At 49.8% G+C, this 70350-nt stretch overlaps 1 protein-coding gene and 2 pseudogenes across 3 annotated transcripts; 2 read left to right on the top strand and 1 right to left on the bottom strand.

The window, feature by feature from the left end:
- Positions 1–36049: 36049 nt before the first annotated feature.
- On the top strand, positions 36050–37299 carry LOC139681755 (homeodomain-interacting protein kinase 4 pseudogene; annotated as a pseudogene).
- A 12300-nt stretch (positions 37300–49599) lies between these two features.
- LOC139681609 (peptidyl-prolyl cis-trans isomerase H) lies at positions 49600–58988 on the top strand. 3 transcript variants are annotated; one of them, XM_071575105.1, is made up of 10 exons: positions 49600–49808; positions 50120–50184; positions 50789–50812; positions 51307–51351; positions 51768–51810; positions 53780–53872; positions 55349–55436; positions 56388–56428; positions 57178–57266; positions 58809–58988. In XM_071575105.1, exons 2-9 carry the CDS (start codon positions 50132–50134, stop codon positions 57244–57246), a joined length of 456 nt encoding a protein of 151 aa, XP_071431206.1. In that variant the 5' UTR covers positions 49600–49808; positions 50120–50131; the 3' UTR covers positions 57247–57266; positions 58809–58988. The 3 variants fall into 3 exon arrangements, with proteins under 3 accessions (XP_071431206.1, XP_071431205.1, XP_071431207.1); XM_071575104.1 differs by having other exon boundaries at positions 49702–49812; XM_071575106.1 differs by lacking the exon at positions 49600–49808 and adding an exon at positions 49821–49926.
- Positions 58989–68029: 9041 nt separating this feature from the next.
- On the bottom strand, positions 68030–68960 carry LOC139681678 (olfactory receptor 6F1-like; annotated as a pseudogene).
- Positions 68961–70350: the final 1390 nt, after the last annotated feature.

Genomic DNA, 70350 nt, shown 5'->3' with positions numbered 1-70350 from the left:
TCTCAGGTGCCAATGATGGGGCCCCATTACCTTTACGAAAAGCACAATGGCTTTCTGTCCTGGCACCTTTTCCCTGGGAGGAGTCTTCATTGGTCTGGAATTCTGGGCTGTAAAATGGCACTTTCTCGGACCAGCACGTGGCACGCACTGTCGTGCTTTGCGCCCAGGGAAAAGGAGGCAACCTCTGGCTCTCAGATGCCAATGACGGGCCCCCATTAACACTAGAAATGGAACAATCGCTTTCTGTCCTGGGAGCCTTTTCCCTGGGAGGAGTCGTCATCCGTCTGGAATCCTGGGCTGAACAAAGCACTTTCTCTGACCTGCACGTGGCAGGCACCATCTAACTTTGCGCCCAGGGAAAAGGTGGCAGCCTTGGGCTCTCAGGTGCCAACGATGGGTCCCCGTTAACACGAGATAAATAACAATCGCTTTCTGTCCTGGCACCTTTTCCCTGGGAGGAATTTTCGTCCGTCTGGAATTCTGGGCTGAAAAACAGCACTTCCCCGGACCTGCAAGTGGAACGCACCGTCGAGCTTTGTTCCCAGGCAAAAGGTGGCAGCCTTGGGCTCTCAGGTGCCAATGATGGGGCCCCATTACCCCTGGAAAAAGAACAATCGCTTCCTGTCATGGCACCTTTTCCCTGGGAGGAATCTTCATTGGTCTGGAATTCTGGGCTGAAAACGGCTCTTTCCCTTACCCGCGTGTGGCACGCACCGTCGAGCTTTGCACCCAGGGAAAAGGTGGCAGCCCTGGGCTCTCAGCTGCCAATTTTGGGGCCCCATTAAGCCTAGAAAAGGCACAATCGCTTTCTGTCCTGGCACCTTTTCCCAGGGAGAAATCTTCGCTGGCCTGGAATTCTGGGATGAGAAACGGCACATTCCCGGACTTGCAAGTGGCACGCGCCATCGACATTTGTGCCCAGGGAAAAGGTGGCAGCCTTGGGCTCTCAGGTGCCAATGATGGAGCCCCATTACCCCTAGAAAAGGAACAATCGCTTTCTGTCCTGACACCTTTTCCCAGGGAGGAATCTTCATCGGTCTGGAATTCTGGAATGAGAAACGGCAATTTCCCGGACCCTCACGTAGCACGCATGGTCGAGCTTTGTGCCCAGGGTATAGGAGGCAACCTTGGGCTCTCAGGTGCCAATGATGGAGCCCGATTAACCCTAGAAATGGAACAATCGCTTTCTGTCCTGGGAGCCTCTTCCCTGTGAGGAGTCTTCATCCGTCTGGAATTCAGAGCTGAAAAACGGTACTTTCCCAGACAAGAAAGTGGGACGCGCCGTTGATGTTTGCGGCCACGGAAAAGGTGGCAGCCTTGAACTCTGAGGTGCCAATGATGGGGCACCATTGACCCTAGAAAAGGACAATTCGATTTCTGACCTGGCACCTTTTCCCTGGGAGGTGTCTTCGTCCGTCTGGAATTCTGAGCTGAAAAATGACACTTCCCCGGACCCGCAAGTGGCACGCGCCGTCGACATTTGCGCCCAGGCAAAAGGTGGCAGCCTTGGGCTCTCAGGTGCCAATGATGGGGCCCCGTTAACACTTGGAAAATAACACTTGCTTTCTGTCCTGGCACCTTTTCCCAGGGAGGAATCTTCGTCCGTCTGGAAATCTGGGTTCAAAAATGGCACTGCCCGAAACCCGCACAAGGTACACACCGTCGAGCTTTGCGCCCAGGGAAAAGGGGGCAGCCTTGGGCTCTCAGGTGCCAATGATGGTGCCCCATTACCCCTACAAAAGGCACAATGGCTTTCTGTCCTGGCACCTTTTCCCTGGGAGGAGTCTTCATTGGTCTGGAATTCTGGGCTGAAAACGGCTCTTTCCCTTACCCGCATGTGGCACGCACCGTCGAGCTTTGCGCCCAGGGAAAAGATGGCAGCCCTGGGCTCTCAGCTGCCAATTTTGGGGCCCCATTAAGCCTAGAAAAGGCACAATCGCTTTCTGTCCTGGCACCTTTTCCCAGGGAGAAATCTTCGCTGGCCTGGAATTCTGGAATGAGAAACGGCACATTCCGGACTTGCAAGTGGCACGCGCTGTCGACATTTATGCCCAGGGAAAAGGTGGCAGCCTTGGGCTCTCAGGTGCCAAAGATGGGGCCCCATTACCCCTAGAAAAGGCACAATGGCTTTCTGTTCTGTCACCTTTTCCCAGAGAGGAATCGACTTCCGTCTGGAATTCTGGGCTGAAAAACGGCCCTTTCCCGGACCCACACAGGGTATGCACCGTCAAGCTTTGCACCCAGGGAAAAGGTGGCAGCCTTGGGCTCTCAGGTACCAATGATGGGGCCCAATTAGCATTACAAAATACACAATGGCTTTGTGTCCTAGTACCTTTTCCCTCTGAGGAATCTTCATAGGTCTGGAATTCTGGGCTGAAAAATGGCACTTTCCCGGACCCGCACATGGAACGCTCCGTCGAGCTTTGCGCCCAGGGAAAAGGTGGCAGCCTTGGGCTCTCAGGTGTCAATTTTGAGGCCCCATTAACCCTAGAAAAGGCACAATTGCTTTCTGCCCTGGCACCTTTTCCCTGGGAGAAATCTTCATCGGCCTCGAATTCTGGGATGAGAAACAGCACATTCCTGGACCCGCAAGTGGCACGCACTGTCGAGCTTTGCGCTCACGGAAAAGGTTGCAGCCTTCGGCTCTCAGGTGCCAATGATGGGTCCTCATTACTCCTGGAAAAGGAGAAATCCATTCCTGTCCTGGCACCTTTTCCCAGGGAGGAATCTTCATCGGTCTGGAATTCTGGAATGAGAAACGGCAATTTCCCGGACCCTCACGTAGCACGCATGGTCGAGCTTTGCGCCCAGGGTATAGGAGGCAACCTTGGGCTCTCAGGTGCCAATGATGGAGCCCGATTAACCCTAGAAATGGAACAATCGCTTTCTGTCCTGGGAGCCTCTTCCCTGTGAGGAGTCTTCATCCGTCTGGAATTGAGGAGTGAAAAACGGTACTTTCCCAGACAAGAAAGTGGGACGCGCCGTTGATGTTTGCGCCCACGGAAAAGGTGGCAGCCTTGAACTCTGAGGTGCCAATGCTGGGCACCATTGACCCTAGAAAAGGACAATTCAATTTCTGACCTGGCACCTTTTCCCTGGGAGGTGTCTTCGTCCGTCTGGAATTCTGAGCTGAAAAATGGCACTTCCCCGGACCCGCAAGTGGCACGCGCCGTCGACATTTGCGCCCAGGGAAAAGGTGGCAGTCTTGGGCTCTCAGTGCCAATGATGGGGCCCCATTACCTTTACAAAAAGCACAATGGCTTTCTGTCCTGGCACCTTTTCCCTGGGAGGAGTCTTCATTGGTCTGGAATTCTGGGCTGTAAAATGGCACTTTCTCGGACCAGCACGTGGCACGCACTGTCGTGCTTTGCGCCCAGGGAAAAGGAGGCAACCTCTGGCTCTCAGATGCCAATGACGGGCCCCCATTAACACTAGAAATGGAACAATCGCTTTCTGTCCTGGGAGCCTTTTCCCTGGGAGGAGTCGTCATCCGTCTGGAATCCTGGGCTGAACAAAGCACTTTCTCTGACCTGTACGTGGCAGGCACCATCTAACTTTGCGCCCAGGGAAAAGGTGGCAGCCTTGGGCTCTCAGGTGCCAACGATGGGTCCCCGTTAACACGAGATAAATAACAATCGCTTTCTGTCCTGGCACCTTTTCCCTGGGAGGAATTTTCGTCCGTCTGGAATTCTGGGCTGAAAAACAGCACTTCCCCGGACCTGCAAGTGGAACGCACCGTCGAGCTTTGTTCCCAGGCAAAAGGTGGCAGCCTTGGGCTCTCAGGTGCCAATGATGGGGCCCCATTACCCCTGGAAAAAGAACAATCGCTTCCTGTCATGGCACCTTTTCCCTGGGAGGAATCTTCATTGGTCTGGAATTCTGGGCTGAAAACGGCTCTTTCCCTTACCCGCATGTGGCACGCACCGTCGAGCTTTGCGCCCAGGGAAAAGGTGGCAGCCCTGGGCTCTCAGCTGCCAATTTTGGGGCCCCATTAAGCCTAGAAAAGGCACAATCGCTTTCTGTCCTGGCACCTTTTCCCAGGGAGAAATCTTCGCTGGCCTGGAATTCTGGGATGAGAAAAGGCACATTCCCGGACATGCAAGTGGCACGCGCCGTCGACACTTGTGCCCAGGGAAAAGGTGGCAGCCTTGGGCTCTCAGGTGCCAAAGATGGGGCCCCATTACCCCTAGAAAAGGCACAATGGCTTTCTGTCCTGACACCTTTTCCCAGAGAGGAATCGACTTCCGTCTGGAATTCTGGGCTGAAAAACGGCCCTTTCCCGGACCCGCACAGGGTATGCACCGTCGAGCTTTGCACCCAGGGAAAAGGTGGCAGCCTTGGGCTCTCAGGTGCCAATGATGGGGCCCAATTAGCATTATAAAATACACAATGGCTTTGTCTCCTGGTACCTTTTCCCTTGGCAGGAATCTTCATAGGTCTGGAATTCAGGGCTGAAAAATGGCACTTTCCCGGAGCCGCACATGGAATGCTCCGTCGAGCTTTGCGCCCAGGGAAAAGGTGGCAGCCTTGGGCTCTCAGGTGTCCATTTTGAGGCCCCATTAACCCTAGAGAAGGCACAATTGCTTTCTGCCCTGGCACCTTTTCCCTGGGAGAAATCTTCATCGGCCTCGAATTCTGGGATGAGAAACAGCACATTCCTGGACCCGCAAGTGGCACGCACCGTCGAGCTTTGCACCCAGGGAAAAGGTTGCAGCCTTCGGCTCTCAGGTGCCAATGATGGGTCCCCATTACTCCTAGAAAAGGAACAATCGCTTTCTGTCCTGGCACCTTTTCCCAGGGAGGAATCTTCATCGGTCTGGAATTCTGGAATGAGAAACGGCAATTTCCCGGACCCTCACGTAGCACGCATGGTTGAGCTTTGCGCCCAGGGTATAGGAGGCAACCTTGGGCTCTCAGGTGCCAATGATGGGGCCTGATTAACCCTAGAAATGGAACAATCGCTTTCTGTCCTGGGAGCCTCTTCCCTGTGAGGAGTCTTCATCCGTCTGGAATTCAGAGCTGAAAAACGGTACTTTCCCAGACAAGAAAGTGGGACGCGCCGTTGATGTTTGCGGCCACGGAAAAGGTGGCAGCCTTGAACTCTGAGGTGCCAATGATGGGGCACCATTGACCCTAGAAAAGGACAATTCGATTTCTGACCTGGCACCTTTTCCCTGGGAGGTGTCTTCGTCCGTCTGGAATTCTGGGCTGAAAAATGGCACTTCCCCGGACCCGCAAGTGGCACGCGCCGTTGACATTTGCGCCCAGGCAAAAGGTGGCAGCCTTGGGCTCTCAGGTGCCAGTGATGGGGCCCCGTTAACACTAGAAAAATAACACTTGCTTTCTGTCCTGGCACCTTTTCCCAGGGAGGAATCTTCGTCCGTCTGGAAATCTGGGTTCAAAAATGGCACTGCCCGAAACCCGCACAAGGTACACACCGTCGAGCTTTTCGCCCAGGGAAAAGGGGGCAGCCTTGCGCTCTCAGGTGCCAATGATGGTGCCCCATTACCCCTACAAAAGGCACAATGGCTGTCTGTCCTGGCACCTTTTCCCAGGGAGGAATCTTCATCGGCTTGGAATTCTGGCTTTCTGTCCTGGCACCTTTTCCCAGGGAGGAATCTTCATCGGCTTGGAATTCTGGTCTGAGAATCGGCACTTTCCTGGACCCGCAAGTGGAACGCACCATCGAGCTTTGCGTCCAGGGAAAAGGTGGCAGTCTTGGCCTCTCAGGTGCCAATGATGGGGCCCCATTACCTTTACAAAAAGCACAATGGCTTTCTGTCCTGGCACCTTTTCCCTGGGAGGAGTCTTCATTGGTCTGGAATTCTGGGCTGTAAAATGGCACTTTCTCGGACCAGCACGTGGCACGCACTGTCGTGCTTTGCGCCCAGGGAAAAGGAGGCAACCTCTGGCTCTCAGATGCCAATGACGGGCCCCCATTAACACTAGAAATGGAACAATCGCTTTCTGTCCTGGGAGCCTTTTCCCTGGGAGGAGTCGTCATCCGTCTGGAATCCTGGGCTGAACAAAGCACTTTCTCTGACCTGCACGTGGCAGGCACCATCTAACTTTGCGCCCAGGGAAAAGGTGGCAGCCTTGGGCTCTCAGGTGCCAACGATGGGTCCCCGTTAACACGAGATAAATAACAATCGCTTTCTGTCCTGGCACCTTTTCCCTGGGAGGAATTTTCGTCCGTCTGGAATTCTGGGCTGAAAAACAGCACTTCCCCGGACCTGCAAGTGGAACGCACCGTCGAGCTTTGTTCCCAGGCAAAAGGTGGCAGCCTTGGGCTCTCAGGTGCCAATGATGGGGCCCCATTACCCCTGGAAAAAGAACAATCGCTTCCTGTCATGGCACCTTTTCCCTGGGAGGAATCTTCATTGGTCTGGAATTCTGGGCTGAAAACGGCTCTTTCCCTTACCCGCGTGTGGCACGCACCGTCGAGCTTTGCACCCAGGGAAAAGGTGGCAGCCCTGGGCTCTCAGCTGCCAATTTTGGGGCCCCATTAACCCTAGAAAAGGCACAATCGCTTTCTGTCCTGGCACCTTTTCCCAGGGAGAAATCTTCGCTGGCCTGGAATTCTGGGATGAGAAACGGCACATTCCCGGACTTGCAAGTGGCACGCGCCATCGACATTTGTGCCCAGGGAAAAGGTGGCAGCCTTGGGCTCTCAGGTGCCAATGATGGAGCCCCATTACCCCTAGAAAAGGAACAATCGCTTTCTGTCCTGACACCTTTTCCCAGGGAGGAATCTTCATCGGTCTGGAATTCTGGAATGAGAAACGGCAATTTCCCGGACCCTCACGTAGCACGCATGGTCGAGCTTTGTGCCCAGGGTATAGGAGGCAACCTTGGGCTCTCAGGTGCCAATGATGGAGCCCGATTAACCCTAGAAATGGAACAATCGCTTTCTGTCCTGGGAGCCTCTTCCCTGTGAGGAGTCTTCATCCGTCTGGAATTCAGAGCTGAAAAACGGTACTTTCCCAGACAAGAAAGTGGGACGCGCCGTTGATGTTTGCGGCCACGGAAAAGGTGGCAGCCTTGAACTCTGAGGTGCCAATGATGGGGCACCATTGACCCTAGAAAAGGACAATTCGATTTCTGACCTGGCACCTTTTCCCTGGGAGGTGTCTTCGTCCGTCTGGAATTCTGAGCTGAAAAATGACACTTCCCCGGACCCGCAAGTGGCACGCGCCGTCGACATTTGCGCCCAGGCAAAAGGTGGCAGCCTTGGGCTCTCAGGTGCCAATGATGGGGCCCCGTTAACACTTGGAAAATAACACTTGCTTTCTGTCCTGGCACCTTTTCCCAGGGAGGAATCTTTGTCCGTCTGGAAATCTGGGTTCAAAAATGGCACTGCCCGAAACCCGCACAAGGTACACACCGTCGAGCTTTGCGCCCAGGGAAAAGGGGGCAGCCTTGGGCTCTCAGGTGCCAATGATGGTGCCCCATTACCCCTACAAAAGGCACAATGGCTTTCTGTCCTGGCACCTTTTCCCTGGGAGGAGTCTTCATTGGTCTGGAATTCTGGGCTGAAAACGGCTCTTTCCCTTACCCGCATGTGGCACGCACCGTCGAGCTTTGCGCCCAGGGAAAAGATGGCAGCCCTGGGCTCTCAGCTGCCAATTTTGGGGCCCCATTAAGCCTAGAAAAGGCACAATCGCTTTCTGTCCTGGCACCTTTTCCCAGGGAGAAATCTTCGCTGGCCTGGAATTCTGGAATGAGAAACGGCACATTCCGGACTTGCAAGTGGCACGCGCCGTCGACATTTGTGCCCAGGGAAAAGGTGGCAGCCTTGGGCTCTCAGGTGCCAAAGATGGGGCCCCATTACCCCTAGAAAAGGCACAATGGCTTTCTGTTCTGTCACCTTTTCCCAGAGAGGAATCGACTTCCGTCTGGAATTCTGGGCTGAAAAACGGCCCTTTCCCGGACCCACACAGGGTATGCACCGTCAAGCTTTGCACCCAGGGAAAAGGTGGCAGCCTTGGGCTCTCAGGTACCAATGATGGGGCCCAATTAGCATTACAAAATACACAATGGCTTTGTGTCCTAGTACCTTTTCCCTCTGAGGAATCTTCATAGGTCTGGAATTCTGGGCTGAAAAATGGCACTTTCCCGGACCCGCACATGGAACGCTCCGTCGAGCTTTGCGCCCAGGGAAAAGGTGGCAGCCTTGGGCTCTCAGGTGTCAATTTTGAGGCCCCATTAACCCTAGAAAAGGCACAATTGCTTTCTGCCCTGGCACCTTTTCCCTGGGAGAAATCTTCATCGGCCTCGAATTCTGGGATGAGAAACAGCACATTCCTGGACCCGCAAGTGGCACGCACTGTCGAGCTTTGCGCTCACGGAAAAGGTTGCAGCCTTCGGCTCTCAGGTGCCAATGATGGGTCCTCATTACTCCTGGAAAAGGAGAAATCCATTCCTGTCCTGGCACCTTTTCCCAGGGAGGAATCTTCATCGGTCTGGAATTCTGGAATGAGAAATGGCAATTTCCCGGACCCTCACGTAGCACGCATGGTCGAGCTTTGCGCCCAGGGTATAGGAGGCAACCTTGGGCTCTCAGGTGCCAATGATGGAGCCCGATTAACCCTAGAAATGGAACAATCGCTTTCTGTCCTGGGAGCCTCTTCCCTGTGAGGAGTCTTCATCCGTCTGGAATTGAGGGCTGAAGAACGGCACTTTCCCGGAGAAGAAAATCGCATGTTCCGTTGATGTTTGCGCCCACGGAAAAGGTGGCAGCCTTGAACTCTGAGGTGCCAATGCTGGGCACCATTGACCCTAGAAAAGGACAATTCGATTTCTGACCTGGCACCTTTTCCCTGGGAGGTGTCTTCGTCCGTCTGGAATTCTGAGCTGAAAAATGGCACTTCCCCGGACCCGCAAGTGGCACGCGCCGTCGACATTTGCGCCCAGGCCAAAGGTGGCAGTCTTGGGCTCTCAGTGCCAATGATGGGGCCCCATTACCTTTACAAAAAGCACAATGGCTTTCTGTCCTGGCACCTTTTCCCTGGGAGGAGTCTTCATTGGTCTGGAATTCTGGGCTGTAAAATGGCACTTTCTCGGACCAGCACGTGGCACGCCCTGTCGTGCTTTGCGCCCAGGGAAAAGGAGGCAACCTCTGGCTCTCAGATGCCAATGACGGGCCCCCATTAACACTAGAAATGAAACAACCGCTTTCTGTCCTGGGAGCCTTTTCCCTGGGAGGAGTCGTCATCCGTCTGGAATCCTGGGCTGAACAAAGCACTTTCTCTGACCTGCACGTGGCAGGCACCATCTAGCTTTGCGCCCAGGGAAAAGGTGGCAGCCTTGGGCTCTCAGGTGCCAACGATGGGTCCCCGTTAACACTAGATAAATAACAATTGCTTTCTGTCCTGGCACCTTTTCCCTGGGAGGAATTTTCGTCCGTCTGGAATTCTGGGCTGAAAAATGGCACTTCCCCGGACCTGCAAGTTGAACGCACCATCGAGCTTTGTGCCCAGGGAAAAGTTGGCAGCCTTGGGCTCTCAGGTGCAAATGATGGGGCCCCATTACCCTGGAAAAAGAACAATTGCTTCCTGTCATGGCACTTTTTCCCTGGAAGGAATCTTCATTGGTCTGGAATTCTGGGCTGAAAACGGCTCTTTCCCTTACCCGCATGTGGCACGCACCGTCGAGCTTTGCACCCAGGGAAAAGGTGGCAGCCCTGGGCTCTCAGCTGCCAATTTTGGGGCCCCATTAACCCTAGAAAAGGCACAATGGCTTTCTGTCCTGGCACCTTTTCCCAGGGAGAAATCTTCGCTGGCCTGGAATTCTGGGATGAGAAACGGCACATTCCCGGACATGCAAGTGGCACGCGCCGTCGACACTTGTGCCCAGGGAAAAGGTGGCAGCCTTGGGCTCTCAGGTGCCAAAGATGGGGCCCCATTACCCCTAGAAAAGGCACAATGGCTTTCTGTCCTGACACCTTTTCCCAGAGAGGAATCGACTTCCGTCTGGAATTCTGGGCTGAAAAACGGCCCTTTCCCGGACCCGCACAGGGTATGCACCGTCGAGCTTTGCACCCAGGGAAAAGGTGGCAGCCTTGGGCTCTCAGGTGCCAATGATGGGGCCCAATTAGCATTATAAAATACACAATGGCTTTGTCTCCTGGTACCTTTTCCCTTGGCAGGAATCTTCATAGGTCTGGAATTCAGGGCTGAAAAATGGCACTTTCCCGGAGCCGCACATGGAATGCTCCGTCGAGCTTTGCGCCCAGGGAAAAGGTGGCAGCCTTGGGCTCTCAGGTGTCCATTTTGAGGCCCCATTAACCCTAGAGAAGGCACAATTGCTTTCTGCCCTGGCACCTTTTCCCTGGGAGAAATCTTCATCGGCCTCGAATTCTGGGATGAGAAACAGCACATTCCTGGACCCGCAAGTGGCACGCACCGTCGAGCTTTGCACCCAGGGAAAAGGTTGCAGCCTTCGGCTCTCAGGTGCCAATGATGGGTCCCCATTACTCCTAGAAAAGGAACAATCGCTTTCTGTCCTGGCACCTTTTCCCAGGGAGGAATCTTCATCGGTCTGGAATTCTGGAATGAGAAACGGCAATTTCCCGGACCCTCACGTAGCACGCATGGTTGAGCTTTGCGCCCAGGGTATAGGAGGCAACCTTGGGCTCTCAGGTGCCAATGATGGGGCCTGATTAACCCTAGAAATGGAACAATCGCTTTCTGTCCTGGGAGCCTCTTCCCTGTGAGGAGTCTTCATCCGTCTGGAATTCAGAGCTGAAAAACGGTACTTTCCCAGACAAGAAAGTGGGACGCGCCGTTGATGTTTGCGGCCACGGAAAAGGTGGCAGCCTTGAACTCTGAGGTGCCAATGATGGGGCACCATTGACCCTAGAAAAGGACAATTCGATTTCTGACCTGGCACCTTTTCCCTGGGAGGTGTCTTCGTCCGTCTGGAATTCTGGGCTGAAAAATGGCACTTCCCCAGACCCGCAAGTGGCACGCGCCGTTGACATTTGCGCCCAGGCAAAAGGTGGCAGCCTTGGGCTCTCAGGTGCCAGTGATGGGGCCCCGTTAACACTAGAAAAATAACACTTGCTTTCTGGCCTGGCACCTTTTCCCAGGGAGGAATCTTCGTCCGTCTGGAAATCTGGGTTCAAAAATGGCACTGCCCGAAACCCGCACAAGGTACACACCGTCGAGCTTTTCGCCCAGGGAAAAGGGGGCAGCCTTGGGCTCTCAGCTGCCAATGATGGTGCCCCATTACCCCTACAAAAGGCACAATGGCTTTCTGTCCTGGCACCTTTTCCCAGGGAGGAATCTTCATCGGTTTGGAATTCTGGTCTGAGAATCGGCACTTTCCTGGACCCGCAAGTGGAACGCACCATCGAGCTTTGCGTCCAGGGAAAAGGGGGCAGCCTTGGGCTCTCAGGTGCCAATGATGGTGCCCCATTACCTTTACAAAAAGCACAATGGCTTTCTGTCCTGGCACCTTTTCCCTGGGAGGAGTCTTCATTGGTCTGGAATTCTGGGCTGTAAAATGGCACTTTCTCGGACCAGCACGTGGCACGCACTGTCGTGCTTTGCGCCCAGGGAAAAGGAGGCAACCTCTGGCTCTCAGATGCCAATGACGGGCCCCCATTAACACTAGAAATGGAACAATCGCTTTCTGTCCTGGGAGCCTTTTCCCTGGGAGGAGTCGTCATCCGTCTGGAATCCTGGGCTGAACAAAGCACTTTCTCTGACCTGCACGTGGCAGGCACCATCTAGCTTTGCGCCCAGGGAAAAGGTGGCAGCCTTGAGCTGTCAGGTGCCAACGATGGGTCCCCGTTAACACGAGATAAATAACAATCGCTTTCTGTCCTGGCACCTTTTCCCTGGGAGGAATTTTTGTCCGTCTGGAATTCTGGGCTGAAAAACAGCACTTCCCCGGACCTGCAAGCGGAACGCACCGTCGAGCTTTGTTCCCAGGCAAAAGGTGGCAGCCTTGGGCTCTCAGGTGCCAATGATGGGGCCCCATTACCCCTGGAAAAAGAACAATCGCTTCCTGTCATGGCACCTTTTCCCTGGGAGGAATCTTCATTGGTCTGGAATTCTGGGCTGAAAACGGCTCTTTCCCTTACCCGCGTGTGGCACGCACCGTCGAGCTTTGCGCCCAGGGAAAAGGTGGCAGCCCTGGGCTCTCAGCTGCCAATTTTGGGGCCCCATTAACCCTAGAAAAGGCACAATGGCTTTCTGTCCTGGCACCTTTTCCCAGGGAGAAATCTTCGCTGGCCTGGAATTCTGGGATGAGAAACGGCACATTCCCGGACTTGCAAGTGGCACGCGCCATCGACATTTGTGCCCAGGGAAAAGGTGGCAGCCTTGGGCTCTCAGGTGCCAAAGATGGGGCCCCATTACCCCTAGAAAAGGCACAATGGCTTTCTGTCCTGACACCTTTTCCCAGAGAGGAATCGACTTCCGTCTGGAATTCTGGGCTGAAAAACGGCCCTTTCCCGGACCCGCACAGGGTATGCACCGTCGAGCTTTGCACCCAGGGAAAAGGTGGCAGCCTTGGGCTCTCAGGTGCCAATGATGGGGCCCAATTAGCATTATAAAATACACAATGGCTTTGTCTCCTGGTACCTTTTCCCTCTGAGGAATCTTCATAGGTCTGGAATTCTGGGCTGAAAAATGGCACTTTCCCGGACCCGCACGTGGAACGCTTCGTCGAGCTTTGCGCCCAGGGAAAAGGTGGCAGCCTTGGGCTCTCAGCTGTCAATTTTGGGGCCCCATTAACCCTAGAAAAGGCACAATTGCTTTCTGCCCTGGCACCTTTTCCCTGGGAGAAATCTTCATCGGCCTGGAATTCTGGGATGAGAAACAGCACATTCCTGGACCCGCAAGTGGCACGCACCGTCGAGCTTTGTGCTCAGGGAAAAGGTTGCAGCCTTCGGCTCTCAGGTGCCAATGATGGAGCCCCATTAACCCTAGAAAAGGAACAATCGCTTTCTGTCCTGACACCTTTTCCCAGGGAGGAATCTTCATCGGTCTGGAATTCTGGAATGAGAAACGGCAATTTCCCGGACCCTCACGTAGCACGCATGGTCGAGCTTTGTGCCCAGGGTATAGGAGGCAACCTTGGGCTCTCAGGTGCCAATGATGGGGCCTGATTAACCCTAGAAATGGAACAATCGCTTTCTGTCCTGGGAGCCTCTTCCCTGTGAGGAGTCTTCATCCGTCTGGAATTGAGGGCTGAAGAATGGCACTTTCCCGGACAAGAAAGTGGTACGCGCCGTTGATGTTTGTGCCCATGGAAAGGGTGGTAGCCTTGAACTCTGAGGTGCCAATGATGGGGCACCATTGACCCTAGAAAAGGACAATTCGATTTCTGACCTGGCACCTTTTCCCTGGGAGGTGTCTTCGTCCGTCTGGAATTCTGGGCTGAAAAATGGCACTTCCCCGGACCCGCAAGTGGCACGTGCCGTCGACATTTGCGCCCAGGCAAAAGGTGGCAGCCTTGGGCTCTCAGGTGCCAGTGATGGGGCCCCGTTAACACTAGAAAAATAACACTTGCTTTCTGGCCTGGCACCTTTTCCCAGGGAGGAATCTTCGTCCGTCTGGAAATCTGGGTTCAAAAATGGCACTGCCCGAAACCCGCACAAGGTACACACCGTCGAGCTTTTCGCCCAGGGAAAAGGGGGCAGCCTTGGGCTCTCAGCTGCCAATGATGGTGCCCCATTACCCCTACAAAAGGCACAATGGCTTTCTGTCCTGGCACCTTTTCCCAGGGAGGAATCTTCATCGGTTTGGAATTCTGGTCTGAGAATCGGCACTTTCCTGGACCCGCAAGTGGAACGCACCATCGAGCTTTGCGTCCAGGGAAAAGGTGGCAGTCTTGGCCTCTCAGGTGCCAATGATGGGACCCCATTACCTTTACAAAAAGCACAATGGCTTTCTGTCCTGGCAGTCTTCATTGGTCTGGAATTCTGGGCTGTAAAATGGCACTTTCTGGGACCAGCACGTGGCACGCCCTGTCGTGCTTTGCGCCCAGGGAAAAGGAGGCAACCTCTGGCTCTCAGATGCCAATGACGGGCCCCCATTAACACAAGAAATGGAACAATCGCTTTCTGTCCTGGGAGCCCTTTCCCCGGGAGGAGTCGTCATCCGTCTGGAATCCTGGGCTGAACAAAGCACTTTCTCTGACCTGCACGTGGCAGGCACCGTCTAGCTTTGCGCCCAGGGAAAAGGTGGCAGCTTTGGGCTCTCAGGTGCCAACGATGGGTCCCCGTTAACACTAGATAAATAACAATGGCTTTCTGTCCTGGCACCTTTTCCCAGGGAGGAATTTTCGTCCGTCTGGAAATCTGGGCTGAAAAAAGGCACTTCCCCGGACCCGCAAGTGGAACGCACCGTCGAGCTTTCGCCCAGGGAAAAGGTGGCAGCCTTGGGCTCTCAGGTGCCAATGATGGGGCCCCATAACTCCTAGAAAAAGAACAATCGCTTTCTGTCCTGGCACCTTTTCCCAGAGAGGAATCCACGTCTGTGTGGAATTCTGGGCTATAAAACGGCTCGTTCCCGGACCCGCACAGGGTATGCATTGTCGAGCTTTGCACCCCGGGAAAAGGTGGCAGCCTAGGTCTCTCAGGTTCCAGTTTTGGGGCCCCATTACCCCTGAAAAGGCACAATCGCTTTCTGTCCTGGCACCTTATCTCAGGGAGACATCTTCATCGTCCTGGAATTCTGGGCTGAAAAATGGCACTTTCCCGGACCCGCAAGTGGCACGCGCCTTTAAGTTTTGCGCTCAGGGAAAAGGTGGCAGCCTTGGGTTCTCAGGTGCCAGTGATGGGGCCCCATTACCTCTAGAAAAGGAGATATCGTTTCCTGTCCTGACACCTTTTCCCAGGGAGGAATCTTCATCGGTCTGGAATTCTGGAATGAGAAACGGCAATTTCCCAGACCCTCACGTAGCATGCACCTTCGAGCTTTACGCCCAGGGAAAAGGCGGCAAAGTTGGGCTCTCAGGTGCCTGTGACGGGGCCCGATTTCCCCTAGAAAAGGCAAAATGGCTTTCTGTCCTGGCACCTTTTCCCTGGGAGTAATCGTCTTCCATCTGGAATTCTGGTTTTGAAAAACGGCCCTTTCCTGGCCCGCACATGGTACACACCGTCGAGCTTTGCACCCAGGGAAAAGGTGGCAAATTGGGCTCTCAGGTGCCAATGATGGGGCCGCATTACTTCTAGAAAATGCACAGTGTCTTTCTGTCCTGGCACCTTTACCCAGGGAGGCAATTTCGTCCCTCTGGAATAGTGGGCTGTAAAACAGCACTTTTCCGGTCACGCACGTATCACGCACTGTCGAGCTTTTCGCCCAGGGAAAAGGTGGCAGCCTTGGGCTCTCAGGTGCTCTTCTAACACGTGAAACTATTCATTTCTGACAGACAGAAGACATCAGGGCACATATTTCTTATGGTTTTGGAAAGTAAATCATATGCAACTAAAACTCCAGGGCTGGAGCTTGCTTTCACGGTGGAAAGCACTGTTGTTCCATAGGGGAAGCTCAACGAGCAAAGTGCAACTTTGCTTTGCTAACAAGTGAAACTGTCGATTCCTATAAGACAGAAGGAACAACGTTGTTTTTCATCGAGAAAGAAAGATCCAGGCCTGGATTTTTAGATGCATATTATTCACTTATCAAAGCCATAAGAAATGTGTGTCCTTATGCCTTCTGTCTCTCAAGAATCAGCTGTTTCTCTTGTTAGCAACGAAAAGTTGCACTTTGCGAGATGAGCTTCCCCTAAGGAACAACGTTGTTTTTCACCGAGAAAGAAAGATCCAGGCCTGGATTCTCAGATGCATAGGAGAATCTTTCTAAAGCCATAAGAAATATGTGTCCTGATACATTCTTTCTGGCAGGAGTCTACTGTTTCACCTGTTAGGAGAAAAATGCTAGTCTTTGCGAGCTGAACTTCCCCTAAGGAACAGCTGTGCTTTGCATCCAGAAAGAGCGCTCCAGTCCTGGATTCTCTGATGCATGTGATTCACTAGCCAGAGCCATAAGAAAGCTGTGTCCTGATGCCTTCTGTCTTATAGGAATCGACTGTTTCACTTGTTAGCAAAGCAAAGTTGCACTTTGCTCGTTGAGCTTCCCCTATGGAACAACAGTGCTTTTCACCGTGAAAGCAAGCTCCAGCCCTGGAGTTTTAGATGCATATGATTTACTTTGCAAAACCATAAGAAATATGTGCCCTGATGTCTCCTGTCTGTCAGAAATCAAGACTTTCACGTGTTAGTAGAGCAAAGTTGCACTTAGCGATATGAGCTTCCCGTACGTAACAACTGTGTTTTTCACCAGAAAGAAAGCTCCAGTCCTGCATTCTCGAATGCATATGATTCACTTTTCAAAGCCAAGAGAAATGTGTGTCCTGATGCCTTCTGTCTGGCAGGAATCAACTCTTACACTTGTTACCAGAGCATGTGACTATTAGCTGCACTTTGCGAGATGAACTTCCTAAAAGGAGCACCTGTGCTTTTCCCAGAGTAAGAAAGCTCCAGGCCTCGATTCTCCGATGCATAGGATTCACTTTCCAAAACCATAAGAAATGTGTTTCCTTATATGTTCTGTCTGGCAGGAACCACATGTTTCACTTGTTAAAGGACCATGGGAGTTCTATTTGCACTTTGCGAGATGAACTTGCTTCGAGGGGCACTTGTGTTTTCCCAAATGAGAAAGCTCCAGGCATGGATTATCTGATGCATATGATTCACTTTCAAAAGCCGTTAGAAATGAGTGCCCTAATGTATTCTCTCTGGCAGGAATCAACTCTTTCACTTGTTAGCAAAGAATGGGACTGTTAGTTCCACTTTGGAAGATGAGATTCCCATTAAGAACAATTCTGTTTCTCACCGAGAAAGAACGTTCCAGGCTTGGATTCTCTGATGCATATAATTCTCTTTCCAAATCCATAAAAAATATGTATCTTGCAGCCTTCTGTCTGACACTAATCAACCGTGTCACACTTTAGCAGATCATGGGAGAGTTAGCTGCACTTTGCGAGATGAGCTCCTCTAAGGAACCACTGTGCTTTTCACGGAGAAAGAAAGCTCCAGGCCTGGATTCTCAGATGCATATGATTCACTTATCAAAGCCATAAGAAATGTGTGTCCTTATGCCTTCTGTCTTGCAAGAATCAGCTGTTTCTCTTGTTAGCAACGAAGAGTTGCACTTTGCGAGATGAGCTTCCCCTAAGGAACAACGTAGTTTTTCACCGAGAAAGAAAGATCCAGGCCTTGATTCTCAGTGCGTGCCACGTGCTGGTCCCAGAAAGTGCCATTTTACAGCCCAGAATTCCAGACGGATGAAGACTCCTCACAGGGAAGAGGCTCCCAGGACAGAAAGCGATTGTTCCATTTCTAGGGTTAATCGGGCCCCATCATTGGCACCTGAGAGCCCAAGGTTGCCTCCTATACCCTGGGCGCAAAGCTCGACCATGCGTGCTACGTGAGGGTCCGGGAAATTGCCGTTTCTCATTCCAGAATTCCAGACCGATGAAGATTCCTCCCTGGGAAAAGGTGTCAGGACAGAAAGCGATTGTTCCTTTTCTAGGGTTAATGGGGCTCCATCATTGACACCTGAGAGCCCAAGACTGCAACCTTTTCCCTAAGCGTAAAACTCGACAGTGCGTGCCACTTGCGGGTCCAGGAATGTGCAGTTTCTCATCCCAGAATTCCAGGCTGATGAAGATTTCTCCCAGGGAAAAGGTGCCAGGACAGAAAGCAATTGTGCCTTTTCTAGGGTTAATGGGGCCCGTCATTGACATCTGAGAGCCAGAGGTTGCCTCCTTTTCCCTGGGCGCAAAGCACGACAGCGCGTGCCACGTGCTGGTCCCAGAAAGTGCCATTTTACAGCCCAGAATTCCAGACCAATGAAGACTCCTCCCAGGGAAAAGGTGCCAGGACAGAAAACCATTGTGCTTTTTGTAAAGGTAATGGGGCCCCATCATTGGCACCTGAGAGCCCAAGACTGCCACCGTTTCCCTGGACGCAAAGCTCGATGGTGCGTTCCACTTGCGGGTCCAGGAAAGTGCCGATTCTCAGACCAGAATTCCAAACCGATGAAGATTCCTCCCTGGGAAAAGGTGCCAGGACAGGAAGCGATTGTGCCTTTTCTAGGGTTAATGGGGCCCCAAAATTGACACCTGAGAGCCCAAGGCTGCCCCCTTTTCCCTGGGCGCAAAGCTCGACGGTGTATACCTTGTGCGGGTTTGGGGCAGTGCCATTTTTCAACCCAGATTTCCAGACGGACGAAGATTCCTCTCTGGGAAAAGGTGCCAGGACAGAAAGCAAGTGTTATTTTTCTAGTGTTAACGGGGCCCCATCATTGGTGCCTGAGAGCCCAAGACTGCCACCTTTTGCCTGGGCGCAAATGTCGACGGCGCGTGCCACTTGCGGGTCCGGGGAAGTGCCATTTTTCAGCCCAGAATTCCAGACGGACGAAGACACCTCCCAGGGAAAAGGTGCCACGTCAGAAATCGAATTGTCCTTTTCTAGGGTCAATGGTGCCCCATCATTGGCACCTGAGAGCCCAAGGCTGCCACCTTTTCCGTGGGCGCAAACATCAACGGCGCGTACCACTTTCTTGTCCGGGAAAGTGCCGTTTTTCAGCCTTCAATTCCAGACGGATGAAGACTCCTCACAGGGAAGAGGCTCCGTTTCTCATTCCAGAATTCCAGAGCGATGAAGATTCCTCCCTGGGAAAAGGTGCCAGGACAGGAATGGATTTCTCCTTTTCCAGGAGTAATGGGGACCCATCATTGGCACCTGAGAGCCGAAGGCTGCAATGTTTTCCCTGAGCGCAAAGCTCGACGTTGCGTGCCACTTGCGGGTCCAGGATTGTGCTGTTTCTCATCCCAGAATTCCAGGCCGATGAAGATTCCTCCGAGGGAAAAGGTGCCAGGACAGAAAGCGATTGTTATTTATCTAGTGTTAACGGGGACCCATCGTTGGCACCTGAGAGCCCAAGGCTGCCACCTTTTCCCTGGGCGCAAAGCTAGGTGGTACCTGCCACGTGCAGGTCAGAGAAAGTGCTTTGTTCAGCCCAGGATTCCAGACGGATGAAGACTCCTCACAGGGAAGAGGCTCCCAGGACAGAAAGCGATTGTTCCATTTCTAGGGTTAATCGGGCCCCATCATTGGCACCTGAGAGCCCAAGGTTGCCTCCTATACCCTGGGCGCAAAGCTCGACCATGCGTGCTACGTGAGGGTCCGGGAAATTGCCGTTTCTCATTCCAGAATTCCAGACCGATGAAGATTCCTCCCTGGGAAAAGGTGTCAGGACAGAAAGCGATTGTTCCTTTTCTAGGGTTAATGGGGCTCCATCATTGACACCTGAGAGCCGAAGGCTGCAACCTTTTCCCTGAGCACAAAGCTCGAAGTTGCGTGCCACTTGCGGGTCCAGGAATGTGCTGTTTCTCATCCCAGAATTCCAGGCCGATGAAGATTTCTCCCAGGGAAAAGGTGCCAGGGCAGAAAGCAATTGTGCCTTTTCTAGGGTTAATGGGGCCCCAAAATTGACACCTGAGAGCCCAAGGCTGCAACCTTTTCCCTGGGCGCAAAGCTCGACGGAGCGTTCCACGTGCGGGTCCGGGAAAGTGCCATTTTTCAGCCTAGAATTCCAGACCTATGAAGATTCCTCAGAGGGAAAAGGTACTAGGACACAAAGCCATTGTGTATTTTGTAATGCTAATTGGGCCCCATCATTGGCACCTGAGAGCCCAAGGCTGCCACCTTTTCCCTGGGTGCAAAGCTCGACGGTGCATACCCTGTGTGGGCCTGGGAAAGGGCCATTTTTCAGCCCAGAATTCCAGACGGAAGTCGATTCCTCTCTGGGAAAAAGTGTCAGGACAGAAAGCCATTGTGCCTTTTCTTGGGGTAATGGGGCCCCATCTTTGGCACCTGAGAGCCCAAGGCTGCCACCTTTTCCCTGGGTGCAAATGTCGACGGCGCATGGCACTTGCAAGTCCGGGAATGTGCCGTTTCTCATCCCAGAATTCCAGGCCAGCGAAGATTTCTCCCTGAAAAAAGGTGCCAGGACAGAAAGCCATTGTGCCTTTTCTAGGGTTAATGGGGCCCCAAAAATGGCAGCTGAGAGCCCAGGGCTGCCACCTTTTCCCTGGGCGCAAAGCTCGACGGTGCGTGCCACATGTGAGTAAGGGAAAGAGCCGTTTTCAGCCCAGAATTCCAGACCAATGAAGATTCCTCCCTGGGAAAAGGTGCCAGGACAGAAAGCCATTGTTCTTTTTCTAGGGGTAATGGGGCCCCATCATTGGCACCTGAGAGCCCAAGGCTGCAACCTTTTGCCTGGGCGCAAAGCTCGACGGTGTGTTCCACTTGCAGGTTTGGGGAAGTGCCGTTTTTCAGTCCAGGATTCGTGACAGACGAAAATTCCTCCCAGGGAAAAGGTGCCAGGACAGAAAGCGATTGTTATTTATCTCGTGTTAACGGGGACCCATCGTTGGCACCTGACAGCCCAAGGCTGCCACCTTTTCCCTGGGCGCAAAGCTAGATGGTGCCTGCCACGTGCAGGTCAGAGAAAGTGCTTTGTTCAGCCCAGGATTCCAGACGGATGACTATTCCTCCCAGGGAAAAGGCTCCCAGGACAGAAAGCAATTGTTCCATTTCTAGTGTTAATGGGGGCCCGTCACTGGCATCTGAGAGCCAGAGGTTGCCTCCTTTTCCCTGGGCGCAAAGCACGACAGTGCGTTCCACTTGCAGGTCCGGGGAAGTTCTGTTTTTAAGCCCAGAATTCCAGACCAATGAAGACTCCTCCCCGGGAAAAGGTGCCAGGACAGAAAGCCATTGTGCTTTTTGTAAAGGAAATGGGGCCCTATCATTGGTACCTGAGAGCCCAAGACTGCCACCTTTTCCCTGGACGCAAAGCTCGATGGTGCGTTCCACTTGCGGGTCCGGGAATGTGCCGATTCTCAGACCAGAATTCCAAACCGATGAAGATTCCTCCCTGGGAAAAGGTGCCAGGACAGAAAGCCATTGTGCCTTTTGTAGGGGTAATGGGGCACCATCATTGGCACCTGAGAGCCCAAGGCTGCCCCCTTTTCCCTGGGCGCAAAGCTCGACGGTGTGTACCTTGTGCGGGTTTGGGGCAGTGCCATTTTTGAACCCAGATTTCCAGACGGACGAAGATTCCTCCCTGGGAAAAGGTGCCAGGACAGAAAGCAAGTGTTATTTTTCTAGTGTTAACGGGGCCCCATCATTGGCACCTGAGAGCCCAAGGCTGCCACCTTTTGCCTGGTCGCAAATGTCAACGGCGTGAGCCACTTGCGGGTCCGGGGATGTGCAATTTTTCAGCCCAGAATTCCAGACGGACGAAGACACCTCCCAGGGAAAAGGTGCCAGGTCAGAAATCGAATTGTCCTTTTCTAGGGTCAATGGTGCATCATCATTGGCACCTCAGAGTTCAAGGCTGCCACCTTTTCCGTGGGCGCAAACATCAACGGCGCGTACCACTTTCTTGTCCGGGAAAGTGCCGTTTTTCAGTCCTGAATTCCAGACGGATGAAGACTCCTCACAGGGAAGAGGCTCCCAGGACAGAAAGCGATTGTTCCATTTCTAGGGTTAATCGGGCCCCATCATTGGCACCTGAGAGCCCAAGGTTGCCTCCTATACCCTGGGCGCAAAGCTCGACCATGCGTGCTACGTGAGGGTCCGGGAAATTGCCGTTTCTCATTCCAGAATTCCAGACCGATGAAGATTCCTCCCTGGGAAAAGGTGCCAGGACAGGAATGGATTTCTCCTTTTCCAGGAGTAATAGGGACCCATCACTGGCACCTGAGAGCCGAAGGCTGCAACCTTTTCCGTGAGCGCAAAGCTCGACAGTGCGTGCCACTTGCGGGTCCAGGAATGTGCTGTTTCTCATCCCAGAATTCGAGGCCGATGAAGATTTCTCCCAGGGAAAAGGTGCCAGGGCAGAAAGCAATTGTGCCTTTTCTAGGGTTAATGGGGCCCCAAAATTGACACCTGAGAGCCCAAGGCTGCCACCTTTTCCCTGGGTGCAAAGCTCGACGGAGCGTTCCACGTGCGGGTCCGGAAAAGTGCCATTTTTCAGCCAAGAATTCCAGACCTATGAAGATTCCTCAGAGGGAAAAGGTACCAGGAGACAAAGCCATTGTGTATTTTGTAATGCTAATTGGGCCCCATCATTGGCACCTGAGAGCCCAAGGCTGCCACCTTTTCCCTGGGTGCAAAGCTCGACGGTGCATACCCTGTGCGGGTCCGGAAAAGGGCCGTTTTTCAGCCCAGAATTCCAGACGGAAGTCGATTCCTCTCTGGGAAAAGGTGCCAGGACAGAAAGCCATTGTGCCTTTTCCAGGGGTAATGGGGCCCCATCTTTGGCACCTGAGAGCCCAAGGCTGCCACCTTTTCCCTGGGCACAAGTGTCGACGGCGCGTGCCACTTGCAAGTCCGGGAATGTGCCGTTTCTCATCCCAGAATTCCAGGCCAGCGAAGATTTCTCCCTGGGAAAAGGTGCCAGGACAGAAAGCCATTGTGCCTTTTCTAGGGTTAATGGGGCCCCAAAATTGGCAGCTGAGAGCCCAGGGCTGCCACCTTTTCCCTGGGCGCAAAGCTCGACGGTGCGTGCCACATGCGGGTAAGGGAAAGAGCCGTTTTCAGCCCAGAATTCCAGACCAATGAAGATTCCTCCCAGGGAAAAGGTGCCAGGACAGAAAGCCATTGTTCTTTTTCTAGGGGTAATGGGGCCCCATCATTGGCACCTGAGAGCCCAAGGCTGCCACCTTTTGCCTGGGCACAAAGCTCGACGGTGCGTTCCACTTGTGAGTCCGGGGAAGTGCCGTTTTTCAGCCCAGAATTCCAGACGGACGAAAATTCCTCCCAGGGAAAAGGTGCCAGGACAGAAAGCGATTGTTATTTATCTAGTGTTAACGGGGACCCATCGTTGGCACCTGAGAGCCCAAGGCTGCCTCCTATACCCTGGGCGCAAAGCTAGATGGTGCGTGCCACGTGCAGGTCAGAGAAAGTGCTTTGTTCAGCCCAGGATTCCCGACGGATGACGATTCCTCCCGGGGAAAAGGCTCCCAGGACAGAAAGCAATTGTTCCATTTCTAGTGTTAATGGGGGCCCGTCATTGGCATCTGAGAGCCAGAGGTTGCCTCCTTTTCCCTGGGCGCAAAGCACAACAGTGCGTGCCACGTGCTGGTCCGAGAAAGTGCCATTTTACAGCCCAGAATTCCAGACCAATGAAGACTCCTCCCAGGGAAAAGGTGCCAGGACAGAAAGCCATTGTGCTTTTTGTAAAGGTAATGGGGTCCCATCATTGGCACCTGAGAGCCCAAGACTGCCACCTTTTCCCTGGACGCAAATCTCGATGGTGCGTTCCACTTGTGGGTCCAGGAAAGTGCCGATTCTCAGACCAGAATTCCAAACCGATGGGCTTCCCTCTACGCCTCCAATTCATCTTCTCCCACCGGTCTAGCCATCCCCAGAGAGCATTTGTTATCATCCATGAGTCGGTGTACAAGTAGAGCCTTCGCCATCCTTCTCTTTCTGCAATGTCTAGGGCCAGTTGGACAGCTTTGAGTTCTGCGAACTGACTCGATTCGCCTTTCCCCTCAGTGGCTTCTGCCACCCGCTGGGTGGGATTCCACACAGCTGCTCTCCACTTCCGGCTCCTCCCTACGATACGGCAAGAACCATCAGTGAAAACGGCGTAGCGCGTCTCTTCATCTGGCAGCTGATTATATGGTGGAGCTTCTTCAGCTCGACTCACTGACTCTTCCTCTTCTTCATCTGCGAGGCTGAAGTCCCCACCTTCAGGCCAATTGGTTATAATTTCTAGAATTCCAGGGTGATTCGAGCTCCCAATTCGAACACGTTGTGTAATCAAAGCAATCCACTTGCTCCACGTGGCATCGGTGGCATGGTGTGTAGGGGGCACTTTTCCTTTGAACATCCAGCTTAACACTGGTAGTCGAGGTGCCAGGAAAAGCTGGGCTTCAGGACCAATTACCTCTGAGGCTGCTCGTATGCCTTCATATGCTGCTAGGATTTCCTTCTCCATAGGGGTGTAATTGGCCTCAGAGCCTTTGTAGCTTCGGCTCCAGAAACCAAGTGGTCGTCCTCGTGTCTCACCAGGCACCTTTTGCCAGAGGCTCCAGGAGGGACCTTTATCTCCAGCTGTGGAATAAAGTACATTCTTCACATCTGGTCCCGTCCTGACAGGTCGAAGAGCCACGGCATGTGCGATTTCTTGCTTGATCTGCTTGAAAGCCTGTTGTTGTTCGGGCCCCCATTGGAAAATGTTCTTTTTATGGGTCACAAAATAGAGAGGGCTCACGATCTGGCTGTACTCTGGGATGTGCATTCGCCAGAAGCCTATGGCTCCCAGAAACGCTTGGGTCTCTTTCTTGTTAGTCGGTGGAGCCATTGCTACAATCTTACTGATGACATCGGTTGGAATCTGGCGACGTCCATCTTGCCATTTCACCCCAAGGAACTGAATCTCTCTGGCAGGTCCCTTGACCTTGCTCTTTTTGATGGCAAAACCAGCTTTGAGGAGAATCTGAATAATCTTTCGTCCTTTTTCGAAGACTTCTTCTGCTGTGTCTCCCCATACAATGACATCATCAATATACTGGATGTGTTCTGGGGCCTCACCCTTCTCCAATGTGGCCTGGATCAGCCCATGACAAATGGTTGGACTGTGTTTCCACCCCTGGGGCAATCAGTTCCAGGTGTACTGCACGCCCCTCCAGGTGAAAGCAAACTGTGGCCTGCACTCTGGTGCCAGAGGAATGGAGAAGAATGCATTAGCAATGTCAATAGTGGCGTACCACTTTGCTGCTTTGGACTCCAGCTCATACTGGAGCTCCAACATATCTGGCACAGCAGCACTCAGCGGTGGCGTAACTTCATTCAGGCCACGATAGTCCACAGTCAGTCTCCATTCTCCATCTGATTTACGTACAGGCCAGATAGGGCTATTGAAGGGTGAGTGTGTTCTGCTGACCACCCCTTGGCTCTCCAGCTTCCTGATCATTTTATGGATGGGAATCACAGCATCTCGGTTTGTACGATACTGTCGCCTATGTACAGTTGTAGTGGCCATCGGTACTTCTTGATCTTTGACACGGAGTAATCCTACAGCAGAAGGGTCTTCTGAGAGACCAGGGAGAGTAGACAACTGTTTGGACTCTCCTTCAATCACTGTGGCTACACCAAAAGCCCACCGGTACCCCTTCGGGTCCTTAAAGTGTCCTCTTTTTAAATAGTCCATACCAAGAATGCTAGGGGCTTCTGGTCCTGTCACAATGGAATGCTTTTCCCATTGGTCTCCTGTTAGGCTCATGTCAGCCTCTACCACCGACAGGTCCTGAGACCCTCCGGTAACTCCAGAAATAGACACAGTCTCTGTACTCTCATGTTCTGATGGCATTAATGTACATTGGGCACCAGTATCTACCAAAGCTCGATATTTCTGAGGATCCGATGTGCCAGGCCATCGAACCCACACAGCCCAATAAACCCGATTATCATCCTCGTCCCTCTCCTCCTCCTGGCAGGAGGCAGGGCCCCTCTATTGTTGTTCCTGGTCGGAGCATTCTCCATCTGATGTGTGCGATGCTCTGTCAGAGGCTCCTTCATCGGCATGGGGGGAGTTGTTTCTTTTGCGTCTCGGAGATCGATGTTTCTTTTCCGGAGTCTTTGACAGCTTTCTTGCCAGCTACTTTCCGTTTTAATTCTTGCACTCGGGCTTTAAGTTTAGAGGTGGGTTCACCGTGCCATTTTTTCATGTTTTCCCCTAGTTCGCGCAGAAGGGCCCACAGGAAACCACGCTCACTTTGTGTCTTACTCCTGGGGCTTCCAGTTTTCTCTCGTGCTGCATGAGATGACCGAGAACGGGAGCGGGAATGAGATCGAGAACTGGAATGAGAATAAGAACGAGACCTTTCTTTGCGACCTCTAGAACGTCTGTGTCTAGGTTCTTCTTCATACACAGAGCATCTAGTATTCCTCTGGTGGCCTCTAGTTCTCCCTCGTGCTGCATGAGGTGACCGAGAACGGGAACGGGACCGAGAATGGGAACGGGAACTTGAACGAGAATGAGAACGAGACCTTTCTTTGCGACCTCTAGAACCTTTGCCTCTAGGTTCTTCTTCATACACAGAGCGTCTAGGATTCCTCCCTACCCTTTCCCCACTGTAGAGGGAAGAATGCTGGTAGTTAGAGGGGACCTTCATGGTTTCCGATATTCTCCGTATCCAGTGACACATTCTGTCAACGTGTATCTCATTCTCGTCCATACTTAGAGGGTATGCGGATATCAGACACGGCATATAAGACTTAGGGGCCCCATTCATCACCTTATCCCACATCGGCTGTGTGCATGGCATCTTCTCTGGGACCAAGATGTCATAGTAATTTGGATAGGAGTATATAATCTCCAGCATGGCCAGTTCCCGCAGATACTGGATGCCTTCTTCTGCAGTATTCCACTCTCTTGGAGCACTCACCAAATACTCTTTAAATGGGTATCTTGCCCTCATGGCACGGAGGATTCGGGTCCAGAGACTGGATGCCATCTCCCCCTGTCCCATTTCCTGTTCTATTTCACGGTCTCGGGCAAGAGATCCCAATTGCTGTGCTTCATGACCTTCCAGCACATGACTACTGGTCCCCTGGTCCCAACATCGCACCAGCCAGGTGAGGATGCGTTCATCGGGCCACCGACTGTAATCCCTTCGTATATCTCGAAACTCCTTTGGGGTCAATGGTCGTATAATTTCACTTTCCCTCATTATTTCCTGTCCATCTCTCCCACGTACTATTCTCTCTACCTGTGTTTTTACTCTTCCACTCCTTCGTGGAACCTCTCTCACTTCCTTTCTGACCCTCTCACGCAAAGATGGGGATTGTTCACGCCGTGAGGATGAGCTTCTATGGTGTTCACTCCGGGAGGATGGGCTCCTACGTCGCCCACGCTGTGGAGAGAGACTTCTACTTCGTTCGAGCCGTGGGGAAAGACTCCTGGCTCGTGCACCCCGTGAAAGGGAGCTCCTGCGTTGTTCATCAGGTCTGATGAATGGAGGTAGCACATAGTCCTTGGAAGGTCGGGGTAAGGGCCTTCCCCGGTCATCTATTCCCTCAAATGTAGGTCTAGTATGGGGAGGTGGAATCATGCCTCCAAAGGAGGGTTGCCTTTGGAGAGGCTGAAACAGTCCTTCCTCAGGCTGACGGAAGCGCGTTGACCTCCTCTCTTCCTCCACTGGGTACTTGCGTATGTAGTCAGAGCACCAATCGTCGAATGTTATTCTATCCCAGGATGCTTGCACCGCCCCTTTCCTTTCTCCAGGCATGCCTCTGGTCTCTTTTGGACGTGCCCCCAGTCCCATTAGGTGTGCCCCATCCCTTGTGACCACTCCTCCCTCTCTGGCGGCTGCTCCCTCTTCTACTGTGACTATTCTTTCCTCTCGTGCCGTCGCTCCTTCCATCGTCACAGCAGTTTCTTCCTCTCTCGCAGCTGCTTCTTCGTCTGCTTCTTCTTCCTCTTCTTTTTCTTCTTCTTCTTGTTCCTCTTCTTCTTCTTCTTGTTCCAATTGCGGAGGTGGCTCTATGGGTTTTGTAGTCTCCTTTGTCCTTGTTGTTTTCTTCTTTATGGGGGCAATGATAATCTTCCGGTCCGTAACTTCAGTTTGAGTTCCCACAGAGTGAATAGGAACTGTATCTGCGTCGGCTTGAGTTTGAGCTTCGACTGTGGTCTTGGTGGGGTTAGTAGGAATGGCCGCTTCCAGATCTACAGCTTGAGTCTGAGTTTCCACAGAGCGAATAGAAACTGTATTGATGTCGGCCTGAGTCTGAGCTTCAACTGTGGTCTTAGCAGGCTTAATAGAGATGGCAACCTCCAGATCTACGGCTTGAGTCTGAATTTCTACGGAGCAACCGGAAGCTGTATTACCTTCACCTTGCGTCTGGGTTCAGCCGTAGTTGTAGCGGGGACAGCAGAAATGGCCTTGTCCAGATTTGCAGCCTGAGTTTGGGTTTCTGTCGAGCAAATAGAGACTGTATTTGCTTCAGCCTGCGTCTAAGTTTCAGCTGTGGTTGTAGCAGGGACAGCAGAAATAGCCTTGTCCAGATTTGAAGCCTGAGTTTGGGTTTCTACCGAGCAAACAGAGGCTGTATTAGCTTCAGCAACTTGAGTTTGGGTCTCTACAGAGTGAACAGGGGCTTTGTTGGCCTCGGTTTGAGTCTGAGTTTCAACTGTAGTTTTAGCAGGGACAGTGGAGATAGCCATGTCCGGGTCTGCAGCTTGAGTCTGGGTTTCTACAGAGCGGATGGAGACTGTATTAGTTCCAGCTGCTTGAGTCTGGGTCTCTACAGAAACAGCCTTGACCTCATGCTGCGTTTGGACTCCGCTTTCGGTAGTCTGAACAGGGACTACACGGGTCTCGGATGGCATATCTCCATGTCCTCAAGCCATTGACAGTAGTCCATGGCACATCGATAAGCACTAGCCAGGCCCCAACACAAAGCAGAGACTCGCGTATACGGGTCCTCGTAGGAAAAACACTCTTCTGATAAACAGCGGGCCACCTCAGCAGAGTCACACACTTGTTCTGACGTGAACTTCCAATAAACGGAGGGTGAGATAAGCCCTAGCACTTTACCGAGATCCAACCAAACCCCATCCCACCCAGGGACTGGCCTGTCCAAAGCCCCTTCCAAAGTTCCAGCGAGTCCCCCAGAGGCATAGCCTTTCTTAGGTCTGAAACAAGGGAAGCAACAAAGTGCCAGCATTCTTCCAATCTTATACAACAGTTTCATTACCTTCATAAACACTAGTGCTGTCACAATACAATTTAGGTAATAACTGGGACCAATTGTAACAGTAGGGATCTCTCTCAATAGTCCGTTAATGTCATAATTTAACAGGCCTTTAATGTCACATGTTGTGCTGGTTTGAAGGTGAACCACCAGGGGAAATGAACTCACCACGAGAGAGATTATAAGTCAGACCTAAACTTTAATAATAATATTACAATAACAACACTGACATACAAGGGAAATTGCTTTCAACTCACAATACCCCAGCAGTATAACCCAGTGTCCTGGGGCACAAACCCAAGGGGGTTTGTTTGCCCTTGTGCTGAGACCCCTGTGGTTCCCCCAAGTCCAGAGCAAAAGGAAAAGAAAAACCTGTTGGTGCAGGCGAGGGCTGTGGTCTGGGCGAGAGCGGTGATCTCCTGCTGTCGAGGTCCTGCTGCTGCTCTGGATCCGACGAGAAGTTCCCGAGGTCTTCTTACCCACCACTTATGTACCCTCAGGGAGCACTCAGTCCCTCCCCCTGGGCGGGGACTCACACAATGGGTGATTAACTCTGGGAGCCAGGGGGTGTTGAACTGTTGATGGCCCATAGCAGCTCCGCCCCCCTCAGGCTGGGTGTGAAGTGATAATGGCTCCCTGGGCAGCTGCTGCTAATGGCCCATTGTCCTTGGGGAATGAATAGAGGGGGTAGAATACACAGCTTTGATCACCCCCACACAGGGTTAGCTGGTCCCTCCTGCTGAACTAGGACATTATCCACCCCTTATTCTACTCCATCTAGTCATTCCCAAATTAATCCCCTTTTTACCTATACATATATATATATATACATATATACAATGAAACATTACAAACTCTTCTCGCTCAAAATTAGGTCCCCTTGTGGTACACAACGTGTTTCTCCATCTTTTTGCATTACCCACCAAGTGCAACCAGGTCCTTGAGCAAAGACAATCCCTCGGATGGGTTTGCCTTTGTTTGAGGTGGGACTAACCCAAACAGTCTTTCCTAACATACCTCTCATATGGACCACAGGGACTTTATCTCCATCTACAGTATTCAAGAGTTCTGATTGGGCAGGGCCAGCTCGATTGATGGAGCCCCGGGTGTTGACCAACCAGGTGGCCTTTGCCAAATGCAGCTCCCAGTGTTTGAAAGTTCCCCCACCCAACGCCTTCAAGGTTGTTTTCAGCAGTCCATTACATCGCTCAACTTTCCCGGCAGCTGGAGCATGGTAGGGGATATGATACACCCACTCAATGCCGTGCTCTCTGGCCCAGGTGTCTATGAGGCTGTTCTTGAAGTGGGTGCCGTTGTCAGACTATTCTCTCTGGGGTGCCGTGTCTCCAAAGGACTTGTTTTTCAAGGTCCAGGATGGTATTCCGGGCAGTGGCGTGAGATACGGGGTATGTCTCCAGCCATCCAGTGGTTGCCTCTACCATGGTCAGCACATAGCGCTTGCCTTGGTGTGTTTGGGGAAGTGTGATGTAGTCAACTTGCCAGGCTTCCCCATACCTGTATTTCGACCACCGTCCACCATACCACAGAGGCTTCACCCGCTTGGCCTGCTTGATGGCAGCACATGTGTCACAGTCATGGATAACCTGTGAGACACTGTCCATGGTTAGATCCACCCCTCGGTCACGAGCCCATCTGTATGTTGCATCTCTGCCTTGATGACCAGAGGCATCATGGGCCCATCGGGCTAGAAACAATTCACCTTTATGCTGCCAATCCAGATCTACCTGAGAGACTTCAATCCTGGCAGCTCGATCCACCTGCTCGTTGTTACGATGCTCCTCATTAGCCCGGCTCTTGGGTACATGAGCATCTACGTGACGGACCTTCACACTCAGCTTCTCTACCCGGGCAGCAATGTCCTGCCACATCTCAGCCGCCCAGATGGGTTTCCCTTCGCGCTGCCAGCCGGCCTTTCTCCAACGCTCCAGCCATCCCCACAGAGCATTGGCCACCATCCACGAGTCAGTGTAAAGGTAGAGTCTTGGCCACTTCTCTCGTTCAGCGATATCCAAAGCCAGCTGAACAGCTTTCAGCTCTGCAACCTGACTTGATCCACCTTGTCCTTCAGTCGCTTCTGCAACTCGACGTGTAGGACTCCATACAGCTGCTTTCCATTTCCGGCTTGTCCCTACAATGCGGCAAGAGCCATCCGTGAAGAGAGCATATCGCTTCTCCTCTTCTGGTAGCTGGTTATATGGTGGGGCCTCCTCAGCTCGTGTCACCTGCTCCTCTTCTTCTTCAGAGGACAATCCGAAACTCTCACCTTCCGGCCAGTTGGTGATGATTTCCAAAATCCCAGGGCGATTAGGATTCCCTATCCGGGTTCGCTGCGTGATCAGAGCGATCCACTTACTCCATGTGGCATCAGTGGCATGATGGGTAGAAGGAGCTTTTCCTTTGAACATCCAGCCCAACACTGGTAGTCGGGGTGCCAGGATGAGCTGTGCCTCAGTGCCAATCACTTCTGAGGCAGCTCGAACTCCTTCATAAGCTGCCAGGATCTCTTTCTCAGTTGGGGTGTAGCTGGCCTCAGATCCTTTGTATCCCCGGCTCCAGAATCCCAGTGGTCGTCCTCGAGTCTCCCCAGGTACTTTCTGCCAGAGGCTCCAGGATGGGCCATTCTCCCCGGCTGCAGTGTAGAGCACATTCTTCACATCCTGTCCTGTCCTGACTGGCCCAAGGGCTACTGCATGGGTAATCTCCTGTTTAATCTGCTCAAAGGCTTGTTGTTGTTCAGGGCCCCACTGGAAATCATTTTTCTTCCGTGTCACAAGGTAGAGAGGGCTTACAATCTGACTGTACTCAGGGATATGCATCCTCCAAAAGCCCACGGCACCTAGGAAAGCCTGAGTTTCCTTCCTGCTGGTCGGTGGCGACATAGCTGCTATTTTGTTGATCACCTCTGTTGGAATCTGATGACGCCCGTCTTGCCACTTCACTCCTAGGAACTGAATTTCCTGAGCAGGTCCCTTGACCTTACTTCGTTTAATGGTAAAACCAGCTCTCAGGAGAATCTGGATTATCTTCTTTCCTTTCTCAAAAACCTCCCCTGCTGTGTTCCCCCATACAATGATGTCATCAATGTACTGTAGATGTTCTGGAGCCTCACCCTTTTCCAATGCAGTCTGGATCAGTCCATGGCAAATGGTGGGACTGTGTTTCCACCCCTGGGGCAGTCGATTCCAGGTGTACTGCACCCCCTTCCAGGTGAAAGCGAACTGCGGCCTGCACTCTGCTGCCAACGGAATGGAGAAAAAGGCATTGGCAATGTCGATGATGGCATACCACTTGGCTGCCTTGGACTCCAGCTCATACTGAAGCTCCAGCATGTCCGGCACAGCGGCACTCAGGGGGGGTGTGACCTCATTGAGACCACAGTAATCCACCGTCAGCCTCCACTCTCCACTGGACTTTCGTACTGGCCATTTGGGGCTATTAAAGAGTGAGTGAGTCTTGCTGACCACCCCTTGGCTCTCCAGCTCACGAATCATCTTGTGTATGGGGGTCACAGAGTCTCGGTCAGTGCGGTATTGCCGACGGTGCACTGTAGCTGTGGCCAGCGGTACCAATTGTTCTTCAACTTTCAGCAGTCCCACAGCAGAAGGGTCCTCTGAGAGGCCAGGCAAGGTGCTCAGCTGTCTGATTTCCTCTGTCTCCACAGCAGCTATGCCAAAGGCCCAACGCAGTCCCTTTGGGTCTTTGAAATATCCATTCCTCAGGTAGTCTATGCCAAGGATACATGGGGCTTCTGGATCAATCACAATGGGGTGTCTATGCCATTCCTTCCCAGTCAAGCTGACTTCAGCTTCCAGTACAGTCAGCTGTTGGGATCCCCCTGTCACCCCAGAAATAGAGATGGATTCTGCCCCAATGTATCCTGATAGCATCAACGTGCATTGTGCACCAGTGTCCACTAAAGCTTTGTATTTCTGTGGGTCTGATGAGGCAGGCCACCAAATCCACACAGTCCAATAAACCCGATTGTCCCTCTCCTCTACCTGGCTAGAGGCAGGGCCCCCCTAGTTCTGGTCATGGTATTCACTGCGCTCTCCCTGTGAATATGACCGGGAGGTTCCTTCAAGAGGATCGGGCATAACATCATCATTCCTATACTGTCTGGAGCCTTGCCCACGAGAGACCGGAGCAGCCTTCAACCTTGAAGAATTCCCTGTGTTAGTTGTGCCTCTTTGCAATTCACGTACCCGAGCTGCTAAGGAAGAGGTGGGTTTCCCATCCCACTTCCTCATATCTTCTCCATGCTCATGGAGGTAAAACCACAGATTGACGCGTGGAGTGTACCCTTTCTCCTTAGCTGGAAGACGCCTGCTTCTGATGGCAGAGACTCTCGTTTGTTCTGGAGAGATATGGAAGAGTCCTTCCTTAATCTTCTCTTCCAGTTCAGCCAGTTTTGTTTCCACAGCTGAGACGTGGGCTCGTAATGGAGCAGTGACAGTGTCTTCATAAATCCTGAGTTTGCTGACCAGTGCACCCACCTTGTCTTCTCCCTCTCTCCACTGCAATGTTGCAAGGTAGCGAGAAGACATTTCTGGCCCAAGCCGTGCAAATTTTAACCACATGTGGGATGTGCACTGGACACCATCTGGACTTTTAGGGAATCTCTCATCCTCTGAAAAGATTATCTCCAGTACGGCTAATTCCCTTAAGCACCGGATACCTTGTTCCATCATGTTCCATTGTCCTTGCTGTACGTGGAGGTCCTCCTTACAAAGATATCTCTCCCTCACGCTTGACAACAGTCGCCGCCAGAGGCTGAGAGTTTCCTGTCTCTTTCCAATGCCCTGATCAATGACAACATCTCGAGAAAGAGATCCCAGCTGCCTTGCCTCACTCCCATCTAGAATTGTATCATTGGCTGCAGCATCCCAGATTCGAAGTAGCCAGGTCAAGATGGACTCATTTGCCTGTCGTGTGAACTCTCTCCGGAGCTCACGCAGCTCTCCCAGGGATAGGGACCGGGTGATTATTTCTGGCTCCATTTCTTCTGCTTGAGATGAAGGTCCTGACTCTTCCTCGTCATGTGCTATACGAACTGATTTGGTCTTTGATTTTCTTTTCTGGACAGGGGCAACTGCTATCGGTTTCTGTTGTCCTTCTGGCTCCTCCATGGTTTGTGCGGACATGGTGCTGGTTGATTTGTTTCCCTTTCTCTCTGGCTCAGCTGTGGTTTGTGTGGGCATGGTGCTGGTTGATGTATCTCTTCTCCTCTCTGACTCAGCCATGGTTTGGGTGGACATGGTGCTGGTTGATGTATCTCTCTTCCTCTCTGGCTCAGTCATGGTCTGGGTGGACATGCTGCTGGTTGATGTATCTCTCTTCCTCTCTGGCTCAGCCGTGGTTTGGGTGGACATGGTGCCTGTGGATTTGCTCCTTTTCCCCTCCTCCTGATGATGCTGTACCACACCAAGCAGTGTGCGGTAGGCAGTGGCCAGGGCCCAGCAGGTTGCTGTGAGCTGCACATCTCTGGGACTACCAGAGCATCTTCCTTTCACATAGCTTAGCATTTTGGCAGGGTCCTGCAGTTGTTCCGGGGTGAAATTCCGGATCATTTGAGGAGAGAAGGTCTCCAAATACTGGCCCATATCTTCCCACTTCCCGTGCCACTCAACATCATCCGCTCCCAGGGCAGGCCTCCAGCAAGTCTCCTTAGAGAGCCCAGTTCTGACCCTAAACATGGTGTATACAGTACAGAGGAGACAAAACAACACTAACAGCAAGATTATGCTGTCCCTAACATCAAAAGGAAGCTCAATATTTTCAATGATTGTTGTAGCAGAGGTGAAAAGGTGGAAGTAACCATCTCCACCTGTTTTCCCCACAGTCTGGGTGCTATTTTTAATGAGACCCCAGAGGTAACAACCCAAGCCAGGACAGGCAGACCAGACTGAATATACATTCACAATGAAATTCATTGCTTCTGATGTTATGACAACATAAACATAGTATATTAATAAAGCAATTTTGATCCTTCTCCCTGGTATTAAAGAGAGCATCAAAACAGGCACATGGTTCCCCATGTGTCGAAATATGAACAGGCCCAGATACACCATCCACATGAATACATCAAGCAACATGGTAGTCAGGGAGTTTCTGTATCCAAATACACAAAATGAAATTGCAATTCTGACTTCTCTCTCGTGGCCCCACGTTGGGCGCCAAAAGATGTGCTGGTTTGAAGGTGAACCACCAGGGGAAATGAACTCACCACGAGAGAGATTATAAGTCAGACCTAAACTTTAATAATAATATTACAATAACAACACTGACACACAAGGGAAATTGCTTTCAACTCACAATATCCCAGCAGTATAACCCAGTGTCCTGGGGCACAAACCCAAGGGGGTTTGTTTGCCCTTGTGCTGAGACCCCTGTGGTTCCCCCAAGTCCAGAGCAAAAGGAAAAGAAAAACCTGTTGGTGCAGGCGAGGGCTGTGGTCTGGGCGAGAGCGGTGATCTCCTCCTGTCAAGGTCCTGCTGCTGCTCTGGATCCGACGAGAGGGTTCCCGAGGTCTTCTTACCCACCACTTATGTACCCTCAGGGAGCACTCAGTCCCTCCCCCTGGGCGGGGACTCACACAATGGGTGATTAACTCTGGGAGCCAGGGGGCGTTGAGCTGTTGATGGCCCATTAGCAGCTCCGCCCCCCTCAGGCTGGGTGTGAAGTTGATAATGGCTCCCAGGGCAGCTGCTGCTAATGGCCCATTGTCCTTGGGGAATGAATAGAGGGGGTGGAATACACAGGTTTGATCACCACCACACAGGGTTAGCTGGTCCCTCCAGCTGAACTAGGACAGGGACAAGGGACTGGATTTGGAGGACTCAAAGATGGTTATGAGGGGCTGTGTATGGGTCATGGAAGAATGGGGTGGGGTTTGGAGGACCAAAGGGAAGGGGGTTAGGAGCCTGGAAATGGATTTTCAGTGGGTTGGAATGGGTTTTCAGGGTCTGTGATCTATTTTGGGGGTTACCAGGAATGTGGTTTTGGGTTTGTGGATGGATTTTAGGAGAGCAGGGCCGCATTTGAGGTGTCCAGCACTGGATTTCGGGGGGCTTCTCCACCCAGGCTGCTTCTGTTGTGACATCATCAACAGGTGTTGCCACGGTGATGTTGGAACCCGCAGTATTCTGAGGCTGCAGTGGGACAGTTGGGTGTCCCCAGTCCCAGCTGGGCACTGACCTGTAGCATCCTGAGCCCCTGGTGAGTAGCCAACCCACCATGGTGACACTGGTGGTAGGTGCTGAGTGCTATGATATGGTCGCCATGGTCGGGAAGGGGACCTTTGGGCAGGTGACCCAGGGACAGCGCAGGAGCACTGGGGAGATGGTGGCCATCAAGATCCTGAAGAACCATGATCACAATGGCCAAATGGTGAAGAACGAACTGAGGCTGCCGCAGGCTTTGTGTGAGGGGAACACAGAAGAGTCACATGTAGTCTGTTTCCTTGAGTCCTTCAGTGACCCAGTCTGGACCAATCTAGTCTTCGAGCTGCTGCAGCAAAACCTCTTTGACCTCCAAAAGCAGAACAACTTTTCACCGCTGCCTGTTCGCCACATCCGTACCATCACGGCACAGGTGCTGGCAGCACTGGTCAAGCTGAAGGAGCTCTCCATCATCCATGCTGACCTTAAGCCAGAGAACATCATGCTGGTGGACCACTTGCGCTATCCATTTCATGTCAAGCTCATTGACTTCTGCTCAGCTATCCTGCTCCCCAAAGTTTGCATGTCCAGAAACCCTACATAAAAACCCGGTTTTACCAGGCACCAGAGATCTTGCTGGGGTTGCCCTTCTGCGAGAAGGTGGACATTTGGTCTTTGGGCTGTGTGATAGCTGAGCTTCACTTGGGTTGGCCTCTCTACCCTGGCAATGATGAAAATGACCAGGTACACTACATCTGCTCCACCTTGGTACTACCCCAGGGTAAGCTGCTCTGTGCTGCCCAGAAGACACAGTCCTTCTTCCAACGGGTCCCATGTTCCACTAGTACCTGGCAGCTCAAACCACCCAGGAAGGTAATGGCAAAGCCAATGGAGAGGAGGGAGTATGTCTTTTCCTCACTGGATAAGTTAGCAGCAGGGAACATCTGCCTGGTGCCTAATCCTGACCAGGAGGAGCTGGCCAAATGCTGTGACCTGTATGGGATGGTGGAGCTGGTCAAGAAGATGCTCACCTGGGACTCCTATGAGCGGATCACACCCAGCGCTGCCCTCCAACATCCTTTCATCTCCATGCAGGAGGTGAAGTCCAGCTTTGAGGCTATCCAATAGTACCAGCTCAGCCAGGAGGACATGAGGGTATCCTGTAAGGATTCCAGCAAAGCTGAGATCTTGCCTGACATGGAGAAAGGTGCCTTCATCCCCACTGGCCAGGGTGGCATCCAGAAGGCCATTGCCCAGATGGATGGGCTCAGCTTGGCTGAGTTGGCTGGGGACACTGGCGACAAGAACCAGCAGGGCGTTTGCTAAGCCCCAAGCCGTTCCCACCACAGCAGTCAGTGCCACCAGCATCACCCAAGACGGAGCCCACCAATGGTCACTTGACTATGCTGGGGCCTCCCAGCAAAGTGAAGCGGCACAGCCACTGCAATGGCAGCCCAGTCATTGGTGGCATCATGGAGCAGAACCTGCCTGAAAGACGGTACAGCTCATTCTATGCCAAGGTACAGGAACAGGGAGGGGGCTCCTGGGCACAGTCACTCTAGGATAATTGGTTCTTGGGGTCCCTTGGGTGCTTGGGGTCCCTTGGTGTCCAATGTCCTCTGATGCCACATGTCGCGGGTGCTCAGGGTCCCTGGTGCTTGAGGTCCCCACAAAGAATGAGGTAACACTTCCTCCCTCCCCATGCTTTTCCTGCCCCTGCAGAGATCTCTTGTGATGCAGCATGACGCCCAAGCCTCCAGGGATGTGGAGAACAGGCTCTAGGGGTCGGGCTGGGATGATGACAGTGTCCAGCATGTTCCTTCTGCCACAGAGCTTGTGACATCCCCAGCACCACTGAGCCCCCATGGCAACCCTGGAACATACCCCAGCAGCTCAGAGCTTGCAAGAGACCTTCCTCATCCTCACCCTCAGGAATCCCTGCCACCAAAACCCAGTGCCTTTTTGGTGGAGACCATGGCTAGGGCTGCACCAGGACACACTGTGCAAGATGCTACCAGCTCTGTTCCTACTATTTGTCCCCCAATAAATGGTTTTGTCAAAACCTGAGTGTTTCTGCTGATTCCTGGCTGGAGAGGTTTGGCGTCACTGAGACTCCCAGCTTCTCTCTTGGGACTAGCACAGCACTCAGCAAAGGCCCAGTGCTCTCCCCACCACTGCAGCATGGAGGACATCCCAGCTCAAGAACAATGCAAATTCTGTAAAACTTGGGTTTTCCACTTTTTTCCCCAAACTGTAGCTGGGTTATCCAGATTCAGTGCAGACAGACCTCACAGTTCCCCAGTGATCCATTCACCAATCCCAAAGAGAGCCGCAGCGGCTCTCTCAGTGCTTGACATCACCTGCTTGTGAACCACCTGTGGCTGCTCCCAGGTGATACTGGTGTCCACAGCAGGGCCAGCACTAGCTCCACTCGCGCTTACCTTCACTACCCTGCTGGCTGAGCAAGGTTGTCACCAAACCAGTTGAATGCCTCTCCAAGGAGGTTTGTGGGGTAGGATAAGACACCTCGAGAACCATCCCTAAGCCATTCTCAGCAGCAGCTGGTGATGACTTGCTCAGAAGCACTGAACCACACCAAATTCAGAAAGGAGGATCATGGGCATTCAGTGCACCCCCCACAACATCCCCACATTAACAGCTCTCCTCATCATTCATAGAACCCCCAAGTGAGGGCAGGAATCCCTCTGTAGCACACCTGTAGCCTCCCTAAAGGAGCCAAGACACCCAGAACCCTCCCAGTGGGACAGACACACACTCCAGCATCCCTGGAATCCCCAAATCTGTGTTCTGAGCCCCTGCCTGCCCTTTTACCCCAACCTCTGTCTCTCCCAGCTCCCAATCATGCTTGTGCTGGTTGCAGTGTGTGGGGCAATATTGGCCCCCTGCCCCGGCTCCTTGGCTTCCTCTTCTGCCAAGTGCATGCGGGCGCACTTGGAGCTCAGCACTGGGAGGGTCTTGCAAAATTCTCAGAGGGACAATTTTGAGGGCTTCATTTTCCCCTCAAACTCCCAGCTTACTGTCATACATGTAGGGCTTGTCCTGCTCCTCCACGGTAGCATCCACCATCCTCTCCATTCCCCTCCCACAGGCTGCAGGAGGTGGGGGTTAACACCTGTCCCTCTCTGTCCCCCCACAGGGTCTCACTTTGCCCTTGTTCTCGCAGTGGGAGCAAGTGTCATCCAGATGATCTCCATCAGGGTCATGGGGAAAATTGAGTGGGGAGGGCTTCTTGGGGTGGTGGTTCCCACCAGCTGTTCAGGTCAGAGCAGTGCAGGTAAAGGTGTCATGCAGAAGACACTGACTGATTGCCACTTCTCTTGCACGAACAGGGTTTAACAGCAGGATGGAGCCAGGACACAAAAGTCCATGAGAACAAAAAACTGTATGAAACAGAAGAAGAGGAACAAGTGCAGGTCACATGGCTTTCAGGTAACATCTGCCACAGAAGCACAGTTACAGTGAAAGGCATTGGGAGGTCAGGGAGAAACTGAGAAGAGTGTCCAGCAGAGAAGAAAGGCTGGGAGGTCAGGAAACATGACAGAGAAGGAGGTGAAAAAGAATGGCATGTGGAAACAAAAGCAGCTTACAGTGAGCAGATCCTGAAGACAACAGTGGTGGCTAAGCAGGTCATGGAGAAGGAGCAGGAACCTGGCTTGTGCTGCAGGTTCTCCATGATTTGTGAAGGGCATTTTTGATGTCATATGTGCCTGATAAGAGGACAAGGCACAGAGAACTGGTTTATGCATGTGCCACACATAGCTAAATAAACAGAATAATTTCCCTTGATAATTCTGTACTAAAGTGTTATTTCCTCTTTCCTAGGCTGATGAAGTGACTTTTACACAGGTCACCAGAACATGACTGCTGTCGAGAAAGATTCCTGCACTTTGTTGCTCACCTGGACCCTGTTCCTGCTCACATTCCCCCATTCCTAACACCTCTCTATACTAGTTACAGGGGTCTTGGTCTAGTTTATCACTCTGTAGGTGTAACCAAAACTGTATATTCTACACCCTCTATGTAATTTCTGATGAACTGTCAATAATGGGTCATTCGCAGCAGCTTCCCAGAGCACATCTGACACCTCAGGCTACAAGCTGGGTGTTAAAGAGTCCTGTGAGACAGGAGTGTAGGAAGAAATTTGAACAGCACAGGCCACAGCCTGCTCTTAGAAGCTTGTATGCCCAACCCAGTCTATGCAGAGAATAGCAAGGCCTGTGTCCTTGAAATAGTTTCAAAAGAGAACAGATTTGCAGCAAACAGCAGCCGGCAAAGACCAATCAAATCGTGTTGTGAGCCGCGTGGACATTAACTATTAGCCAATAATGCGCTTGTATTATTTGTGTGCTTTTAGAAGTATGAGATACAAGTTTGTGTGTAATAAACAATAAATTGGAGCATTGGTGATTACATCTGTGAAGAGAAATCTCTGACTCCGGTGCCAGAACTCCAGGGTTCTATTGACCTTTTTCTATAAGTGGTGGAGAAACGTGGGAAAAAGCAGCGAAAAGTTGTCCCTGTGGTTGACAAGGGAGACCGGGATTGGAGGGGCCCAGATTGGTAGCAGCGTTTCTGTGCCAACAAAGAGGCTGAGGAGGCGGGATAGAGGAGCCTGACTTATGGATAGCGGGGACCGTAGTCAAGGTAGGAAGGGTCACGTCCTTCCCCCTATCATTTTGGGCTGATTGAAAAAATGGAGGCCGAATTGACTGCTGCAAAACGGCATATGCCTTGTATCCTCACTAATCGAGTAGAAGCAGTTAGCGAGAAGCTTTATGAGAAGCTCGTAAAGTAGACACAAAATAGAGACCTTTTTTACCCTGTGTTACAGCGTTTTAAGTTGTTTACGCAGAAAGCCATGAGGAAAAGCCTCTGATATAAACCCAGTATTAGGAAGAAACTTGCAAGAGACGCGTTGCAGAGCATAAAAACTGAAGGGTCTGCTAGTTTTGGGTTTTTTCCTTTTCGCGTTGGCTGCGAATGGCTCCTGTCGCTGCCCTCCCCTCCCCCAACTGAAGGCCACCCTGGGGGGACACCTTTGGAAGTCGCACACAGGCTCTGGCTTTCCTCCCAGTCCCGCTGCCAGCTCTCGCTGGCCCGGGGTCAGCGTTGCGTCCCCACTCCGATCTCTGTGAGGACTGCTCCCCAACCCCCCCCACCGCGTCCCGCTGGCTGCCAATACCTCCCGCTCCCAGCCAAGCTGCCCATCCTGGCCGCTGCTGCGTGGGTCTAGCTCCAATCTCTGGAAAGCTGCTGCTGCCTCTTTAACCCCTCAGCCCCGGCCGTCCCCCGCTGCTGCATTGCACACACTCCCAGAATCAGCGCAAGAAAGAAAAACAGCACGAAACGGGAATTGGGAAAAAATCTTTACTTGCAAAACAACAGTATAGCCCCGATCGCACCACATGGGCTTTGTTCTCTACCGTCTCCAGCTCCACGTGTTCTTTTCAGCCTGCATAAAAGTCGTAAGTTGCCAAAAACTGCTCTCTTAACTCTGCTTCGTTCTCATCTGTGAAGGCCGCACAGCCTTGTTTTCAGCTGTATACCAGCTTTCCAATCCGAAAGAATTTTTGCTGCGCAATTTAAAAATGGTGCTTCTGCTCCGAAGTAAAAAAAGCCAATCCCTTCCCCCTCCAAGAGGAGGAGGTGAGCCCCGTCTCATTACATCATCGACCTTTCTGTCATGCGCAACTCTCGCAAGAGCTTATGGGTGATGTAGTAGTCTAGCAAGGAATTCTGGAAGTTGTGGTTCTGCCATGCACATAACAGACTCAAACTGTGTCAGCGTAGCAAAAAGCAGGCAGCCTAGACAGACTTTAACAAACATCAGCCCAGCTTGCCTTTGAGACAATGGAACGCAAATACATGATGTCCTTCAATCATAGCTCTACAGTACATCACGCAAAAACAGAATGCAGCATCTTTCTCCAGCAATTCAGACAGCAACACAAAAGCCTAAAAGAAATCTGTTGAACTAATTCCCTTGTTACTTTGACTTTTGTCAAATAAAGTGTTGTAAGCATTTAATAATTTGGAGAAAAGTTTCTATTTTTTGTCTCCACAGGTTAAAGTCAACAATGAGTAGAAATGACAAGTTTCTTCTAACTAAATCAAGATCAGTTGGCAAAACATTTGAGCAACTAATTAAAGCTTTAATTTAATCCTTCAGATTCAAAATTCATAACAACTGATAATAATTGATGTGTTTCCATTTGTTGATATTAAGCATTTTCAAAAAGTTCTTTTTAGGAGTGCCAAAGTAAATTGAAGCACATAATGGTTTTAGTTATATAGCATTAAATTGGTTAAAATATGTTCTTTTAAATACAAAAATGCATAGTTACCACAAGTAACACTAAAATTGCAAAACTTAAAAATTTTAACATCTGTTTTTATGACTATGGAACTTACTGCAACGTAACCACTTTATAGAAATAATGTTGTTTAGTGTTGTTATATTTATGTGAAGATTTAAGCTTTTTGGTGCATCAATAACAATGCTGGCCAGAATGTTTTCTCATTTGTTAAGAAGATAATAATATTAAGCAGATAAAATAACGTTTTTTCTTTTGTTAAGAAAGTTAAGTTGTTAAGCTAATAGAATAATATTTTTTAATTTGTTAAGCAAATAAGAGTTTTAGGTAAAATAAAACAGTCTTTTTAATTTATTAAAAAATTAAGATATTAAGCAATAAATAAATTAAAAGTTAAAGTAGTAATCAAGTGTGATGGGTTTGATCCATGGCTTCCTCAGTAACCAGGAGTAACTAAGGAAGTCAACATTACATAAGTATTCCACATGTGTTTTCCACGTAAGAGTAGGAGGAGGGGAGATAGGAAGGAGTTGTAGCCCTCCTTCATCAGGCAAGCTCAGGGGAGCAGGAGGAGCCTGGACAGTCCCTTGTTTCTGTTGGTTTTCCTAGCTCGGGATGTGCTGAGAGTGTATCATTGCCTGTTCTCCTTCTTTCTCACAGTTTTTAGTTATATTTGTCTGTTTCATTTGGTTTGGTTTGGTTTTGTCTCTCCATATTTCTTGTTAACCAGTCCATTTTCCCTTTTTCCTTTTCCCCTGGGGTGGGGCCCCACATAGTGTGTACAAATTGCATACGTGGTTGTAGATGTTAGAAAACAGAATTTCTTTCTAAGTCAGTTCAGTTTCTTTTGAGTTCTTTACTTTGCAGTTCTTTTCCCTTTGCTGGGAAGGCTTTGGGAGGAGGGCGGAGGGCAGTCCAGGGTTGGTAAAAAACTAGGCCAAACCTGAGACATCAAGTTAGCAAAATAATAACGCTTTGATAAAAAGGTAAAATGTTAATTAAGTAAGCCAAGTAATGTTAATTTAGTAAAAAGTTAAAGTAATAGCTAAATAAAATAATGCTACAACAATTGTTTCTTCAATACAATTCTGCAGTTATATCTTTAAGTATGCTATTAGCTAATACTTTTAGTAAATAGTATTAAGCTTGCTACATTGCAATATAAAACAGCAATTAACTTTCTGTTACTAGTTCAAAGTAATGAATGTTGAGAATTTTAAAAGCATGTGTTGTAAAAATTAAAAAAAGGGGGAGAAAAGTGAAAGTGAATGATAGAGTGAATGATAAAGTGAATAATCAAGTGAATGATAAATGAAGGTAGCTAAACAAATTGCTTCAAAATGGACTATAGATGGATTATAACTGAAAAGTTTTTCTCTATGGTGAAAATTAGATTGTGGATTTTTGTAATTGTGACAATTGTGTTGTAGCTAACAGCAGGTGCAAGTGGTCTTCTGCAAGGGCTCTGCAGAGGACTACTGCTGCCATCTTTTTGGCACAATTACAAAAGAAAAAAATTGTCAGAATGACAGTGTGTGTGTGTCTATCCTCTAATGTTTGAAATAACTGATGAATGCATCTTTAAAGACCAAGGTAGAATGTAGATACCTTGTCTTACCACTGATGTAGTTAAGTATTCATTATCGCAGAAATAGAGTTGCTTTTGATTTTCTTTGCTTTTAGCACAGCTTTTAGCTCAAGGCCTTAGTTTTGAGGAATTGAATGGATGTGCTGCATGAATTTGTCAGATCATTCAGTGTCTTTTCATGCAGATTTAAGATAGCTGAAAGACTATATGAAAAAGCTAATGGTAACATCATATGCTTTTGATATTTGGTTGAAAAGGCTAAGATTTAATGGTTGGTTATTCAATTTACTAGAAAGAAGGCCTAACAACTGTTTTAGTCACTGTAGTTATTTTAGTTCTATTGTTTTGATTGCTAACAAAACTAAAGAAAATTCTTTTTGTCTTTCTATAGCAACACCCAAAGACTTGTTTAAGACATGTTTAATAAAAGTCACTGCGAAATCTTTAAAGTTAATTCAACAATTGACTCGTTAAACAGCAGAAGAACTAAACATAACACCAAAAACCTTTTCAAAATTAACCACTGATGTGGATAGCATCAAGCATGCAGTTTTGCAAAATAAAACAACCATAAACTTCCTGCTGTTAGCTCAAAGCCATGAATGCAAAGACTTTGAAAAGATGTGTTGTATGAATATACCTGATCATTCCCAACCTATACATAAGAGCCTTAAGCAACTGCAAGAAAGTTTGCAACAACTGACAGTTTCAACTTCTCCCTTCAGTAATTAACTTTTGCTAGGCATTACCAAGTGGCTACAAAATTTACTAAAGCAAAGTGTTATGTGTTTAGTTACCATTTTAATCTGCTTGCTTGTGCTTAGCTATGCTCTAAGTTATGTAAAACCATTATTCTTAAAAGCAGTTAACCAAGCCTGGGTTGTGCAAAAAGAAAAAAAGGGGATTTGTAGGAAGAAATTTGAACAGCACAGGCCACAGCCTGCTGTTAGAAGCCTGTATGCCCAACCCTATGCAGAGAATAGCAAGGCCTGTGTCCTTGAAATAGTTTCAAAAGAGAACAGACTTGCAGTAAACAGCAGCCAGCAAAGACCAATCAAATCGTGTTGTAAGCCGCGTGGACATTAACTATTAGCCAATAATGCGCTTGTATTATTTGTGTGCTTTTAGATGTATGAGATATAAGTTTGTGTGTAATAAACAATAAATTGGAGCATTGGTGATTACTTCTGTGAAGAGAAATCTTTGACTCCGCGCCGTAACCTTGGTGGCTCCTTACCTTACAGGAGACTGTTACTTTTTCTTCACATCAATGACTCAGCTGTGATAACTCCCTTCCAGGAAAATATTAACCTTCACACCCCACCTGACAGGTCATGTCATCTAATGGGACATTAGGAGCTGGCACAATTGGCAGCTGCAACAAACTAGACCATCAAAGATATCCAAAATATCCCATGACTCACAGAGTTAAATCACCCATTGTGAAACTCCTTGCTCTGAGAGAGGTACTGTGCATTCCCATCTGAACCGGAACATATATAAACTTCAGCTTTGGGATTCTGCTACCACTCATGGGATCCAGAGGAGGACCAGAACCTCAACAGAATTGTGACCATCATCCTCACCACCCAGGAAACCCAAGTGGCACTCAGCAGAAAGGCCAATAAACACTATTCTGTTTGTACCTCAGGGTGCTGGGTCATACATCCATACATTTGTGGGTTGAAACCAATTTTAATCTGTATCATTGTATTTATTGTACTCTTTTTATTAAATTGTAACTCTGACTTGTAATCTCTCTTGAGTTGGGTTCATTTCTTTCCACCAGTTTACTTTTAAATCAGCACACTCTCTTGCTGGATTTGTACATGACATTGGGGGGTAGGAGATGGTTCCTACAGGGTCCCTGAGCCGGGGACCACTAGAGAAATGTGTTTACTCAGAGAGGTGAGAGGCAAAACCCCGTTTATTGGGCAATCACGATGCTTTTATAGGATTCTGAGGGGAAGGTGCTAGAACTTGGAGAGGATTGGATAAGGGCTCCAGAAGAAGAGAGTGACTTGGGTACTCGACTAGCCAATAGGGGAAACGGAAGGATCAAAACCAATAGAAGCCCAGGGCTTGGGGATCATCATCATCATGGCTAGGCTTCGGGAACGAAGATTTGGGAAAGGCACTACCCATGCTTGCTGCAAGCATGCTGGTGGCTAAAAAGGCCGATACGGGATAGGCAGGTCCGGTCACAAAAGGCACATAAGAGGGGTGAGATAACCCATGGGGTGAGCACAGAGGCGGAAACCGACAGGAGGGGCAGGCGCGCCGCCGGCAGCTACATCGGCATCTCGAGGCACAGCGACCCCGAAGACGGGGCGGCCCCGGCCCGGCCCAGCCAGCCCCGGCAGGTTCCAGCTGCTGCCGCAGCGGCGGCTGTGCTGGCGACACGGGGGGGGACGCCTGGGCGGGGCAGTCCCGACCTGGGAGCCACTCCCCACGCTAAGTGGCACGATGACTCAACGAGAACAAAGCCTCAGGGGCAACACACGGGAGGGGCGGTTACCATGCGGGGGAGCTGTTTGCCAGCGCCGTTCTCCGCGTGAGTCTGTATCAGAGCTTGTTCTTTCCACATTTCATAGTCTGGTTTGTTTCCCAGAGATTTGGTTTCTAGAGAGAACAGTAGTCCCAAGCACTGGCATTGGAGATGAAGGAGAATACTGATGCAGAACCACATTCTTAATTTTGGAGCCAGTTTCGTAGCAGGCTTGGGAGCTGAGTGCTTTATACTTTCTGTGAGGAGAAATGCCTACATATTTGTCTTGGGTTTGCCTCAGTAATTGATTGTAGGTCTGGGATGGCTTGTAACAGGCTGAGAAGCTGTGTGAACAACCCTGTTCATGGGAACTGTCAATGGCCATGTTTGCAGTCCCTTGGTTCCCTTACCTCTCTTACACTGAATGTTGCACTCACAGGCAACCTGAGCCTCTGATCCAGCAGCTCTGAACATGCACTATTCCTGGGAAATTTTTTTCTCTGAAATCTCTACATGCTCATTCAATATGATCAGCAGGTGCATAAAGCTCTCACCTTTCTGCACGACAAGGGAGTTTTCATAAAGGAAGTTTTGAGTGAAACAATTTCACAAAAAATTTAAATGTCTCTTGTTTCTTGCACGGTCAAACAGCCTATAGAAATCAGGAGCACCACTTGAGACTGGGTTTGTCTTGAAGGCAAATGTCAAGTTTGATGGTTAACATTCTTTTAATATGCTTGTCTGCAGGCTTTCATGGTCACTGTTAGGGTGTGCTGGGAAGCTCAGTCACAAGGACTGAACAGCCCATAAACTGTGCCCTCAAAATCCCTGGCAGAGTAAGGAAACTGTTGCAATGTTGCAAATGTTGCTACTCTTTAGTCCCCCTCTCTGGAGTTCCCTGGGATTTCTTCACCCTCTCACACTTTCCTCTCCCGAGCTTATGCCATCACCAGGCTCTTTCCCTTCCCTTGAAAAGAACTGAGCAGGTTCCCACAGCCATGTCCCAGCTGATAGCAAGGGTGCTCTGCATCTCCTGAAAGGTGGAGTGTCTGGTTGGCTCTGTTCAGCTTCTTCCCCTCTTCAGTGTCTGTGTGCTTTCCTCACCTCCTTGATTTCTCAGTCCCATGGTGCCTCCAGAAATTGAACCCTTCAGCACTTGATCCAGCTTTGCCATAGCAGTGCTTTTTGCCTCTTGGCACTCTGCATTTGCTTCAGGAGACAAATCATCATGCCCCGAGAAACAGCAGTGATCTCAGTCTGGGACTGTTCTTGCAGTCTCATTGCGGCTTTCAAGTCTGTCATTTTCTGGCAGCATTCGACACAACATGCAGAACACTGAAGCAGCACAAGGCAGCGAAAAATAGATCACGGTTTTCCAGCCATGTCTGTTGCTTTCAGAGCAGTGACTCATCTTTACACCCTCTCAGACTTTCATTTTGCCCCTTTTCACAGCTGGCCCTTCTAGAGTGCAGGCAGTTGGAAATTTACACAAGCAGAGTTTAGTGCCAGACAAGGACAGAGAAAAAAAGGACCTGGTGAACTGCAGGATTGACAGAACTCACCTGGGCAGTCATTCTATCCTAAGACAGTAAAATCCACTGGAAGTGAACAGCAACAGGATCAGTTCCAGGAGAAGGAGTGTGTTTTAAACATTCTTTCACACTTGTTAGTACCTGGCACAGAAGGGCAAATATGTATGTTGGCAGAAAACCGTCTTGATGTCATACAGACCTACAAGGGCTTCATTCATCTTCTACCACTGCCCATCTCTAGCCTACAAAGGAAGGCATCTTCAGATGAACTGCAGGAATTTTAAAGCAAAACCACAGCCAGGCCACACTGAAGGACACAATTCATTGATGCATATCACTGAGTTGATACCTTCAGGAGACAGTAACAGTGTCCTGTCTGTCCGTAGGACCTCCATGTGCCAGGATGGCTACGAGGAATAAAGCAGTGCTCTCCAGCCACCTAAGATGTGTATGTGCAAAAGTTCAAATATTCTGGGTACTGCACAACCTAAAGAGAGACCAAGAAGACTCAAAAATTATCCAAAGAGATTTTAGGAAATGCCCTGAGAAAACCTTATCACTAAACACAGGCTGCAGGTGTAGAAATAACTTTTCTTGGTTCATCAAAAGCAGGTGCTGCCATTTCATCATTTAAGTGGTAGAGAAGTGTTCTGGGCCAGCCCAGCTCTATATAAACCCAGTTGCTGCTGATCTTCACACTAAGGCTTCCACTTGTGACAGGGGAAGAGTGAGGCCCCACCCACAGCACTGATTGTCATTGGACAGCTGCACTCAGTCATTCTGTGCAGACACAGCTTCCAAAACAGGATTCTCCTCCAGGAAAGGTCTCCTTCCAAGCAACAAAATCACGGTGCACTTGGATAGCTACCTTGCTCATCTTTCTGCCAGAGAAGCATCACCTCTTCTTAAGCACGCTGTCAGGACATTGGAGGATGTCCTGTAAACCTCTTAAAAGGCAGTGGCCAGCTGTTCAGATGTTGAAAACAAGCACAGACTTAACTGTTGCAATCATGGAATCCTGGAATTGGTGAGGACAGACAAGTTCCTGAAAACCATGTTCCACCATTCCCTCAGAACTCCTACGGCCACCACTAATCCATGTCCCCAAGTGCCACATCCACATGGCTTTTAAATCCCTCAGGGATGGGGACTTCACCTCTGCCCTGGGCAGCTCTGCCAGGGCTGGACAGCCCTTTCCTCAAAGAGATTCTTCCTAATAACTAACCTGAACCTCACCTAGAACAACTTGAGGCACTTCCCTCTTGTCCTATCCCTTCTTCCCTGGAAGTGAGGTGACGCCCCCCGGTTCCCCACTCCTGTCAGGGAATTGCAAAGAGTGAGAAGGTCCCCCCTGTGCCTCCTTTTCTCCAGGCTGAGCCTCCCCAGCTCCCTCAGCCTCTCCTGGTGCTCCACATCTTTCCCCAGATCCGTTCCCTTCCCTGGACATGCTCCAGTCCCTCAATGTCTTTCTTGCAGCGAAGGGCCCAGAAGTCACCCCAGGATCCGAGGTGCCTCCGTAGTACCAGCACAGTGCGATGGGCACTGTCCTGGTCCCACCAGCCACACTGCGGCTGATACAAGCTGGGCGCCACTGGCCTCCTCGCCCATCTGGGCACACCTGGCCGGCGTGTGCCCAAGTGAACAAGCACAGGAGCAGCCGAACCATCCCCGGCGGCCGCGGCCCTGGACAAAGATCTGCGCCGCAGACCTCGAGCGCCGGCCCCGACACCGGTATCAGCCCCCGACCCGGCCCCGCCTCCGCCCCGACCCGGGCCCGGCCGGTCTCTTCCGCTTCCGCCACCATTTCTGTTTCCTGCAGAGGCGGCCGTGATGTCGGCGCTGGCGGCGAACCCCAACAACCCGGTGGTTTTCTTCGACGTCACCATCGGCGGGCAGGTTGGGGGCCGTGGAAAGCGGCTGTGCCCGGGGAGGGAGTGCGGGATAAACGGGCGCGTCGGAACGTTGTCGGGATAGAGAAGCAACGGAGATGCCGGGGCTCCTCATGGCAGGGTCAGTGGCAGGGGAGGGATATCGAGCTGTGCGATGACAGGGCCGGTCGGGAGGAACTCTCCGGGGAGAGGAGCAGGGCTGCGTCAGGAGGGACCGCCAGGGATGGGGGGTTGTATTTGTGGGAGTTCCCGGGATCGGGAAGCAGCTGTGTGGGAGGCGGCCCGGAAGGCTCACCTGGCCCCTGTCTCCCCAGGAGGTCGGCCGCATGAAGATCGAACTGTTTGCTGATGTTGTACCCAAAACGGCAGAGAACTTCAGGTACGAAGCAGCTGCCGTTCTGCAGCGCAGCCTGGGCCGGGGCTGCAAAGGGTTTTCGGTGCAAGAATGGGTTTTGGTGGCAAAGTTATTACCAAACTGCTGCACCTGCTTTGCGTCTCTCTCCTTTTTGTGTGTGGCATCCTGGTCCCTTAGGGGAGCCCATCTGGCTGCAAGGCAAAGGACCCCAGTCCCCCTCTGCTCCTGCTGTGGAGCCTCCGATCTGCTCTGTGCATTTAGAACAGGCAGTGCCTTGTGCCATAGTGATGATCTCCCAGTCACCCAGTTCTCCTGCCACCAACGAAGGGATGCACCACTTGGAATCCCACTTCCATCAGAGAGATGTACATACCCTACTCTCTGTCAAACACAGTGCCTGCCCTCTGCATTCACTGTCTCTTACAACCTTGATGTTAAAATCTCTGACCTCCTCACCACAGAGTGCACAGAAAATGTTTTGAAATGGCAGTGGGGAGAAATAGCCAATTCCTGTTTCCTTGGGGACATCCGTGGTAGAGTAAGGAAAGTTCTATGCGCCAATCGGTGCAGCCATCAGTGCCCTCAGAGTTCTCATGTGCCTCATACTTTTTTCTCTTTTGTTTTCTAGACAGTTTTGTACAGGTGAATTCAGGTAAGTGGCTTACAGTATTCTTTTAAGTGGCCCACCGGAGAAACAGGACTGGGTGAGGTGGAAGACGGGCTCACCTGGATGGTTTTTTATGTTGTACCAGTACAAAATGAAAGAGAAATCTACCCCAAGGAAATAGTGAGGGGCTCCGTGAGTCACGGAGATGGCAAATTTTCCCTTTTGGATGTGACTTTATTCATGCCCAGGTCACTCTAGAAAGCCTTATCAGAAAACCCATCTGCTCATGCTGCACATTGCAGTGGGATCCTATGAAGGTGATGGTGTGGGTCTTGCAGGGAACTGAGTCATTTCATGTGCAGAGCCCAGCTGAGGCTTCCTTTTGCCTCCAGCAGCAGCAGCTGAGAGGCTGCAGTGCTTGATTGTATTTCAAAGCAGCTGCTAATGCATAGGGCAACCTTTGGGACTGAATTCCTGGCAGGGTTTTGTGTTGCGATATCCAGTAAATTGTAAGGATTCTCCTTTTTACTTTCTTACAGGAAAGATGGTGTCCCTATAGGTTATAAAGGAAGCACTTTCCACAGGTAATTCATCCACTGTTGTTTAGGCATTAAATACCAGCCTGAGCCAGATGGGGTTTTGGGACCTGCCTTGAGAAATTTGTGGGTCATGGCTAATGTCATCCTCCGGTGGCTTTGGGGGATCTAGAGGTGCTGTCAGGTGTGTGTACTGGGGTCACTGGGAGGAATCCCCTTTTCCTGGTGTGCCACATCAGAGATCATTGGCTGGCATCTGTCACCTAATCACTATCCCTGATCAAACAGCAATGGGTCCCAAGTGGCCTGATGTCAACCCCTAATTTGTTGTAGCTTTCAGGCTGAAGTGTTCACAGACTCTCTTTAACTTCTGTTGTGCAGCAAGGCAGAACTCCTTTTTACATTACACTGAGCTTACTGAGGCCTTTGTCTGCCAAGAACTAAGTGTTGTTTTACTTCTTTAGGGTAATAAAGGATTTCATGATCCAAGGAGGTGACTTCGTAAATGTATGTACTCCTGTATCCCTTTTGTCCTTTTGCTATATTGTATAACATGCAGCTATTTCCAAGGGTCCGTGCTGATTTATGAGATCTCTTTCTGTTTTGAGGTATGCACTAATAACTGGAGGTGTCCTCACAGCGTTGCTGCCATCTCACTGCAACAGACAATAACGTACTTGAAAACAAATCTAGGGCCTTGGGTGAACACACTTTCTTCTTGCCAAAATACTTCCTCTCTACAGTAGCTTGGCAATACTGCTGGAGGCTTTTAAAACTTGCAAAGAATTTCTTTACCATTTTCTTTCCCCCTTCTGTTGTCCTCCCCTAAACAAGAAACCCTTGGATTTTTTTAGCTTTGGAGGGAGACCTAAAGTGCAGAACCAAGTGTCTAGTGCAAGAGGCGATTTAAATCAAAACTAACTTTTTGTTACTGAATTGTCTCAAAATAGAACAGACTGTGCCCACAATGATGGTTTTGCTCTGAAGTGGATATAAGCAGAGTACATGGGGAAGGCTGAAGGGCCATAGATCTCTTCACTGTCCTTAGACCAAGTAAAATTACTTCATTTCTGGAAGTGTTTCAAAATATGAGGGGAGCGATAAAGATTTTTTAATATCAAATTTGGTTGTATAAAATTTACTGAGAGAACCAACTACACAGTGGATGGCTCAGCCACACCAGACTCTGAGGTAGTTGCTAATTGTGACACTGCTCAGGTGTCCCAGTGGGCTTTATTAGTTCCACTGCAGCTCAACAAGCTTTACAGATTTCTTCAGTATTTGAAATTTATACAGTACGTTTATTACAAAGCCATTTGGGGAGCAAGCACACTTCACACTGACCCCTGAGACATGATGCAAGTTCCTGTCTCAGAGACAACAATTTAATAGCTACTGAGAACATGAGGAAAAGAAGCAAGAGCTGGGCAAGCAGAGCAAAAGATGTGGCACTGCACATGGTATATTACTGGCATTTTATTGTAAACTATTAAGTTTGTCGTAATAAACATTGTGTATGTTAGGCAGAAAGGCAGGGAAGGGAGAGAGGTTGTGGCAAGGCAGAAGAAGTGAGGCTGAAGTGACACAGAAAGAGAAAATCAACACAGAAAAGGAATTAACTGTCAGAATAGTGAATTTAAGTGACCATGCCAGAGATACATGTTTGCATTGCATCCACAGCTTTCCCTGGAGGACTCCTCACTGCAGCATTTTTAAGGCCATTCTGTTGAAGGGGCTCTGCTCAGTCCTTTTGGCGTCATACAGGAACGTCTCTGAAAGGGTGGACCCAAGGGCAGAGCAGCAGTCCCTCAAGTCAGTGTGTCTGACGTGAGCCATGTGCCAGGCTTCTGCAGAGTTCTGAACTTCTGGGCTGTCAGAGCCCATGCTGCTTTCATTTATAAGTGTCTTGAGACTTGAGTGCTTGGGCTTGTAGTTAAGTACAAGATGTTTGGACTTGGTTGAAAGTATGGCAGAAACTAGGAAAATCTTTGTTTTAGAAACTGTCCTTGAAGAACAGAGAGATTGCTTCCCTGTTTCCAGTAAAGTCACAGAAAATAAGGTGAAATACTTTGAGCGGACTTTTTCCATGCAGCCATTTCTACTTTTCTTGTTGCACCAGCCCATTCTTCTACATCCCCTATTTTTTTCACTGTCAAGTTCGAGTGGGTCTGTACCAAGCAATTTATAGCCTCCACCTCACTCTGGGAGGCTTGGAATTAACCCCAGTGTGTTTCTGCCAACATATGGATGGCGAACAATGAACTGTAGTTAGAAACCAGTTGCTGTTCCTGTTCAGAAATGAAACACTGATTGTGTTCACTGCTGGTGTATAGAAATGGCAGTACAACATCCATTTTGGGCTGTTTAACCCCTTTCTCTTGCTTGGGGTTTTTAAATTTAATTTTTAAATTGAATTATTCTGCAGCAATTGCTGCAGAATATATACAGTGGCTGACTGGGCACTTCTCTCATGCAGGGAGACGGCACTGGAGTGGCCAGTATATACAGGGGTCCTTTTGCAGATGAAAACTTCAAGCTGAAACACTCTGCTCCTGGCCTTCTCTCTATGGTGAGTGTGAAATAATCACATTACAGACCACAAAGCTTTTGGTACTTTCTCTGTGCCTTTTTCTAAGTGTATACATTATTTGCTGGGCAACAGAAATCTCCGCTATTTAGTACGAGGTCTGGAAGACCTGCTTTGTAACTACTAGTCAGAAGATAATTCATGGATTAATATCTTGAGTAACTCAATAATCCTCATCCTCCATCATCCTTTCTTTGTTGCCTGTTGTTGCTCTGGGACAGGCTTGGCTGATCAGCTTTCCGAAGAGCTTGATTCTTACAGTTCTCTCACAGTGGTGAGGGGTGGCATTTTTGTTTTCACTAACAGTGTTATCAAACACTGACCTCAACAAGGATGAAACAGAGATACTTGGGAGTTCCAGAGCCACAGCAGTGTTACCGTGGTGTTTGTCATAACAGACCTTCCTGTTCAACGTAGTAAAGAAACTGCAACCATGTTGTCTGGTAGGAGCAGTACCCTGATTTTAGAAGAGAAAGCAAATGAAGTCAGTGCTTCAGTGTTCCTATCCACAACTGCTTCTTCTCTGGCTCTTTCAGCTGCTGTACCCTTAAAAATGCTTAGGGCTTTCATCATTTGGATTAATTACTCATCCAGTTCAAAACATGGCTCAAAAAGTGGTGTCACGGCACAGCTAAGCAGCCAGTGTACTGTAGTATGGGAGAAGGAATCCACTCCAGTATTGCCAGCTTTGTGTTAAAGTGGCATGGCTCTGAAGTCCTTCTGCTCGGTCAAATGATGGATCCCAGCTGGATTCTTCTGAGTCTGGCTAGCAGTATCTAAAACCCAAAGTGACCCTGTCCTATGCAGTCCTGCAGCTGCAAAACTTGACCAGTTCACTTGTCAGCACAGAAATGTGTTGTAGTAGTTGCTGGTTGTCAATATTGCAAATGCACTGCAGTGTTACAGAGATGTTTTCTTAACAGAGTGCAAGTGCTCTGGGTATTGCACTCAGAAGTGAACTCAATTTCATATCTGCATCCCACGGTTTCTGTGAGCTCTGTGTGAAAATGATCATTATCTTTCTCATCCTGATCATCAGAATAGACACCATTTTTTAATTTTTATTCTGAAGAAACCTCCCAAAGAGCAGAAATCACTGCTTGCTTTTTCACTCCCCCAACCCTCTGGTTCCTGGCTGTCTTCCTCAGGGCAATACTGCAGCCAGCAAGTACCCATCACCTAAAAGTTCAGCCTTTTTTCAGGAGTGTGCACAAGAGTCTGGACTTCAGAACAGTCTTGTGCTGAATGTGCCTTTATTAGAAGTATAGTAAAAAGTTGGTGACATGGCTCTTGTGCACACTGGTGTGACCAGATGTGTATCTTGCTTCCTTTGGTTTGTGTAGCAATAAGCTAAAAATAAGCTGGTCTAGAGCAGCAGCTCTTTCTTAAGTGAGATGTGTCTGCCTTTCGTTTTGGTCAGTTGTACACTTGTTGTATTTTGCCATTGTCAAACCCCAGGCAAACAGTGGCCCAAGTACCAATGGCTGCCAGTTCTTCATCACGTGCTCCAAGTGTGACTGGTTGGATGGAAAGCATGTTGTGTTTGGTAAGTACCTGCAGCGGAGTCCTGGAGTGCCAGCTCTTGGACATGCCTGTGGGGCAGCTGTTAAAATAAACGGTGAGAATCACAGAATCTCCTGAGCTGAAACAGACCCACAGGGATCATTGTGTCCCACTCCTGGCCCTGCACAGGACAGTCCAACAATCCCAGTATGTGCCTAAAAGCATTCTCCAAACACTCCTTGAGCTCTGGCAGCCTTGGGGCTGTCAACACTGCCCTGAGGAACCTGTTCAGTGCCCAGCCATCCTCTGAGTATGGACTGCCTGTTCTTCCCTTCTTGCTTTTGCTAGCAGAGGGATCTGTGCAGCCTGATACTGTAATGGATTATTGTTGAAAAGAATAATTTTTTCCCAGGTTAACTTTAATCCAGATAGTTCTGTGGTTGGTGTACTGTGGTGCTGCACAAATCCTTGTGCCAGTGCAGACAGTACAGATCAGTCAGGGTTCACTGTCAGAGTGAACTGCGCTTTCAGGAGAGTTTTTGGACAGTAATTCTGTGAAACCACATCTGCTAACTTGCAATTACTGCTTCCTGAGCTGTAGGAATTCCAAGCCAGCCTGAAGTTGATGTCCTACTTAGTGCTCCCCCTAATTCTTAAGTAACACTGATACTGTTCATTGCCAGGCTTGTGTTCCTAGAGAGGTAGTTCATGCTGGATGGCAGCATAGCTGGTGGCAGTAGGTCTCAAACCCTAGATTTCTACACACGCCACCCCTACAGTGGGAAAAGGCATTTAATCTGTGCTGAATGTGATAAACGTTTGAAGATGGGTTGTTTCCTTTATCAATTTAGAGGTCGGTAACCAACTCTGAAGTGCCAAATAGCTGCACACTGCAGGAGGCTTTTCAGGAAGGTCAAAAATGCTTGTACCTGTGATGGGAGGGAAGAGCAAAGTTAAATGTCCATACTGAAGTGCATGAATTTTCTCATTCTAGGTAAAATTGTCGATGGGCTGTTGGTCATGAGAAAAATTGAAGTAAGTTTGAATTTGCCTATTTTTCTGTGAATGTCCACATTGGAAAGTCATGTACAGAGTTAACAAGAGTTTTCCTGTTCTCTTCAGCTGTCTGTTTACAGGATACCAGGGAATACCAACGATAATTGGCATTACCAGTTGTCACCGTTATAATGTAGCAGAAAATCTGGTGAAGCACAGGCCGTATGGGTTGGCTTTGGAAATGCTCGTCTCTTGTGGCTCTGATAGTCTTTGAGCAGAATTGCTTTTTTAAGGCTTTATTTGGGCATCACTGCAGTAAAGTAAAGGAAATTTGAGATTCAAGGAAGAGCAGCTGATTCCACCATATCAACAGGTTTAGAATGATGATTGCTTTGTCACAGGCTCTTCCCTTTCTGTATGAATACAAGGTTGTTTTGCTTGTGGCAGCTGTTTTTAGTAACTGTAGAAGATTTAAGCTAGAGCAGCCTCGAGTGACACAATGCCTGCTGTATCTCATGAGGAGCTCTCCAGGTTTTGTTCTGTTCCTTCCCTCCCTTTCAGAGGACCAGCCTCTTATCTGTGTCCAAAACCTCTGCATACAGGGAGAATTCACCAGCTTGTGGCTGGACCTGTTGCCAAAATATGTAAAACGGGGCTTCTTTGTTCTTCAGAATTCCCTGTTTCCCATGTTACACAAATGTCTCTTAGCCAGTCTTCCAGTAAATGTCACTTGGCTCAGTTTGCTGTGCTTTTGTGAGGTTTTATGTTCTGCATTTGTTTGTCCCCAGAATGTGCCTACGGGTCCCAATAACAAACCCAAGCTGCCAGTTGTGATCTCTCAGTGTGGGGAAATGTGAAGCAACGAAAGAACAATATGGTAAGTCTCAGTCATCACAGGGACAGTACCATGAACTCTGGGATGCTCTTCTCCTTACTTTTCTCTTGACTTATTTCACATTTCTTCAAACCTGCAGAGATCTGTCTCAGCTCAGTGAAACACCAGAAAATGCTTCTCTAACAGCATTCTTTTTATGCCGACTCAAGTCCCTGAAACTCGCTTCCCTCTGAGCTGCACAAACACCAGAGGCAGCACAGCAGAGATAAGATTTTGCAGCTGCAGTTTAGGGGAAGATGGGGTTGTGGGAGTTCTTTCTTGGGTGGAGTTAGGCTGCCGTGAAGCCTCAGCTGTAGAAAGTGGATGAAAGGCACCTGCAGCAGGCACCCAGCTGGCACTACCCAGCCAGTCTGTGGTACGGGAGGCCATCACAGAACTCTTCCAACTACTGCAAAAAGCAGAGCATCCATAGGTGGAACAGGTGGGGATCAAGAAAAAAAGAGGAGAAAGGGAGGACTTGAGCCTCCTTGCTCAGACAGCAGTAGGACTGCTGCCAGTGAAGGACCAAGGAATTATCGTCTTGCATAATCTTACCTTAACCTGAAAAAAATACCACTGTCCTCATCTGAAGGATCCACTATTTACCGTTACTCAGGATTCATTTTGGTTAAACCAAGAGGCTCAGGCTAACATACAGTATTTTGTTTCCATTTGTCTGCTTACTTTACTGTAAAAAACACAAATATTTAAACAAATCTCTAGATTTCACTGTGTCGGGCTGCAGCTTGTCAAAAATCTGATGGATTAGCCTTATGGTTGCTCATTTTTCCCAAATTTCAGGAGGCTGGCAGGCTCTGACAAAATCAAATTCCCACATTTTTTGATCTTCCACTAAATGATTTCCAAAGACAGCTGGAATTGCCCACAAAGACATGTCCCTGCTTCCGTAATAAAGTCTTAGAGATCTGCAGCACTTCAGAATCTTAGGAGCTCCTGCTACTTGATTAAATGACAACAGAGAATGTAATAATTCTTCCATTCCAATGGTACTTCTGGTGGCATTTTCAGGCTTTTGAAAATAAGGATAACCTTGCTAACAGGCTTTCTTGCAGATGGGCACAGCTGTGCTGGTGGGTTGGGTCCCCTTTAGGGTTGTCCTCAGGCCCAGACTTGTTGATAATTTCAGTCTGGAGTACAGCGTCTTTGGCCAGTGTCCATCTTGGGACTGGAGGCTTTTCATTCCTAGGTACAAGGCTAGTTTCCCAGCCAGATCTTAGGAGCAGCTTTGCTGCACCCTGATGTCTGAGTTGCCTCAGGACAAGAACAGCTTGATGTCAGATAGCTGCATCAGCTACTTGTCAAGATCCTTGAAAATCAGCTGGGAGAAACAGGCACTGTAGGTTTTAAGTTCAGAGGTAGATGCAGTTGCCTGGCAGGCAGACCCAGGAGGACTCTTGAGTATCCTGGCTTATGAAAGCTGGTGTGTGCAGTAACTGGCACTCACTTAAGATTGCCATGTGGCCCAAGTGTCACTGTACAGTCTTGCTGTCATAGGATTTTTGACCTGTTTTTATTTCATTTCAGTGTTCCTTCACCAGTGGTTAGACTTGTGTTGGCTCCATGCAATTCCAACTCCAGCCAACTCCCCTGCTGGCCGCGGACCAGAGCCATGCTCTTGACGTTCTCCTGAAATTATTTAGTAATGGGCATCCATATATTTTTGCTTACATTTTGAAATGTAAATAAAGGATTTTTTTAAACATGTATGTAGTGCACATCAGTTAACATGTGTGGGAATGAATTCTTCTCCAGATGAGAAGGGCTGTAGCCTTTCCAGCAATATGCATTATCCCTGGCTCGTTCAGTCAGGAACATTTACTTTATGTTATTGAGGGAATGAAGGGGTGAAAGAAGCTTGACAGAGCTGTGCTGCACCAGTCCCTTCACTCAGCAGGTAACTCAGACTGCCTGGCTGGCAGAGGTTCATGGCATCTTGGGAATCTCCAGAACCTTTCTGTGTGCAGCTTCACTGAGGCACACAGAATTGGTATAGCACATATTCCATTACTGTGAGTGAGTGCTGGACTCTGAGCTGAGTTCTGATATAAACAAGTGTTTGTTAAGCATCTCCTGGAACATGGTGGCACCAAGCCATCAGGCTGTTTCATGCCATGGGTGTTGGAGGAGTTCACAAAGGGTGTTTGAGCAGAGCTGTAGGCTTGGAAACAGAGGATGGGAATACTGGAGGAGGGAAATTTGGGCTACTTGTCCTATGTGATGCAGAGAGCATAGGTAAGACTGTAGGTTGGTGGAAAGTCTGCCCTTTGTCACCCAGAATGGGGCTGGGAACTTGCCCATCTGCTGAGGGCATTCCCTCCTGAGAAGATGCTGAGAAGATTTCAGATTTTGTCACTCCAGAGAGAAAGGTGGAAACCCAGTGGTTTATCGGTTTCTTTGGCTTTTGGCAACATAATGTCCACATTTGGAACAAATATTTGCCCTGAGGTGTCCCCAAAACCAGTGTCCCTCACCATGCCTATACCCAGCCAATTGCCATGTGACTTCAAGCTGGACTTGCTTCTGGCCAAGGCGTAGCCCATCAGAGATGGCAGTAACTTCTCAATGGTAAGATATTTAGGAGAGAAAAAATTCTTGTGTAGCTGTAACAGTATGCAGGAAAGACCAGAGCGAGAATATGTGGGAGAAACAGCTCTGCAAGACCCAAAGACCAGTGCAGAAGGAAGGGAAGGAGATGTTTCCGGTACAGAAAACAGACTCCCTTCAGATTGTGAGAGCAAGTCAAAGATGAAGCAGCTGTGCCCCTGCAACTCATGGAGGGCCATGGGTGTGCAGAGATGCAGCTGCAGCCTGGTGAGGAGCCCTTGCCAGAGCAGGGGGACTCACCTTGGAGGAGGGGAAGGACTCTGACACCTGTCCTTGAACACTAGCAGAAACACTGTAATGAAGTGACCATGACCCCCATTTCCATGTGTTTTTAAGGTTTATTTTGCTTCTTATTCTCCTACTCTAATTTTTGAATAAGAAATTCACTTAATGTCCCTAATTCCAGGGCTGCTCCTGCCAGCGGCAGGGACACAGCCAGTGCTGTGGCCGACAGCAGTCACTGACAGAGTGTCCGCAGTGCTGGGGGCACGGCTGCTGGGAGCTGGGCATGGCCGCAGGGGAGCAGTTGCAGGGGCTGCTCTGCAGCCCACGCCACAGCCGGAAGGGACAGCAGTTGGGTCCCTGTGTGTGACAGCCCCACGAGATCCACAGCAGGACCTGCAGACCCAGCATGCCGCCGCTGCAGGACCCTGCAGACAGAGGCGCAGCTTGCATATACACGGCTCTAGCCTTGCATGTTGCTGCCGGTTGTCAGATTACAGCGGAGGGAAGGGCAGTGCCCCACGTGAGAGAGTTAACAGGCCATCTGAAGTATTCTTTTGCCTCATAGAGGAGACATCAGTAAACAAACCCTCTGTAAATCTGTGGTATAAGAAGGAGCAGGTTTAATGGGGGAAAGACAAGGGGTCCCTTGGGGCTCAGCCTTAGTTCTTGTAATGACAGACTGGTGGTCCTTCCTACACTGTAAATGTGGAAAGAGTGCTCTAACTGCATCCCTCTTCCTGACAGTGTCCCTTTGTGCCAATTTGATGGGGTGGAAGGTGGAGTGTGTACCCGAGAGACCTATCTTAAAAGGGACCTCACCAGCTGTCTCTCAATTTTGCCTGCTTCCTGTAATGCCAAGTTCAGCACAGTCTTTTCCCGTACAGAATATCCCTTTGAGCATCCTCAAAGCTACATGGTGAAATTGGATTGGACAGGTGGGATCCTCTGGCCTGTGCTGCCACACTGTCTTGGTTTGAGATAAGCAACTGCCAACCCCCCCAAGCACAGAGAGAAAAGCCTCCCTCCTAACACCAGGGAAAGGGAGGAAAAGAGAGGGGAAAGAAAAAAAACCACTTCAAATGGCATTTATACTAAAACTACATATATTTTTCACAGAAAGAAAGAGACAATTAGAAGAGAGTACAAATATACACTCACACAAGTTTGCAACAACAAGTTCCCCACCTCAACTTCATAACGAACACACAAATTCTACTGTCTTAACTACACATTACTTAAGAAAATACCTATTCCCCAGGGAGACAAGCCCAAGCAGAAAGGAGAGACCCCGAACAACACATTTTACTTTCCTGAGATACCCTGTGAGCCAGTGGTGGGCCTGGTCCTCTCCATCCCCCCTGGGACAGCATCGTGCGTCCTCCCAAGAGGAGGGCTGAGAAGCGACTGCCTTAACCACTCCCACACTGGTTCCTACTTCCCTGGAGATGATGTCATAATGTGGTATGGAATACAAAATTACTGGCTAGAAGAGGTCAGCTGTTAGCCCAGCTCAAGTCAGCTGACAGCTTCAGCCTAGTCCAAACTTCAGAGCCCAAATCTAGGCCCACCTAGGTGAACCCATAACATTCTCCACCCCTTATTCCATACCATATTATGTCACTCATATCTTAGGTTCTCGTGCTTAAACACTCCTTATTTTTCCAGGGCTGTTTCCCACCCCTCCATAATGTGGCTAAGAGTCCATTAGGATGGGGTAGATATTTCAGATGGGAACAAAGCATTTCAACTCAGGTCATCTTATCTGATGGTTCATGTCTTTCAGTAGGGTTACCATCCTCTCCTCAGGAGTCTCTAGTTTCCCACTGGGGTTAGAATAGTGTTCACAGTCAAATCCACCCCTTGGCCTCATCCACCTACAGGTGGTCTGAGACATCATAGGCCCATTGAGCCAGGAACAACCCTCCCCCAGCCAGTCCAGGGTGTGATGTTCTTCATCGGCTCGGCTCTTGGGCACATCAACACTCACATGACGGGTTTTCAAAGATTCAACTCAAACGGCAGTGTCCCACCACACATCAACAGCTTACACAGTCTTCTCTTCATGTCTTTCTCCTCGGTCACACAGAAGTACTACAGTTCACCATGTGACCCATCCCCCTTAGCAGCAGTCCTAACAGCTTTGGCAGCCTCGGAAGTAGCCCCGACAGCAGCACAAGCAAGCAGCAGAGGCAGAAGCAGCCCCGGCAGCTCGCAGTCCTGGCTCGCTCGCAGCCCTGGCTCGGCTCGCAGCCTCTCACGGCTCGCGGCCTCTCATAGCTCGCAGCCTCTCATGGCTCACAGCCTCTCATGGCTCAAGGCCTCTCACAGCTCGTGGCCTCTCACGGCTCACAGGCTGTCACGGCTCGCAGCCTCTCACGGCTCACGGCCTCTCACAGCTCACGGCCTCTCATGGCTTGCAGCCTCTCACGGCTCACAGCCTCTCATGGCTCGCAGCCTCTCATGGCTCGCGGCCTCTCACAGCTCACGGCCTCTCATGGCTTGCAGCCTATCATGGCTCACAGCCTCTCACGGCTCGCAGCCTCCCCCGGCTCGCTCGCAGCCCTGGCGGCAGCCCCGCCAGCGACAGCTCTGACTCCTGCGAGTCGCTCAGCACTGCGGGCGCTGGTTCTGGGCGCCGCATCTGTAGGGTTCTCTGCAGGGGGTTCCGCAGCTCCTCTTTTCCCTGTTCACCGGGGTCTCACAATGGCAAGCACGCTTCACAACTGTGGATAACCTTAAGAATAGTGTTCACGGTTAAATCCACCCCTCGACTTTATCCACCTACAGGTGGCCTGAGGCACCATGGGCCCATCGAGCCAGGAACAACTCCTCCCCATGCCAGTCCAGGTGAGATGCTCCTCATCGGCTCGGCTCCTGGGCACATCAGCATTCACATGATGAGTCCTCAGGGATTCAACTCAAACAACCGTGTCTTGCCACACACGAACAGCTTACATGGGCCTCTCTTTTCTGCAGTGGCTACAGTCACAGCAGGCACCAGTCAAGCTGTTTGAACTCACAAAGACAGTGAAACAGTGAAAACGAGCATTCAACAGTAAGGGAGAGTTGTTTACATTTTCTGTTCTGGATGTACCTAAACAAGGCAGTTATCAATCTATGTTTCTACAACAATCCTCCCGGGAAGCCTGCCAAGATTCTGGGACACCTGCCAAGGTCCTCTGTTGCTCCTGGGTTTCAGCACCATTAACTGTCTTGGTTTGAGATAAGCAACTGCCAACCCCCCCCAAGCACAGAGAGAAAAGCCTCCCTCCTAACACCAGGGAAAGGGAGGAAAAGAGAGGGGAAAGAAAAAAAAACCACTTCAAATGGCATTTATACTAAAACTACATATATTTTTCACAGAAAGAAAGAGACAATTAGAAGAGAGTACAAATATTCACTCACACAAGTTTGCAACAACAAGTTCCCCACCTCAACTTCATAACGAACACACAAATTCTACTGTCCTAACTACACATTACTTAAGAAAAACCTTATTCCCCAGGGAGACAAACTCAAGCAGAAAGGAGAGACCCTGAACAACACATTTTACTTTCCTGAGATACCCTGTGAGCCAGTGGTGGGCCTGGTCCTCTCCATCCCCCCTGGGGCAGCATCGTGCGTCCTCCCAAGAGGAGGGCTGAGAAGTGACTGCCTTAACCACTCCCACACTGGTTCCTACTTCCCTGGAGATGATGTCATAATGTGGTATGGAATACAAAATTACTGGCTAGAAGAGGTCAGCTGTTAGCTCAGCCCAGCTCAAGTCAGCTGACAGCTTCGGCCTAGTCCAAACTTCAGAGCCCAAATCTAGGCCCACCTAGGTGAACCCATAACACACACATGAATTGACAGTCCATGAATGGCAAAAGCCCACTCAATCTGTAAAGGGTCCTGTGGATAAATGGGCTCAAGAGCACCATATACTGCTGCCCCAAAAAACAACAGCTTTAGGGCCTCCTCATGAACTGGAGTCCTGTCCCAAGAAACTCTTTTCTTGCTTAAGTTCTATAGAAGCTGGGCTATGATGGAAAAATCAGGACTCTGCCTCCTCCAAAACCAGCATTCATTCTAAAGCACGCTGGAGTTCCTTTTTGCTTCCAGGAATTTTCACCTCTTCCTGGATAGTTCTTGTGTCAGGGGAAATGTATAGAGCTCCTCCTCTCCAGCACATACCCTAACTCTTGCATTTCCTTGCCATGCCTGACCTTGTCTTGAGGACGCATCCCTTGCCTTGCTCTGCCTTCCCTTTTGTGCCTGGCCTTGCCTGCCAATCCTTTGACTTCCATTGCCTTTCCTGCCACTCCCTTGCCTGGCCTTGCCTTGCCTGTCCCTCTACTGACTTCCTTGTGTTGTCCACAACCAACCTGTTTGCTTTGAATGTTTTCTACAAACAACCAGCAAAGTCTCTTCCAGCCTGAATGACACACTTTGATTCCACACCCTTCATGCCCTCCAGCATTAGGCAAAGCACTTGTTTACTTTGACTGTGGAAATAATTCACATCAATTTCCAAAGGCAGTGGCATCACAGACACTCCAACCATAGTGACATCCCTGGCTTCATCTTCTTTCCACTCTTTCCTTTTTCCACTAGTGTTGTTCCTTGTGTTCCTTATACTTTCCAAAAAGTCCGGACTACTTTGGCTTGCTGAGATTATCTTCATTGCAGCCTGTTTGGTTCCATGGTTTGGGTTTGTGCCAAACCAGTGTGTTTCGCTACCCCATGTTTTGGCTGTTGCTGAGCAGTGCTGGCACAGTGCTGAGGCAGTTTTCCCCACTTTCCTGCTGGGGAGAAAGGTGGGGGTGGGCAAAAGTTATAAGGGGACACAGCCAGGACAGCTGGCCCCAAGTAACCAAAGGCATATCAAGAGGCATATCATAAAATAGCTTAGGCTTAAGAATCATGTTGTTCCAACATCCCTGCCAAGGGCACCTTTAGTGCTCAGCGCCCCATCCAACCTGGCCTTGAAAACCTCCAAGGATGAGATGTCAACAGCTTCTCAGTGTAACTTGTGCCAGGGCCTCACCAGCCTCCCAGTGAAGAATTTCTTCCTTATTCCTCATCTAAATCAGCTCTGCTTCAGTTTCAGGACATTCCCCCTTGTCGTATCACTCCACACCCTTGAGAAAAAAGCAACTCCAGCCTTCTTCTAAGTCCCCTGTAGTCACCAAAAGGCTGTCCTATAGCATGACTACAACACCATGCTCAGCAATGAAAGCTGGGACAAGAAAGAGAAAGACATTCAGAGTTACAGCTTTTTGCTTCCCAATTTGCTTATTGTACTATGTCATGTGAAAAAGGAGTCCCACCATGTCTCATTTAATCCAGAACTGTCACAGACATGAGACAAGCCATGGGACTGCAGGATCGAGACATGGGGCAGGAACCCTTCCCTCCTGTGATCCACCTCCTTCTGGCTGTGCACATTTGAGCTGCAGAGCCCAAGCTGCTACCCCAGTATTCATACTGGAAAGCAGCTGTTGCAAAAAAGCCCATAAACCTCATAAGGATGCTGTTCTCAAAAACTCCCTAAACCTCATAAAGCAGCTGTCTCCACAAAGGCACCGTTTTATAAAGGCCAGAAACCTCGTAAAAACCTCATCCTCTTAAAGCCCGTAAAGCTCATCTTGACACTGACCTCATCAAACCCAGAAACTTTATAAGAGTGCTGTCCTAATAAGACTCGTAAAATTCATCATGGGGTGACATCATAAAAAACTGGCCTCACAAAGCCCATGAATATCACAGTGCTTGTGTCCATATGAAGTCCTTAAACCACAGAATGCTGCTGGTCTCAGAAAGCTCCTAAGCCTTATTATGCCCATGTCCTCATAAAGCCCATCGAGCTCAGCGAAGCACTATCTCTATTAAGCCCACAAATCTCAGAAAGGGGCTATTCTAACAAAGCCCAGAAACCTCATCATGGAGCTCAAACCATAAAGCCCAGAAACCTCATAAACACTCAGTCCTCCTAAAGGCCATAGACCTCAGAATGGTGCTGTCCTCAAGAGGTCACATAAGTCAGAGGAACAAAGTGCACAGAAACGCCATGGACTTCATAATGATGCTTTCATCCTGAACTCCAGAAACCACATAATAGTGCTGTCCACGTAAAAGCCACCACCCCAGCTCTTCCATCTTTCTCACTCCATCCATCCATCCATCCATCCATCCATCCATCCATCCATCCATCCCTCCCTCCCAGCCAATCTCTTTCATCATTTCCTTCTCCTCTTATTAACTCTGACTTCATAACATCTCCCACATTCTTGTCCGCAACAATCACTTTCAGAGAAAGTCTCTCCATGCTTTATTCTCAGCTCATATCCCCATCATCTCTGTCATACTCTCCCCATGCATGGATTTTTCCTGCTGTAGAAAAGGAATTCTTTTTCTCCCTGGCCTTGGCAGCTGCCAGGGGAAGAGTTTGGGGGACCTATTCTCAGGCAACAGCATTCCTTATGGAAGCTCACCTCAAGGGTGCTGACTTTCCACCTGGATCTCACTCTTTGAATTTGAGGCTGTTGCACATGACATATCATCCACTTCACCTGAGAAATCTTAGGGTACTCAGTTTTTTCCTACTGCTGTACCGTGGTGGTGACGTGGGTCTACTCTGACAGCCCTGTTTGAGGCTTTGTGGGCCACTGTTTGTCTCAGAGGGCTTCAGGGAGTGTGCATGAGGAATTCACAGCAGCTCTCAGTGTCCTGCACTCTGTCGTGTCTCAGATTTCTTGGACATTTCTGGTCTTGCTTTTTCTTGCTCTCTAGGGATGCAGAGGGCTTCTACACTCCACACACACAATTGCCACCAAACTGCATCATTCCCAGGCAGGAATGACAAGCAGTGATGTGTACCTGAGGATAAATCCAGCCTCAGGCTCCTTCTGCAGCATCAGTGGACTGTCCCATGGATTTTCCCAAATGCCACTGAGAAAGAGAGCAAAGCTGACAAAGGTGGGACTCAGCCTGTCCTTGGGCAGTGGTGCCTGGGCCTGAATGCAGGTCTAAGAGCCAAGTGTCCAGCTGGATGCAGGAGGTTGGTGAATCTTCTCTAGAAGTGCTGCTGCTTCTACAAGAAGTAGATGTTCAGTTCAGACTCACCTGGGGAGCAGTACACTCAGGTGAAATTAAGCCCACACTATCTGTAAAGGTATGTCTGTCATGCTGAAGCTTCCTCTTTAAGAAGTGGTCACATGGACTCTCTTCACTGTCAGTGTGCAGAAAGAAAAGTTTTGAGAAGGTAATTAATCTGTTCTGAAATGAAAAATTGGGAAGGGACAAGCAAGTGCCCATTGGAAGTGCTAATACCATCCCAGTGAGTGTAAAGGGAGACTTGCTTGCCAGCCAGCCTTCCAGAACTCTGCAGTCTGAGCACTTAGCCCACCACATTAAAGTTTTTCCACAACAAAGCCCAAAATGTGTGGAACAAGGGACTGTTCAAAATGACATGGGGTTTTAGATGTGGAAATGCCCTGACATGTCTAGTGTGAAGCACACCACTTTGCATATTTTTAATAAGATTCAGATACTAAGGATGGGGAAGAAGAGGAATTAGGTAAAATATGTTTACAGTCATATGCTGGGAAAAATGACCAGGTGGAGATACTAGACATTGCCAAAGTTTATCTTGAATCAGAGCATGATTCAATGAAATAGCCACAAGAATAGGGCATAGATACATCCAGAAAAAATCAGACTAAATTGAAAAACAGGTCTATTTCCAAAACCAATGAGTCAGTTGCTGTGATGTCTTTAGGGGATTCAGACAAATGCTGACAAAATAATGCACATGCCAAACTGGAATAGAAAAACTGTGACAAGACCACTGTGAGGGTCTTCAGCAGGGCAGGAGTCATGGGAAGGGGGGGATGAATCTGCTTGCTGAAACTGAGGCCCTCTGAAAATCCATTTCACTTCCTCTGGAAAGCCCATCCCAGAGCTTGCTTCACCTCTTTGTTTCTGAGTGTGTACATAAAGGAATTTAACAAAGGAGTAACCGCTGTGTTCAAGGTATTTACAAGTTTGTTCAGATTCAGGGAGTTCTGGGTTGATGGTTTGACACAGAGAAACATGGTAGAGCCAAACCACATGGTGACAACACTGAGATGGGCAGAGCAGGTGGAAAAGGTCTTTTTCTGGCCATGGACTGACTGGATCCTCAGGATAAATGAGATGATGTACATGTAGGAGACCAGGGTGATCATATAGGAGACCATCACAACAATTATGGAGACAAAGAAGGTTGCCATGGCCATCTATCACTGCAGGACAGGGCAAGGCAGGAATCTATATCACAGAGAAAATGATTGATGACATCTGGCCCACAGAACATCAGCCTGGATGTCAGAAAGGCCAGCAAGCAGATGGCCAAAAAGCCTCCCAGCCAGGAGCTGAGTGCCAGCTGAGTGCAGAGGACACTGTTCATGAGGGAGCTGTATCTCAAAGGGTAGCATATGGCTAAGTAGTGATCATAGGCCATGACAGACAGGAGAAAACACTCAGTGGAGCCTAGAGAGAGAAGAAAGAACTGGAGGATGCAAACATTGAAACAGTCTGGCTAGTCCCCAACATGACTCCTATGGCTTTGGGAACCACACTTGTAGTGCATGAGATCTCCAGAAAGGAGAGATTTCAGAGGAAAAAGTACTTTGGGGTGTGTAGGTGGCTGTTCCCCCACACAAGGGCTGTGATGGATGCATTGTCTATTACTGTCAGGGAGTACATCAGTGCAAACACCACTACAAGGGAGATGCAGGAATGCCATATGCCTGGGAAGCCAAGCAGGATGAATTCTTCCACGATTGTCCCATTTGCCATGTCCTTCCAAGTGGTGAGGTTCATCTGCAAAGAAAAAAAGTTTCTGTGAGAATTTGCATGCCTGTGCTGGTCCATTAGATGCTACTGGTAGTGAAAACCACCACCTTTACTGAAAATACACAGCGTGGGAAAACAGCATGTATCCTAAGTTAAAATTATCAGGCAAATCCTCCCCCACCAAAACATGTTTGATCCTTCACATTTCTAACTTTTCTGACATCCTGAAAAGCAGATGCCTGGCAGGGTTATGGAGCAGTTCATCCTGAGTGCAATCACACAGCACATTCAGGATGGACAAGGGATTAGACCCAGCCAGCAGGGGTTTAGGAGGGGCAGGTCCTGTCTGACCAAGCTGATCTCTTTTTACAATCAGGTGACCCACCTGGTGGATGAGGGTAAGGCTGTGGATGTGTCTGTCTGGACTTCAGCAAGGCCTTTGACACAGTCTCCCATGATATACTCCTGGAAAAGCTGGTAGCTGATGGCTCTCCTCTGCTGGGTTAGGATCTGGCTGGAGGGCCAGGCCCAGAGAGTGCTGGTGAACGGAGCTGCATCCAGCTGGTCACTAGTGGTGTTCCCCAGGGGTCTGTGTTGGGTCCAGTCCTGTTTAACATCTTTATTGATGATTTAGATGAGGGGATTGAGTCCATCATCAGCAAATTTGCTGATGACACCAAGTTGGGAGGGAGTGTTGACCTGCTGGAAGGCAGGAAGGCTCTGCAGAGGGATCTGGATAGACTTGAGAGATGGGCTGATTCCAATGGGATGAAGTTCAACAGGGCCAAGTGCCGGGTCCTGCACTTTGGCCACAACAACCCCCTGCAGTGCTCCAGGCTGGGCACAGAGTGGCTGGAGAGCAGCCAGGCAGAGGGACCTGGGGGTACTAATTTACAGGAAGCTCAACATGAGCCAACAGTGTGCCCAGGTGGCCAAGAAGGCCAATGGGATCCTGGCCTGTATCAAACATAGCGTGGCCAGCAGGCCCAGGGCAGTGACCCTTCCCCTGTACTCTGCGTTGGTGAGGCCACACCTTGAGTAATGTGTTCAGTTCTGGGCCCCTCAGTTCAGGAAAGATATTGAGGTACTGGGGTGGGTCCAGAGAAGAGCAACAAGGCTGGTGAAGGGACTGGAGCACAAGTGCTGTGGGGAGAGGCTGAGGGAGCTGGGGTTGTTTAGCCTGGAGAAGAGGAGGCTCAGAGGTGACCTCATCACTGTCTGTAACTACCTGAAGGGAAGTTCTGGCCAGGTGGGGGTTGGTCTCTTCTCCCAGGCACTCAGCAATAGGACAAGGGGGCACGATGGGCTTAAGTTCTGCCAGGGGAAATTTAAGTTGGATATCAGGAAAAAATTCTTTGCAGAGAGAATGCTCAGGGATTGGAATGGGCTGCCCAGAGAAGTGGTGGATTCATCATCC

Source organism: Pithys albifrons, chromosome 21, assembly GCF_047495875.1.
Source record: "Pithys albifrons albifrons isolate INPA30051 chromosome 21, PitAlb_v1, whole genome shotgun sequence".
NCBI classification, from domain to species: domain Eukaryota; kingdom Metazoa; phylum Chordata; class Aves; order Passeriformes; family Thamnophilidae; genus Pithys; species Pithys albifrons.
This window is presented reverse-complemented; position numbering and strand designations above follow the sequence as displayed.

What these genes read in the sequence shown, in the direction of transcription:
- LOC139681609 (XM_071575104.1), top strand. Translation starts at nt 49,747, where the DNA reads ATGTCGGCGCTGGCGGCGAACCCCAACAACCCGGTGGTTTTCTTCGAC. An exon ending in CTCCTGGCCTTCTCTCTATG is followed by an intron (nt 53,873 to 55,348) that starts GTGAGTGTGAAA and finishes GTCAAACCCCAG; the next exon opens with GCAAACAGTGGCCCAAGTAC. An exon ending in TGGAAAGCATGTTGTGTTTG is followed by an intron (nt 55,437 to 56,387) that starts GTAAGTACCTGC and finishes TTCTCATTCTAG; the next exon opens with GTAAAATTGTCGATGGGCTG.